This window comes from Malania oleifera, chromosome 7 (genome assembly GCF_029873635.1).
Source record: "Malania oleifera isolate guangnan ecotype guangnan chromosome 7, ASM2987363v1, whole genome shotgun sequence".
Classification (NCBI taxonomy): Eukaryota; Viridiplantae; Streptophyta; class Magnoliopsida; order Santalales; family Ximeniaceae; genus Malania; species Malania oleifera.
Window position 1 is genome coordinate 8,776,397 of NC_080423.1, and position 72,089 is coordinate 8,848,485.

A 72,089-nucleotide genomic window follows, 5' to 3' on the forward strand; every position below is an offset into this window, starting at 1 on the left:
ATAGTATCCTAGAATTTTGAAGATTTGCCCCCAATAGAATCACCATAAATAAATAACTGAATATACCATTGACATTAGAAAGTTAATAATAATCTCTTGGTAATAAACTGCATATTTTTCCACTATCTGAAGGAATTCAACCTCAAACTTTAAAACGCAGAAGATGAATAACAAAGACCCCAATTATTTTTCTTCTTCAACTAACTCAACATGTTGTGGGTTGAACCCCAAATGCAGTGGTGCAACAATTTTAGTAGCAACTTCCTCAACCACCTTTTCTCACTGATCGGCCTCTTTTTGAATGAACCCAAAAGGAAGGATTATTTTCTAATTTACACTGCTCCAACACAAAGAACGATACCCATTCAGAACCACCAAAATTTTCACATTACCCCCCACTGTTCGCCAAATCTAAACAACCAGATATGACCTCCTTCCATCCTCGAGATGACCATTTGCAAATTAAGCCACAACTATACACCTCTTCTCCAAACCCACAATCACCAACAACTTTTGCAAGAACCTTTGATATTCAATTGTAAACCCAACTTCATAGGCTTACCATTCTAATTTTCTTTTTTCCCCATTCAAATCTTTATCTCGCTAACTTTTTGTAATGAGTACTTTTCTTCAATTTTTTTCAAAGGCGAAGGCAAACATTCCTAAATCCATCTAATCACCAAATGAGGGAATCTAATTCCATTAACTACAAATTTGAGTTTTCTCCTCCAAGCAACCAAAACACCCCATCCAAACTTTTCCACTTGCAAATTAAAGGGTTCTCTTTCAATCTGACACTATTTTGTGGAAGTTTCACTTCCATACTATATATGTGTGCTCATTTATTTAAATTCTAATTTCATACATTAAATAACTTTGATTGTTTTCCAACCAAAATTTTCCTTAGCTTATCAACGTAATATACTAGATTATCTTATTAAACAGATGCAAGAACTGTAACTTCTAAATCTGAGATAACTAGTCCGACTGATCATGGGACAAGTCTTAAGACACCTTATGCATCGTAGTCTCTTTTACATGTTGATATCCCCTTGGGTGTTGCACACATTTCTATGGGCTAGTAATATGATTTCTTACTGCAAGATCTTCTCACACTCACCTAAATTAATTATTTCCATATCCTTCTATGTGTGGCCCCATTTAATTAAAGTTTATCCCATTATTGTTGCCTCGTTTTCTTTAACCAATTTTAAAAGATCCTTACTTTTTGAAATTCTAAATTCATTGGATATTTGACTCATGGACTGTAAAAATATCTGTCATTCCTCTTTTGCTCGAACAAAATCTACATTTTCTTTCGTGACATTTTTATTGTAGACTGGAATTGAATTTTGACCCTGTATTTTTCTTAGGAAGTGATCCAAAGTCCCATGGCTGACTTATGGAAATATGGAAAGATTAGATATTTTCTTTAAGCACAAGAAACACGAGAGAGGATAACATACACCAAAGAATCATAACTTTTCATAAAACCTTATGATAACCAGTATCCCCAAGAACTTCACCATTAAAGAATCCATAGGATTTCTAAGCATCTAAATCCGAAGGTAACTGGTAACCACTAACATTCTTTCAGTTGCTCTTAGATCCATGCACACGAAATCATAAGGAAACCATGGGGAACTAGGAGTACACCCTAATGTGTAAAGGTGCACACATTCCAAAAATGCACAAAATTCTATTTCATATATTCCAGTATTGTAAATGGTAGCTGTGATGACCCAAAAATATATATATATATATGATTAAAGTACAATAATAATAAAATAATAAAAATAGTCATTAAGTTAATATCAATACAGAAGTGTTTTTCTGTAGGATCCTTGATTCCATGTTTGATGCCTAAGAAAGACCTTGTCTTAGCGAGTGCTCAGAGACCATTGCGGCTCAGTCGCTCCCTGGAGGTCGGCCTGGTCAAAATGGAATTTCATAGGATAAACAGGATAGACACTATTTGTACACGTAAATAAGTATATATACATAGTGTTTTGACAGACATAATTTGTAGAAATACATAATAAGATAATAATAATATAGGTATCATATGTGGGGCCCACAAGACTATGTGGGGTCCACATGAGTCCCGGAGCCACAAGACACTGTTTATATACGTAAATGAGTACATAAAACAATGTTTTAACTGATATAATTTGAAGAAATATATGATAAAATAATAATAATATAGGTATCCTATGCGGGGCCCACAAGACTGTGTGGGGCCCACATGAGTCCCGAAGCCGTATGGAGGTTTACACGAGTCTCAAAGCTATTTAGGATGCATAAAATCGTATAAGAATTATTCGAGTTACGTAGGATCCATTCGGGTCTCGAAGTTGTGTGGGGCCCACAAGACCGTATGGGGCCCACATGAGTTTTCAAAATTCAAATTTAATTCTTGTTCAAAAATAAATAATAAAATAAATAAATACTCAAAATAGTTTAAAAGTAATAACAATGATAATAATAATGATAATAATGATTAAGAAAAATAATAAAATAATTAATTAACTAATTGATTAATTAATTAGGTAAGTGATTAATTAAAAATTTATTTAATGGGAATGGTGGCAAGCACTCCCACATGGCCTCCATCCCCATCCCATACTCAACCCATACCTTGCCCATCCCTTGCCCATTCTTTAATTTTTAAAATTTTAATTTCACCCATCTCCCCACACTTTTATAAATTCTATTTCTTCCCCAAAATTTTCCTATAAATAGGGAGCTCTCAACCTTCATTTTTCACAACAATTTTCCAAGGAAGAGAAGGATTAGTGAGTGAAAGAATTTGTGGTGGAGAGAGAATTTTTGAATAAATTCTTAATCACCCACTTTTTCCGATCTCATTTCTTAAAGATAATTATTGTGTTCGTAGCACACGGTAAAAGAAGAAGGTAAGTAAATTTTGATTATGTTAGTTTCTTTTTATTTTAAATTCATACCTGAGTTTATTTTGTACGTAAATTTTAATTATGTCAATTAGTTCCACAAAATTTTCATGAGTTTATTTTCACGCATATTTAATTATACCAGTTCTATCTTTAATATACTTGCATCTATTTTTGGGTTAAGAAATGTTCCAATCCCCTCGGGTAAATTTTCAGCATTTCTTTCTATTCAAAAATAAAATTATATATATATTTTTAACACAAAAATTATGTGGCATGAGTTTATTTCTACGTTACATTTTTTATGTAAATATGAGTAAAGATAAGATTTTCACGATATTATTTTAAATTGCATAAATGATAATAAGATGATTTTCAAACCCCTTATGGCAACGAAAGTTCAAAGTTATAGATGCTCGGTACCGCAGCTTAAAGTTTATACGGATCAGAGTGCACCCACACTGTTTACAGAGTGGTTATTTATGTTAGTGGATTTCTCCTGAGTGCACACCTGGTTTAAGTCCAAGACTTAATAAGGAAAATCTCACTTAAAGTTTACGTACGTTGATTTAGTTTGGTCGGCCAGCCAGCTAAGTCCAGTCTTCGGACCGCACAACCCAGTCATGGGGGTAAACATGACTTACGGCAAACAGGCCTAAGGGTGGTTTTTACAATATATGTTTATACATATTTAATTACGTGTACAAAGTTACTGATAATTTGAAGGAAAAGTGTAAGTTTACGTGAAAAGGATCATTTTGGTGCTTATATGACGATCTAAGGAAAACGTATAAGGAAAAGTATATGTATGTTTATCATTAAATATTTTTACAGTTTTAAAGTTAAAAGTTTAATTTAGCAGTTATAGTATATGATTTAAAAATTTACTGTTGAAATTGATGACAAAAGTTTTATGCAGAAATTGTTAAATTTATGTTTATTCTAAAAGAAATCTTGAAGTTATAGTATTCATTATTGTTTTACGAAATTCTTTAAAAACTCATTTTGGCCACACACTAATAATAATCTTATTTACTTACTGAGCGTCGTCTCATCCCAATCATATTTTATTTCAGATAACTCTGAAGGACATGTCGGGAATCAGGCTTAGCAAGCATGCGGGTGGGGATTAGAAAAATAAAGATTGATTAAAAATATTAGTATGGTTTCAGATATTTATGTTTGTGTAATTTTCCTTCTTTTGAAATAAATGATTGTAATATGGAATATTAGTGCTCTGGTTTAAATAAAAATTGAGTTTATTTGCTTCCGCTGTAAATTAGTAGTAAAAAGTTAATATCCCAGGCCCGTCGGGGTCGGGGTGTTACAGTAGCTCATTCCTTACAGTGACTATTTACACAAGAAAAAGGTCATAGTGCAGCATTTTGGGAGGAAAACGTCAATGGTTTGCCGTGATTTTTCTAGAACCGTCGACTGTTCCAGAAAAATCATAGAAAACCCTCGATGAATTTCAGCTTTTGATTGCGAGACAAAACTCCAAAATTCCAATTTACTTGTGTCGCGGCGTCCCTAGAGCGCGTGTGCTCCGAGCGGCGAAATTAAAATCATTTTAAATATTTTCATGGAAAAATCATGGAAAAGGTCGGAGTCGCCACTAACCTTTAGTGCGGTTAGAACACATGATTACTACCCCGTTAGGGGTAGAATCGGTCTACATTACCAGAGTTGGGGTCGGGAGTTCGGTTACGCGAGGGGAAGGTACGAGCACCCCCTACGCGCCCGTTCTTAAGAACGGTACCTAATTAATTTACAATTATCCCTAAGTTAATCTAATAAATCTTTACATTACTCCTTTTTATGAATTTATAAATACATAGGAAAATAAATAAATATATACATATATTCCCTCAGAGTTTAGGGTACGTGATGCCCAAAGGCTAATACCCCTTGCAATTAAATCATAGGGATTAAAAATCAAGAAAATACTTTACAAAAATAGCTCCCAGATTTATTTTCAAAATTTATAGATTTTTCATAAATAATTTAAAATATTTTCCAAAATTCTCTGGGAGATTTCAATACGTGATAATAGGATAATAAATTGACATATTAAGCTAACATATAATAAGCAATAAAATACCATACGCTATCCATATTAAGATACTAAAAATACTAGTCAAATAGTACCAAATAATAATAGTAATGTATAATGTAGAATAAAATACTAAAAATAATATAATACTGAAATATACCAATATTCTTAATATAAACGTACAACCTAAGAATACTAAATATAACAACATACTTAATATAGCAGTATACTCATATAGATCACATGACGATATAACGATATAAATACATATGTACAATAAAGGTAATAATAATTTACTCCTAATAGTGATAATGATAATATGATGTATAACATAATAGTTACCTTAATATTAACCAGCAATTAAAGATATGCACACTATACATATAGGTAAATCACTAACTAAGGAAGCAAATCAAACATAGGGTTAACAATATGGAAACCAATGAAAAGCCAAGGAAGTAATGAAATTATGGAGAAGATTTATTTCTAAGAATAACATACACCTATTCAATATGGTTACCAAAAATTAATACACAACCCTAAATATACAAATATTACATATAAAATAAGTGCAAGAATAACCAAAACCCTAAATAGTGTAAAGAAACCTAGACATGCATGAAAAAAACCTAAATAATATCTACACATGATATGATGATAATAAAAACCTTACTTTGATAATACATAATAGACACAATTTAAATTTGAATATCTAATTATAAAACAAATAATATAACAATAAGAGAAAAACCCTAAATATGAATATATTATTTACTAAATAAATATATGACCACAAGAAAAGGAAAACTTATTCAATTAACCAGAATACTACTTATTTAACGTATACACAATTCAAAATTGAAACCAAGCCCCAACAAATAAAGATGGAAACCTACAAAAATAAGAGCAACCCCATTAATATTTACAGTAATTACTACAAAAAATCTAAACAAATATTGCCGCAATAAAATGAAACCTAAAACACAATATTTAAAATTTTAACATATATGCAATAAAAGGTATAGCTGTGAATATTAACTACACACGATAGCAAATAGGATATTAATATAAACACCTATGGAGTCTTAAACCTTAAATATTAAAACAGATCAAAATAATAAAAGAAACACAAAAATATATAAGAAGACTAACAGCTGAATAAATGAATAAAAGGAAAATAAAATAACATAAAAATACGTATGCATGTGTGTGCTGTGTATGTGTGTGTGCTGTGTGGGTGTTCAGGGACTTACAGAGGAGACTTACAGTGGGAAATTGGAACAGGGAGGCGCTGCGGGAGTGGAGGGACTCACAGTGACGACGGCGACTGCTGGGTTGCCGTGCGTGGCCGGAGGCTGGCGAGACGGGCGTGCACCAGGAGGCAGCAAAAGTGCTGTGTGGGTGCTTGGGTGGTGGAGTGGCTGCTGGCCTGTTGCCGTGAGATCCTGAAGGTGGTCGAGAGTTGCAGAGGGTGATGGGGCTGCTGGTGCACGGACTGGAGGGACTCAGTTGGAGATGGAGATGACGAGTGATCGGAACTGTGGGCTGGAGCAGTTGCCGACGACGATGAGGTCCAGACGAGGTGGCCGGAGCTGTGCTTTTTGGCGGTGTGTCCGCTAGGCTGGGCTCGGTATGGTGTGGCTGGAGGGGGCTCGGATTGCTGGTGAGATGGGGATGGAGAAGAGAGGATGGAGGCTGGGAAGTTGGTGGCTCGCGAGAGAGATGAAGGAGGAAGAAGAAGCAGCGTTTTTTTTTTTTTGGCCTGCTGCGCTGCGCTCTTTGTGTTTTTTTTTTGGTTGCTGTTTTGGCCTCCTCCCTTTGGCTTGGCTATGCCCCCCTTTTATAAAAAAAAAAAATTCTGTAAACCCTAAAAAAAACTTCCTTTTTGATTTTATTTTTCTTTTTCTTTTCTTTTTTTTTGCTTTTACTATTATGGTAATAATGAAAATAGTAATAGTAATAATAATTATTATTATAATAATAATAAAATCAATAAGGTAATAATAATAATAATAATAATAAATAATTGTAGTAAAAGTAAAAATAATAAAGATACTATCAATAAAATAATAATAATAAGACTAGTAATAATAATAATACTAATAGTAATAGTAAAAATGACAATAATAAAATAATAATAATAATAATTATAGCAAAAAATAAAAATAAAAATAAAAATGAAGTAATAATAACAATGTAAATAATAATAATAATAATAATAATAATAATAATCATCATATCGGGCCTGGGTAAAAATGGGTGTCTACAACTTGTTGTATTTTACTCCACTATGCATCTTATACCCGATCATTCTTACCACACCAAGCCTACCCATTACTATCATATCCTACTTCATACATATACTCACGTAATAATCATCCCTAGAGTCTATAGAACATATTCCCTAAACTCTGATACCAAATTGTGACGACCCGAAAATTCCACTACTCTGATACCACCTATAATAATATTTTCATACAGCGAAAGACCTCAACTACAAATTACCAGAGTGCTAATTAACCCAATATAACAATATCACAATTAACACCCCTAAAATTATAAATACATCAAAAACATAATTTAATAAAGATCTATTTAAAATAAAATCTTCTATCTCACTCATGCTTCACTGCGCTACTCTGATCACTGTTATATTCCATATGACATCTGAAAAATATTGGATAATCATGGGGTGAGACACCTGTCAGTAAGAAGGAATAGATTATTATCAGTGTGTGGAAACATGAGTTCTGTGTAACATAAATATATTCTCTAAACAGCAAAATTTAACTAATAAATCTAGTAAATCTGTACTCACAACTATATATATATATGGAAAATACATACTGTATCATAATAAGTTTCTTTGAGTACGTAAATCATCTTATATACATATACATAACTGAATTTTTCCCTAAATGGACAATCATATAATATCATGTAATAACCCCACATGATCGGGTTGTACAGCCCATAGGCGGGACTTAGTAATGTTGGCCTACCACGCTAAGCCAAACATAACACGTATGCAAGTACGATTGGTCACTCCTACCCTGATCTGAACCCAGGAGGGTATCTTACTCTTCAATGGCCCAATCGACTATCCAATCACCTACACTCTATCTAAGAAGTGTGGTGGCACTGACTATATGATAACAGCAACGGTACTGTGCTCTGAACATAATTAATCCATAAGGGTTCTAATATCATATAATACAATTCATATAATATAATTGTAACATAATCTTTTTTTTTTTTTTTCATAATTCTGCATAAAACTGACATACCATATTTCTATATAAAATCATCATTCCATAACTAATCACGGCATTAAGCCGGTTAAACTGTCATAATATACTGATCACAGCATTAAGCCGGCTCAATTGTTATAATATACTGATCACGACATTAAGCCGACTGAATTATCATAATATACTGATCACGGCATTAAGCTAGTTAAACTGTCATATCGTAATTCCATAATATTTATAACATTTTCTGAAAATCACTATCATATCGTACTTGCTTTGGATAATCATAAAATAATTTGACATATATATATATATATATATATATATATATAGATACAGTAAAAATATTCATACTCATGCCACACAGTTTGAGTGATAATCTATAATATAATAACTGTTTAAGAAAAATATATTTTGCTGAGGACTAACATTAAATCATCTTCTAGGGTTTACTCAACTCAAAATGCTTAATTTCCCAAAAATATACCTATAAAAATAATTCAAAATTTCCATTTCCATTTGCCTGAATATTCAGAAAAACACATATATTATTCCTAATAATCTGATATTATCAAATCCCTACAATTTAACTTAACTCAGCATATTTTTAAAATAAAATATGAACATGAATATAATTAATTTTACATACTCAATTTAAATCAGACATATTTTAAATAACATAAATCTAATTAAATTCACGTACTCAAATTTAAACAGGAATATTTTTATTATAACCCTGACATAATCTATTCCCCTTACCTTAACTTTGGAGTGGTACCCACAACGTCCCAACGACAAATCCACTACGGTTAAAGTGTTCAGGAGCAAAGTTAGGACCCGGATATGATGTTCGTTTTTTTATTTAGTCTAAAAATAGTCAAGAAATCTTAGAGAGAGAGAGAGTGAGTGTTTGAGGAGAGAGAGAGAGAGAGAGAGAAGGCAGCACGGCTAGGGGGTCAAATTGAACTTCAATTGAAATCTCAAATTGAAATCCTGAAGCTAAGAAGCTTCAGAATACATCTTTATATATATAACATTAGATTGTTATATTATATCTTTATATTAAATAATATTATATTAATATATATACCATTATATTATATTCTATTACTTATTTAATAATTATTCTTTTTATGTTAATTAATCATCATCATCATTATTATTATTATTATTATTATTATTATTATTATTATTATTATTTATTTTTAAGGATCACTCCATCTTACTGTTTTTCTTTCCTGCAATATACTTAATGCTTCTCATTAAAGGGAATTAATTTTAAACATTGTCTAGTTAATTTTCGGCATTTACATATACTAATTATGTTTATATACATTTATATGCATATTATTTTCTGGGGTGTTATAAGAAGGCAATAAAGACCACAACTTGGGATGACTCCAGCTCAAGCAGCGCAGAAAGTGACTCGAGTGATCACGAGGTGGCAAACTTTTGACTTATGGCACTAAACGATGAGGCATGCTTTAGGTGCACCTCTTTAAAAGAAAAGTGATACTTGGATAATGGATTCTCAAGGCATATGACGGGAGACAAGTCCAAGTTCACATCCTTAATACTAAAGTAAGGTGGACATGTTACCTTTGGAGACAACACCAAAGGTAAGATTCGCGGTATCGGTAAAGTCAGTAAGGAACTTTCCTTAGTCATTGAGAATGTTTTATTCGTCGAACTTTATGACAAAGGCTTTGACATTAACTTTATTAAAGATATACACTTTCCATTTTAGCACAATATTTACTTTCCTTTTTTCCCAATTATGTATATGTACCCTCATCTCTCTCTCCTCCTTCTCCCTTGGTTCAAAACCAATTTTTTTAACCTTTCTTGCCTTGCTGCCGCCCACCGTTCTGAACGCACGCAGCACTCCGGCAGCTCTCCGTCCCAAGTTCTTCTTCTCCCTCTTAGTTCTCCAGCGTTCTCGGTTTTGATGTTCAGTCTTGTAGTCTTGCAGTCTCGATTCCGTCTTGCCGTCCCGACCTTCTAAGTCTCTCTTGTTCTGACATCGTCTCGGCTCTCTCTCTTTCTGGCGTCTCTCTGCTGCAACTCTTGCCATTCGTCTATCTGCTTCCGCCAACAGCAAATTGCAGCAACGACCATCGCCCATCCGAACTCCATTGCTAGGAGCACCAGTTTCGCTCGTAGTTTTTTTTCTTGGCTATCTCTCAGCATTCGCTTGGCTTCCCTCATAGCTTCTCAGTTTTCGGGGGAATCCCAGCTCTCAGCAGCATCCCCAGTTCGTCCGGCCATTTTTCATCTTTTCCGGCATCTTCCCCAGTCCTTCCTCTTCCTACATCCTTCCCACACTTTTCCTTCTCCACCACCCACACCTAACCCTATCCCCTCATCTCTCTATCCTTCTCCCTTGGTTCCCTCCCCGACACCCCCACCCTCACCCCCCTCCCCTCCACCACCCCCTCCACCCACCTCTTCATGGCCCAAACGAGTTGTCACACATCCCTCTCACTTAGCTGATTATATCTGTCCTACTTTACCAAAGTCTTTCACGGCTTCACAGGTTTCAAGATGTCCCTCAGGTACGATTCATTGTCTCTCCTCTTTTTTATCTTACCATCGTTTCTCCACTCCACATTTGGCTTTTCTTTCTGTTATGTCTCAACATCCCGAACCCACCTAATATTCTCAGGCTGTGCTACACTCCCATTGGCGTGATGCCATGACTTCTGAAATCCAAGCCTTAAAAACCAATAATACATGGGTTCTTCAACACCTTTTACCTGGAAAAAAACCAATTGGCTGTAAATTGGTGTTCAAAACAAAACTCTGAGCTAATGGATCCATGGAGCGACACAAAACTCGCTTGGTGGCCAAGGGCTACACTCAAGTAGAAGGTTTGAATTATCATGATACTTTTGCTCCTGTTGCTAAACTCGTTACTGTTAGGTGTGTTCTTGTTGTGGCGGCCGCTCGGAATTGGCATCTCCTTCAATTGGACGTCAACAACACTTTTCTCCATGGTGACCTCGATGAGGAGGTTTATATGATCCCCCCTCCGAGTTATTGCAAACAGGGGGAGACTCGTGTTTGTCGTCTTCAGAAATCCCTCTATGGCCTCAAGCAAGCTTCTCGCAATTGGTTCTCTAAATGATCTTATGCTTTACTTAATGCGGGTTTCACCCCGTCTCAGGTCGATCACTCTCTTTTCACCCACTCTCGGGGTCAGTCTTTTACTCTTATACTTGTTTATGTTGATGACATTCTCATGGCAGGCAATGATCTCTCCTCTATTAGCACTTTCAAAGTCATGCTCGCTCAGAAATTCAAACTCAAGGATCTTGGCAAATTGAAATATTTCCTTGGCCTCGAAGTTGCTTGCTCTCCCACTGGAATTTTTCTCAACCAACACAAATATGCACTTGACATCCTCACTGATAGCGGTCATCTGGGTGCTCGTCCTGCCCACTTTCCCGTGGAACAAAATTTGAAGCTCAATAATATTGATGGTGCTCTCCTCTCCGATCCCAGCTCGTTTTGGCGACTCGTTGGACGTTTGATCTATCTCACCATCACTCGTCCCGACCTTGTATTTCCAGTCAACATTTTCAGTCAATTTATGCACCAGCCCATACAACCGCATTATGATGCTGCTGTACATGTTCTTCGATACATTAAGCCATCTCCAAGTCAAGGCTTATTTTTTCCTGCTACCAACAATCTTCAAGTCTCAGCTTATTCTGATTCGGATTGGGCGAGTTGTCCACTCACTCGCCGCTCCACCACTGGTTTTTTCATTCAATTGGGCACTAGTCCAATTTCCTGGCGCACTAAGAAACAGCCTACCGTCTCTCGCTCCTCCGCCGAAGCTAAGTACCAGGCACTTGCTTCCACCACCTGTGAACTTACATGGTTCAAAACTCTTTTACATGATCTTGGCGTACCACATTCTCAGCCTATGCTCTTATATTGTGACAACCAAGCGGCTCTTCACATTGCCCAGAATCCTGTTTTCCACGAACGTGCCAAACATATAGAAATCGATTGTCATATTGTTCGTGAAAAGTTACGGGCTAGCCTATTCTTCACTAAGCATATTTTTACCCACAGTCAGCTTGCTGATATCTTCACCAAATCTTTGGGTCGTGAACATTTCCAAACCTTGTCACGCAAGTTGGGCATTACGGATCTCCATGCTCCAACTCGAGGGGGAGTATTAAAGATATACACTTTCCATTTTAGCACAATATTTACTGTCCTTTTTTCCCAATTCTCTTATGTATATATACCCTTGTAATTCTTGTATTAAATATAATAATCAATAGTAAAATTTTATTCTTCTCTAATTTTAACAACCTTTAAAAAGGATAAGTGTATTGTTAAGAATGTAGAAAAAAACGAAACACTGTTTATTGCAAATTGTTGTGAAAACGTGTATTGCATTAACTTTGAAAACTTTGTGTCTCAAGACGTAAAGTGTTTAACGGCCTTGAATGAATTTAGTTGATTATAGCATAAAGGACTAGGACATGCGAGCATGGATCTCCTATCTAAGTTTGTTAAGAAGGATTTAGTCAAGGGTTTACACAAAACTAAATTCATAAAAGATAAAATTCATTATGCTTGCCAACTCGGGAAGCAAGTCAAGATAAGCTTCAAAAAGAAGCAATTAATATCCACTAGTAGGCCATTGGAATTAATTCATCTAGATATATTTGGCCCCCACAAAAATACAAAGTTTAGGAGGATGAAAGTTAAGGTGTAGTCCCAAGAGGGGGGGTGAATTGGGTTATTAAATTTTCTTTTAACTTTTATTACAAATTTGCAACATTTTGTTAATTTAGTGAACACACAAGTTTGTTTTAACTTCTAATGCTTAGTTAGATTAACCACAACTTAAATATCAACACAACCCAATAATTCTCAACAATATCAATTAAACAAACATTAAACCATTCAACCACAATATCTCAATCAAGATATGATATGTAGTACTTTTACAATTTTTAGCTTTTACAAGATCTCAAAGTAGAGTTTGTTTGTAACCGTGTGTATATGAATTTGATTCAAGCCTTGTATGAATAAACTTTGTTTCCTCAATGCAAACCACAACTCAAACTTCCAATAACTTAGACTTTAAATAAACTTTTAGTTAATTTGTCTTGGGTGTTAACCAATCAATGTACTTCCTTTGAGGTTTCCGCAATTTATATTGATCAACCAACGTACTCCCTTTCAGTTTCCGCAATCCCAAAAACAAATTAAACCTTAGTTTATTTAATTTTCAATCCATGTAGTATATATGATCAAGAATTAAAATCTAACCACGCAGTTAATATAAACAAAAAATTAAATAAGAGTAGGGAAGAGAGTGATACCAAGATTTTTTTACGAGGTTCGGCTTATACCCAGCCTACGTCCTTGTCTTAGGCCAATACCACATAAGGTTTCCACTATACCACTCCTTTCCAGGCGGAGCAAACTGTTACAATCCCTCCTTCAAGGTGGAGCCCCCTCTCCAAGCGATACCCCACGTTCGGTCACTCCTTCAATAGGCTAGAGCAACGCCTCTCCAAGCAATATCCCACACTCAGTCTAACAATGATTTAAGAACCTAAACAATCTACAAAATAAGAAACAAATATTGGTGTACAAAAACACTCTCCAAAAGAGTAGATTAGTACAATTGAAATCTATATACTTCAATCAAAATCACAATATGGAAAGATGACGCTCAAGAAAATATCACCGGAGTTCTTTCTTAGTTGTAGAACTCAGTTAAAAACATAAGAACCGTGGCCTTTAAATCAGCAAAATCTTAGTAGTGAAATTTAGAAATTGATTGCACAAGAGAGCTTTAAGAGAATTGGAGATTTGAGAGCAACAAAGCTTGATTGTTGTATTTTCTTGGCGTAATTAATCCTTTGCCTTGGGAGGTTATTTATAGATGAGAAATCAAGTCTATTTCATGTTCCCCAAGTGACTTGGAGTGTTTCCCAAGTTTATAGAAAGTTTGGAACACAAGAAATACGAATTTGAATTTAAAAACTTTTAAAAAATATAGTCGTTAACAGTGTTCAGTCGACCGAGGAGTCGGGTTCAGTCTTCTGAAGTTCTTTAAAACACTGAAATTTTAACTGAAAACATGGTTAGTTGACTGAAGTGACAAGGTTCAGTCATCTGAGGCTCTACTGCCTCTTTAGGAATTCATCAGGAAATTCTTCTGTAGACTGAACTTAATCTTCAGTCGCCTGACAACTTAGATCCCCTTTCAGTATTTTGGTCATAACTTTTTCTATGCAACTCCAAATTAGACGTTCTTGGTATCAACAAAAAGTTAAGATAAAATCTCACAACTTTCATGTTGAACACTTTTTAATATAAGGAGTTTTTGATAGATAAAAATGTACATCAATGCGGATATTAGAAAATTAACAGAATTTAAAAAATCCCATTTTATTTCTTTTCATTCCAAAAATAATTTTAACCTTTTTGAAATAACTTTTGACCTTATAAAAATATTTTCCAAGTATTTTAAAAGGCTTCTAGGTCCAAGAAATTAATCTAAGAGTTTCATGCATTCATATTGAAATTGTTTAAAGTACTTACATAAAGATTTCTTAAGACTTTGGCATTCTATGCACTTAAGTCTTCACGCTTGCCTTTCTTTGGCTCCATCTTGTCTTCAAGCTTCAATATACGTTAAATTTTTAGCAAGTTCTCTTTAATATTCATGCTCTCATGATCTTCAAACTTTATTAGATCATTTTGAATCCATGTCTTAATATTCTTTAAACCTCATTTGATCATCTTTCTTTGGAATATAAGCTTTCAATGATCCTTATGAGCACTTGACGTTGTATTCACATACTTGAGTCCTGAAATATCATCACTTAACCAAATATGTTAAGTTTCTTTTATTTGTTATTATCAAAATAAGATTTTAAGTCTTGTAAGACCAATAGAGGAAAACAATACTCATTTGTCATAATAGATGACTACACCAGGTTCACCTGGGTGTTATACTTAGCCTCCAAAGTTGAAGTATGTAAAATGCTTACCAACTTGTGTAAGAAACTACAAAATAAAAGGGTTTATGGTATTTTACACATCCGAAGTGATAGAGGTGGAGAGTTTATAAATAAAGATGTTGAAAACTTTTGTGATGAAAATGGCATTTCACACAATTTTTCTGCACCTTGAACAACTCAAAAAAATGAAGCTGTTAAGAGAAAGAACAGATCTTTACAAGAAATGACTAGGACTATACTAAATGAACATAACCTACCCAAATATTTTTGGGTTGAAGCCGTAAATACTGCATGTTATGTCATGAACAAGGTTTCCATTTGGGCAAACCTGAATAAAACTCCTTATGAACTTTGGAAAGGAAAGAAACCAAACATTTTATATTTCCATGTCTTTGGTTATAAATGTTTTGTTTTGAATAACAAAGGTGACTTAGGAAAATTTGATGCGCCTTTAGAGTATACAACAAAAGAACGATGTCGATTGTGGAATCCATTTATGTAGCATTTGATGTAGCCAACCCCTTCTCTTCTAAAATCATTGTTAATGAAGATCTAGAGATAAGAAAAGGTTTAGAAGACTTAGCAGTTCATGATAAAAAAGAAGACGGTATTGAAATTAAAAGACCATCTCATGATGACTCTCAAAACCAAGTTGAAGTCACTTAACTGCCCAAAAAAAACATTGTAAAATCTGATGCGGTAAATCAAAATTTCAGAAAAAATAACAAGGAAACCACATATAATGCCCTACTAATCAAATAAGAGGACTAAAAATGTCATAATAGCCATTCCAACATCCAAACACACAAAACACTCCAATCAAGCTCATACCTTTTCAGCAACAATAACAAGAACAACGAAATCAAGCTTTAAGTCCCATTAGGTGGGGTGGGTTATATGAATCTTTTTTCGCAAATTTGTGCTATAATGGATCATTTCCTTTGACAAATTTAAGGCTATTAAATCTGTACTCACTATCTCATTTCAAGTTATTTTAGGTCTATCCCTACCCCTTCCACTGTCCCTCACAGCAACTAACTTTTTAGCAAATAATTCAAAAAGTGAAGGCAAAGATAAAACCAAAGGCCAAACTTTGCGACAAAGATGGGACAGGGGGGGAGAGGAGAAACTGCAGAGCTTTGATCGGTTTCTAGTGAAGCAAACAGGCACTATCAAGGAGGATTTGCTCTGATTTTTGCAATCTTTTTAGGCTGCAGCTGAAGAGAGGCTTTGGGGGTGAGGCAGTAGTTTTAAGATGAAGAGGGTTGTGGGAGTTAGAGCCTCATTTGGGTGGGAGACTTTAGGAGTGAGGGAGCAGTGAGGGTTTCTTATGTTTGAGCATGAATGTGGCTTTTCATTTGCCGCCTGACTCGTCCCCAATTGCATGTTTTGGTAATCTTTGACGAATTATTGTAATTATACCTCCTAGATCAACTTCTTTATAGTGTTGATTCATTTATCGTTGAGTTCAACAGGATAGGATAATTCAGAGGCTCAAAATTTATTTGGTCATTTTCAATTTAAAGAAAGGAGTTGTTTCCCACTTCTTGTTTGGATGAGCCTTCTTCGTAGAATGCTTTTCGCGAAGTAGTGAATGTTTTAGTTAAAAAGTATTTTTGGTCTTTTGACCGACTAGCCTATTCATGATTGTCCCAATCCAAACATGGAATAGGCTAATAATAATAAAGTTTTTTCCTTTTTTGATTTTTTTATAATAAAATAATAAATAATGGTACCGTGGGAACTTTTTTTCTCATTATGTTGCGTCCCAAACTCGCTGGATGGTCCAACGAGTTTTTAAAGAAAACTTGTTAAATCGTCCAATGAGTACGATGAGGCTACTGATTAACACGTGTCAAACAAATCTCGCTGAATGGTCTAACGAGATTTACATGAATTTTTCCTCTTCTCGCGGATAAAGCTCATTACCCCCACTGAAGCCCCCACTAACAGTCTCCACTTTCCATAACTTCTTTTATATATATATGTATAATTAATTAAAGAGCAAAATAAAGAAGGGGTGGGGCTGACACAAAATGAGTGGGGCTGGCAGGGGCTGTCATTTTGTCTGGTTTTAGGCTTTTAGAAATTTATTAGACGTGTCTTCCTATTAGAATTGTTAATTTTGTTGTTAATCTATCAATTAGTTTAGTTGTTAATTTGTTAGTTATTATTTCAGTTATATTTTTTATTTCATATACTAGTATAAATACCACTGTAAAGATAACTTTAATTAATGAAATAATACAATTTATTTATTTTAACATGGTATCAGAGCATTTTCCTTCCGCTCTGACACTCTCTGTCTCCCTTCCCGGTCATCTCCTAGTTTTCAAGAACTTGCAATCTTCGAGTTTTTTCCCGTTTTAACTTTTTTTAAAAAAAATATATAAAATAATACCTCATTCTGGGAAGTATTTCCCAGAATGACTCTGACGTAATCTCGCTAGTTCAAGTAGCGATTTTTAACCAAATCTCGCTACTCCAAGTAGCGAGATTTAATTGGGACAAGCAACACTCCGTCAGCCACGTTTGGACGCGTGTAACTGTCTGCGAACCAGAATTTGACGCGTGGTAAATCTCGCTACACGAACTAGCGAGATTTGGATCTGATAATTAATGCTCTGTCAACCCCTTTTGAATTACCTCCAGCCGGATTTCGACGCGTGGTAAATCTCGCTACACGAACTAGCGAGATTTGGATCTGATAATTAATGCTCTGTCAACCCCTTTTGAATTACCTCCAGCCGGATTTCGACGCGTGGCAAATCTCGCTACTTGGAGTAGCGAGATTTGCTTCGGATTAACTTGGCCAGTTCTTTCTTCCTCCTTTCATGCGCGAACAGACCGTTGCAGAGCCGAGCAGTGACCGTTGGAGGAAGAAAGCCGAGTAGGTGACCGTTGGGACTTCATCACATTACAAGTTATTTAAGGAGATGGGGTAAGTTATGTTTTTCATCTTCAGTATTTGTTTTACGTTATTTTTATTTCATCGAAAGTTTTGATAATCCGAGAGAGAATTTGTGATTTGTGTTAAAAGAATCGTGGACAAACACTGCTCTTAAGGTTTGTATTTCATTGTTTTGGTATTTAAATTTAATTTTTTGCTGATAATATTTTTTTGTTTGGGTATTTGAATTTAATTTGTTGTTGATAATATTTTATTTTTTCCATTCAAATTGTAGTTCAATATTTATATATTTATTTTGGATTGTTGTTTCATTGCAAAATGCATTATTTTTCATGCCTTAGAAATTTTTGAAGTTTCATCCACTCACAAAATTAGTTAAATTTCCTTCTACTCGTTTGAATAATTGTGCAATTATAATTAGATCATATGGTTTACTTTCAAAATGGGAAATTTTGTTATTCAATTCTTAAATTTTCTTGTACTGTTTTTAATATAATTTGGCACATGCACTAAAGTTGTGAACATAACATGTAAATTATATGATTTTAATTGATGCTTTCAATGAATGTGAGTGTACATTATAATTATAAATTGTATTGTCATATGTATAAGATCCTAAGATCTTATACCTTATTTTTCGGGTTATTAATAATTATGTTGAAAATTTTAAAAAAAAAATTCCGACTGTTATATTAATGCTGAAGAACAAAAAAAAAAAAGGTGATATTTTTATAATGTATAAAAAAAGAATCTAAAAATTGAGAATTATTTTCTAAACATTGAACACATCGTTAGGCTTTTCTCTTCCCTTTAATTTTTTTATTTTTTCCAGTTAATTTAAGGCTATTTGAAAAATTAAAATTTGACAATATGTTTGGTTAATATTTATGAAAATTAATATAACCTAAATTTTGTAATTACAAAATATTTATGTATTATTTTTAAATCAATTGATATTTTAAATATATAATTAAAAAATAAAATATTTGCGGAATATATATTAAAAATATTATAAAAAGAAAAATACAGTTTATTATAATTAGTTTAATTAATTGTTGTACTATCCAAATTTATTTGATAATAAAATCTTTTTTTTACATGACATTTGAAAAATTGTGAAAAATATTATATTATTGCTTTTATAATTTTTTAGATATATAACTTTGAATTGTATTTAAATTTTTTTCATAAATAGTTAAAAATTGAAAATTAAAAATGAAAAATGACTACATAAAGAAACATATTTATATAATATGTTTTCTTTTTCACTTTTCTAATCTTTAACTAAATAATTTATTTTAGTTCTAGATTTATGAATTAGTTCATCAAGAAACTAATAAAAAAAAATTAGGGCTAGCACAGCACAATGATGCATATATATATATATATATATATATATATATATATATATATATATATTGTTGGATGCTACGTGTTCTCAATTTGAAAAGTTAACTTATAGGATTAATCTTTCCAAATACTTAATAATTGATTTTTAGTACCTTTCACAATAATTCCAATAATCTCTCTCTCATACATGAGACTCCAATTTTAACCCATCTTGAGAAGAATGTTAAAACGTGTTTTTGACACTAGTATTTGGGGTGTGTGTGTGTAGGCTATGAAAATGAAAGAAAATTTATTACCTCTTTGTCTGCCTACTCAAGAATCCAACTATAATGTGACTTGCTGTATGGACATCAATGAGTTATCCCTCTATTAGACTCAGATGATATTGTTTTCGTATTGTTTGACAACTTCTATTTGAGTGAAGAGTTTTCTTAGTTCTCCAAGCTCATAGCCTAAATTTCTTTTGTATTTTGTTCACCAATACTCACAAGCCTACTACTTGGTTTCCAACAATCTACTCAATTCTAACTCACCCAAAATCACATACACAGAGGCAATGTTCACATAATCACAGCTCTAGCTATGAAAGGTTATCTCACTCATCCTCTGTCATTAGTCCATCCTATGTAATAGAACAATGACTTCAACCAATATATAAATAGAGGCAACTGCTACACTGCACAGAAAATGTCAAACAAGAAAGGTGCTTGAATAGCTTACCATCATTACAATCCTAAAGTAGCATAAGACAATTAGTTGGATTACCCGAGTTATTTGGTGGGTGCAGCAGTTCTAAAAAATGCGGTTCCTTAGGGATCATGACCAAAATAAAAAATTCCATGAAAAAAGCCCCATATGTATAAGATCCTAGGGTGGGGGGTGTCTGAGGAGGCCACAGTCGACAGAGCACCATTAAAGATCCAATGGTATGAGGAGGCCACGGCCTCGACTAGTCACCGTCGATGACGCTGACTGGGAACACTGTAGAGATGATAGCTAAAAGGTCACATTATTATAGGAGAGTAATGAGTTTTTTTTCCTCTGATTCGAGCGTATTTTTCACCAATATATCGATATAAATGTAGTGTTCACATTTTAAAGCACTGCAGAATACGAAGTACCAGTTTGAAAAAATTACTCTTAAGAGCACCATTTAATAGTTCTTTGGATTCTAAGTTGAATCACAAATTTTCCGAAAATCCGAAGTATATGTCATATGGGGAAAATCAAACATATTCATGTTATTTATTCATAGACATTGAATTCATCTATTTATTTTCTAGAGGGGGAAAGTTAGGTCCAAACTCTAAGTTCATTCATTCATTAGAATTTGTATACATCTATTTGGTTTATAGTTATTAGTTATTTCGTTTCATTTACACATCACTTATACATACAATTTTGTGTTGCGTAGGTTTGTTTTATTTCTCGATCGCCGATCTAAATGGCAGGAAGCTCAAGCAGTAATCCAGTGACGGTATTTTTATATATAGGGGGGAACATCATAACCGCATTAGATGGTGTTAGGTATAGTAGTCGGCCAGTTCGACTTATTCGAATTGGTCGTAGGTGTAAATTAAGTAAATTATATACGAAGATATATAAATATTTGCATATCGATCCAGATCAATATGCATTGCGGGTGACCGCAAGATACCCTGCGCGCGAGTTAAATAATACAGCGTTCTACGAGGCTGTTCCGATATCAGATGATTATGGGTTGCGTATTGTATTGGACGCACACTGTGTCGGTGAGACATATTTGACGATGCACTTGTATGTGGAGACTATTCCTCAAGTGGGTGTAATTGCAGTTGGGCAACCAGATGAGCCGGCGGAGCAATTGGGTGAAGTCGGTGAAGACACCGAACAAACACATCAGGTCGATGTTGGTGGGGAAGTTCGTGCTACGTCCACGGTCGATTTTAATGAATATCCGGGATCGTCATTCCAGCCGTCGGATTACGAAGCACCTATTCCTCACACGTTTTTGCCGGCAGGTTGCGAACACGTGCCGAGTGCGGTACCAGCATCGTTGTTTGCCATTGCGAACGACGCATTGGACAAGGGCATGAACATTACAAATGATGTTCATATTGAAGACGAACACATGCACGAGCAGGAAATGGGTGAAGGGTTAAATGATGTTCCCAATGATGTGAACTTACCTCATCATGACACGGGCGACGCAACGTTTGACGCGCAATTCATCGGCGAGCTTCCGATGTACGGTCAAATTGACCTAGGTGCTGCAGATTTAACTGCGGTCGATGAGCTTCCCATACACGTCACTCGGTGGGAAGAATCCTCTGAGTTGAGTAAGGGGATGCTCTTCGGGTCGAAGGATCAGCTGATCGTCGCAGTGCGAATATATCACGCTCGCACGCACCATGACTTCCATGTGGTGCGATCTACTCCTGAGTTGTGGGTTGCTAGGTGTAAGGACCACGCTTGCGCGTGGAGATTGCGTGCCATGTATCGGATGATACACCGTTTTTTTGAAATCACCCAATATAGTGGTCCGCATACGTGTCTGAATGAGCTTATATCGCAGGACCATAACCAAATCACGTCGGCCCTCATTGCTGGGGAGATAGTGAGTATGATCAGGGGAGATGCGTCGACGTCGATCGCTACATTGAAGGAGTTCATTGATCGTCGATTCGGGTATTCAATATCTTATAAGAAGGTTTGGTTGGGCAAACAGAAGGCAATAGCCCAAGTCTTCGGTGATTGGGATAAATCGTATGAAACGTTACCGAAGTGGATGGAAGCGATGCGCGCGTACAATCCTGGGACTACAGTCAGGTGGAGGTCAACTCCGCTTCCAGGTAGCACTAACAGCGCTACCTTCATATCTGTTTTTTGGTCATTTGCAGCATCTATTCAGGGTTTTCGTCACTGCCCTCCCGTTATATGTGTCGACGGGACACACTTGTACGGTAAGTACAAGGGCAAACTCCTTATTGCAACGTGCCCCGATGCAAATAGGCAAATATTTCCCCTTGCATTCGCTATTGTGCAAGAGGAAAGCCTCGACACATGGAATTGGTTTCTGTGTTCTTTGCGTTTGATTACCGACAGGGACGACATTTGCCTCATATCAGATCGACATCCAGGGATTATCGCTGTGGTGCAGCACAATCCTGATTGGCAACCACCACGTGCGCACCACCGATTTTGCCTTCGACATGTCGTAAGCAACTTCAATACGAAAGTGCGGAGTGTCAATATGAAGCGAATGGCTGAGCGAGCCGGAAGGGAGCATCAAGTGAGAAAATTTGACACCTGGATGGAGAGGATATTCGACGAGGGTGGAGAGCCAGCCAAGTCGTTCTTCGATCAGATCCCTCCTCATATGTGGACTCAGTGCCACGACGGTGGAAAGAGGTATGGAAACATGACGACCAACCTGGTCGAATGTTTCAACGCCGTCCTAAAAGGCGCATGTAGCCTTCCCATTACGGCTCTCGTGCAACTAACATTTTATCGGGTTGCACATTACTTTAATAGCCGACGGGAGTCTGCTCGTAATGCAATATCTGAAGGAAATTCGTTAACTCCACATATATTGCTAGCGATGGAAAGAAGGAAGTTGAAGGCGACCGGACAACGAGTCACGACGTTCAACCGATCTAGGGGTACTTTTAGCATCACGACCGCGCAGCGGGGACCCCATAAAGGAAACAATGTCCAAACTTTGAGCATCCAGAGGCGCGAATGCTCCTGCGGGAAGTGGCAATCTTTACACTATCCCTGCTCGCACCTGCTTGCAGCTTGTGCCGAGACACGACTAAATGTGAGCCAGTATGTTGACCCATATTGGAGTACTGCCGAGCACTATGCAACATATGCTGCAGAATTTTATCCAATCATGCATGAGGCATATTGGCCAACTTGCACGTTGCCAAACTTGCAGGCAAATCCTGCATACGCTAGACATAAAGGTCGGCCTAGGAGCTTACGTATACATAACGAGATGGATGCTCAGGAAGGTCGGAAACATATCACATGTAGCATATGCCGTCAAGAAGGACATAACCGCACAAGATGTCCGAGAAGGACCCAACCTGGGGATGCAGCTGGACCTTCGCACTGACCTATAACTTATAGGTCATCCGGGATTTGCGTACTCTTACTCCTCGCGTCACGACAAGTTTTCACCTGCTAATTCGTTATGAAAAGTTTGTTTCCAAATGTGAAATCCTCATACCACTTTAATTTCTCGGTGAACACGCGAACGCTCCATACTTAATTTGTCTCTGAGCAATTAAGTCACTGTGACCATAAATCGAGAATAGTGTATGTTCAGATGAAAACTTGGTCATACATTTTAATTTGTACACACATAGGATAATCGTTGCGATTTTTGTTCGTTTCCACCATACAAAGCACCGGGGACAGATACTCAATTCTTATGCTTTCTATGTTCATGCTTTCAATCTTCTGGCTTGTTTACAGGATCGATCCAGGGCCGTCCGATACTACTGTACTGTCTATGGGCGATCGGCACCGGTCCAGTCGTGCGTGGACCGATTCGCATGCTGACGTCTTATATTGCCGAGGGGGAAGTCAGAGCGTACAGGATAGGATAGGTGCAGACCCTCGCATTATTGATTGGATACGTGAGGCGGGTTTCTATGGGATATATCAGATTGGCCATATCCAGCTGGATTGGCATCTTGTGACCGCGTTGGTCGAGCGATGGAGGCCAGAGACACACACTTTCCACTTGCCGCACGGGGAGGCGACTATCACATTACAGGATGTCGCAGTGTTGTTCGGGCTACCGATTGATGGGTTGCCTGTCACTGGTCGTACAGCTGGACCAGTACAGGATGGAGGCGTCGGCCATGGGGGAGGACTTCGCCGCATGTGCGAGAGATTGTTAGGAGTGGTGCCCCCAGACAGTGAGATTGTTGGTGCCCGCATTCGCATGCGGTTTCTAGAGGGGGAGATGTTTCGCCAGCTTCCGGCTGATGCTGATGATCAGACTATAGCGTGTCACGCACGTGCCCACATGCTGCGATTGATATGTGGGACGCTGTTCTGCGACCTATCGGGGAGTTACGCACACTTGATGTTCCTACCACTGCTCGCGGAGCGAGCAGAGATACGCCATTATAGTTGGGGTGCTGCGACGTTAGCTTGGCTGTACCGGGAGATGTGCCGCGCCACTAACGTGTCGCACTCACAGATCGGAGGAGCACTCCGCTTATTGCAGGTTTGGGCGTGGGAGAGATTCACGCCGTTAGCTCCTACGCGCCGCGGTGTCCGACATCTTATTCAGAGGGATGAGGACGGACGACCGATTGACCCAGCTCCACTCGCGTGGAGGTTAGTAACTCAACTAAAAATAATTTGCTTCAGTTGTCGTACGTAGTAGTGGTTACACCTTGCTAACTTACGTTCTATTGTGTACAGGTGGAGGGATCAGTTGTTGGCGCCTAATGTTGCGCAACACACGCTGCCCTGGTATAGATTCAAGCTGGACATGCACCGGGAGCACGAGGTAGTCTCCGTTCTGTCTATTTACGGCTATTTCAACCTTTGCATATATTCCCGTCCCAGCTCTGACATTTACTATATGTCAACGCGCAGTTCGTATGGGCGCCCTACACGGATGACATTGTTGCCGACCTACCACCTGGTTATGCAGTTGGATCAGACCTCTGGGTTGCCCGAGTGCCACTCATATGTTTTCATATTGTCGAGTGGCATCTCCCAGACCGAGTGATGCGCCAGTTTGGCTTTCGACAGGGCATTCCCGGTCGCTTCTGTACCTCAGGGGTGGATGTACGTGGGGAGGACTTGCACGAGATTGATGGTCGCGGTCGGGGGAACACAGATTGGGCAGCGGAGCACGCCATGTACGTGAGTATGTGGGTACATAGGCGCGACTACATTGTCGAGGGAGTCCAGGCAGATGGCCCGATGCGTCCGGAGGATCCATATTATGCGTGGTACAGGTCGATCACACGTCGCTTCGTAGATAGGACTGCGGCGGTCTACATGAGCCTCGTACGCTTACTCAAACGTGTACCTAATTTGTTACCGTGTTGATTAGTAGTTCAATGTTTTAAACACTATTTTCGTATGATGCAGGCTGACGTATTACACCAGGTGGAGTCGCTATCATCAGACCCTGTTGTGAGCGATTTAGCGAGAGTTGGTTTGGAGATTGTCTACGAGGACGGGCGACGGATCCCTACCCCGCGCCGGACGCCGGCTCCACGAGGTGGTCGAGCAGCTCCAGTACGAGGGGGTAGAGCAGCTACCTCCAGCCGTCCATCGAGTCCGACCTTCTCACCACCCATTGTACATGAGGAGTATGTGTTTGGGCCATCCGCTGCTGATATTGCGGGACCCTCCAGTAGACCGGCCGATTATCGATCTGACTCTGCCGCGACGCCATCGATGTCGTACTTACTGGACGACCCTCTCGATGAGGAGGAGGTGGACGCACCCGGCTTGCCAGGTCGGAGTCGGCCAGAGACTACATACGACATAGCTCCTCGTCAGCTTCACCTAGAGAGGGATTCTCCAGTACGTGTGGGCGGACACGACAGACATGTAGCCGCTCGACGTGACCGGACACCAGACGCGGAGGAGCAGCCAGGTGAGGGCAGACACAGACGGCAGCCACCCCGACACCGGAGACGACCTCCATGCGGTACCGAGTAGCCGATATATGTAGTTGTGAATTAGTTCATAATTTGATTTGTACATCAGATGTATGTTTACGGCTTCATTTGTATATAACGTATTTATTCATTATTCATTTACTAATGACTTCATTTGTACAGCATCTATTTGTACATAATGTAATTGTTTGGAGTATCATTTGTACATAATGTAATTTACTTAATTCTGAATCTATAGAGCAGCAATAGGTAAAGTGAGAAGCACGTATAATTTAGTGTACTATTTTGGTATGTTTAATGTATACGAGTCTTGTGAATGTAATGTTGTGAACATACTGGTATGAACTGTATTGGAAGAATGTTATATTTGCACAGGTGCGTGGATGGATATGCTCAATTTTTAAACAGGACTCTGCCGAAATTAGTATACTATTTCGGTATGTTTAATGTGTACAAGTCTCGTGAATGTAATGTTGTGAACATACTGGTATGAACTGTATTGGAAGAATGTTATATTTGCACAGGTGCGTGGATGGATATGCTCAATTTTTAAACAGGACTCTGCCGAAATTAGTATACTATTTTGGTATGTTTAATGTGTACGAGTCTCGTGAATGTAATGTTGTGAACATACTGGTATGAACTGTATTGGAATAATGTTATATTTGCACAGGTGCGTGGATGGATATGCTCAATTTTTAAACAGGACTCTGCCGAAATTAGTATACTATTTTGGTATGTTTAATGTGTACGAGTCTCGTGAATGTAATGTTGTGAACATACTGGTATGAACTGTATTGGAATAATGTTATATTTGCACAGGTGCGTGGATGGATATGCTCAATTTTTAAACAGGAATCTGCCGAAATTAGTATACTATTTTGGTATGTTTAATGTATACGAGTCTCGTGAATGTAATGTTGTGAACATACTGGTGTGAACTGTATTGGAATAATGTTATATTTGCACAGGTGCGTGGATGGATATGCTCAATTTTTAAACAGGACTCTGCCGAAATTAGTATACTATTTTGGTATGTTTAATGTGTACGAGTCTCGTGAATGTAATGTTGTGAACATACTGGTATGAACTGTATTGGAAGAATGTTATATTTGCACAGGTGCGTGGATGGATATGCTCAATTTTTAAACAGGACTCTGCCGAAATTAGTATACTATTTTGGTATGTTTAATGTCTACGAGTCTCGTGAATGTAATGTTGTGAACATACTGGTATCAACTGTATTGGAAGAATGTTATATTTGCACAGGTGCGTGGATGGATATGCTCAATTTTTAAACAGGACTCTGCCGAAATTAGTATACTATTTTGATATGTTTAATGTATACGAGTCTCGTGAATGTAATGTTGTGAACATACTGGTATCAACTGTATTGGAAGAATGTTTTAAAAAAATTAGGCTACTTGTTGAGTGTAACCTTTAGCTACTAATCGAGCTTTGTACCTTTCAATAGTTCCAAAAGCTCATTGCCTTAATTGGAAATACCCACTTACAACCAATAGTCTATTTATGTTGAGGAAGAGTTACAAGTTCCCAAGTTTTATTTAATTCCAAGCCATTTAATTCATTTTGCATTGCAGCTTGCCATTCAGGTATTTGAGTAGCTAATTTGTACGTTTTGGGTTCTTTAGAAGCTGAAATGGGTTCTTTAGAAAAGTTTTATGAGAAGGAGATAATTGTTTTTCATAAAGATAATCAGAGATGGGATATATAATACCTTTATTAGAAAAACAATTAGCGATATAAGATGAAGAAGTTGCAAGTGAAACCTTGGAAGCTGTACCACAGTAAAAATCATGCAAATAGCTTGGTCGTCGTGTAATTCTTTAAGATTTTCTGAGTTGTGGTGAAATAATATCTGGGATGGGAACATTGTTCAAAGATGTTAGGTGATTGTTGGTTGAATGTGATGAGGATGGAGGAGTTTTATTAGAAGAATAAAAAAAATCAGATGTAGAAGCTGATGGAGGGAATAACAAAGAATGTGATTCAGGATTATGTGAAAAAACCTTCAAAAGAAAAATAGTTTCAGAAAAAACTACATTTCTTCAGATGAAAAATTTATTAGTATTAAGGTCCATTAATTTGTAACCTTTTATGTTAGAAGGATAATCCAAGAATAAACATTTGGTACATCTTTTATCAAATTTATGTCTATGGGTTGTAAGTGTTGATGCAAAACAAAGGCAACCAAATACGATTTATGTCTATGGGTTGTAAGTGTTGATCAAATTCGAGTTCGAATTCTGTTTATAATGTGAGCTGCAGTTAAGACACAGTCACTCGAGAAAGGTAAAGGCAGATTTGCTTGAAACAATAAGGCCCTGACAGTGTTGAACAAATGTTGGTGTTATCTTTTCACGACACCATTTTGTTGTGGAGTTTGTACACAACATCTTTGATGTATAATGCCATGGTCATTGGTCGAATTGAGTTAAAAGAAATTCAGGATCATTATCTGATCTCACTATTTTAACAGGAACATTGAATTGGGTTACTACCATTGTGCAAAAATTTTTAACGATAGAAGAAAGTTTAGATTTCATCTTGAGCATGTATACCCAAGTACAACGAGTATGATCATCAACTATAGTAAGAAAACACTTGAAACCAGAATAGGAAACAACATTGAATGGTCCCCATATATCACAATGGATCAAATCAAATCTGTTCTTTGAACTAGACTAAGATACAGGAAATGAGAGTTTTATTTGTTTTGCTAAATGACATACATCACAAACATGTGTGGTATTAAAAGATATAGATGACTCCAGCTGTTTAAGATAAGGTAACCTTGAGTTGGAAACATGACCAAGTCTGTAGTGTCAGGTATCTAATTGATTTTGGGTAATGGTTGAAGCCAAAGATGAAGAATGAAACTTCGCTTGATTGTGAGTAGCAGCCTTTGAAGGAACTTGAGACAAATGGTACAGTCCATGTTTCTCAATATGAGTTATAGAAGGCAATATAAGTTAATTGGTCCCAATCATCTTCTTTCTTAATTGGTACTGTAGAAGGCAATATGAGTTAAAGAAAGAAACACAAATGTTAGATTGTTTTGTTAGTTTAGAAACAGACAACAGATTGAATGAAAAACTGGGAACACACAACACATTATGTGAAGACAGTATATTTGAAATGCAAATACTGCCAATGTGAAGCTGGAAAAGAGTTTCCATTTGGCAAATTTATGGAAGTGTTGATTGGTGTAGGTGGAGAAGAATATAATGAAGGTGAACATATCATGTGATCTGTTGCACCTGTATCTAGAATCCATGAATGTACATTCTGCAGAGATGAAGAAACTAAATAACAAAAATTTGAACGGTTACAAGAAAATTGAGAAGTAACAATGTTAACAGCCGGAGAAGATGTTTGATGAGATATTGGAGATGAAGTAGAATTTGCAAGTGCTAGAAATTTATTGAATTCCTCATAAGTAAAAGAAACTTTGGATCCTCATTACTCTGTTGAAGAGAAAGCTCAGGAGTTGTCATGGCAGCATGTGCAGTAGGTGGCTTCCTTTTTCCTTTTGGTCCAGTCTAATTAGGAGGAAAACCATGAAGATGAAAACATTTTTCTATTGTATGCCCATTGTATCAACAAATGTGTACAGTATAGAGAAAATCTCTTCTATTTATCCTTTGAGAAGTTCAAAAAACCAGATGGATGAATCTTTTGTTTGGCAATCAAAGCATGAGTTTCACTGCTGACAACATTATTTAGTTGTTTTTGACTTTCCTCTTGAAGTAGTAAAGAAAATACTTTCGCCATACTTGGTAATGGCGAAATCATAAGCAATTTACTTCGAATTGGAGCATAGAATTCATTTAGACCAATCAAAAATTTCAACACATAATCAGATTGCTGTCTAACAAAAAAAAAATCAAACAGGTTGCAGGTACAAGTTGCCATTTTACCACAGCTACATGTAGGGAATGGTCGGTAGTTAATATATTCATCCCATAATGATTTGAATGAATTAAAATATTCAGTAATTGATAAACAACCCCGAGTAATACAACTAAGAGATTTTTCAAGATAAAAAACTCTGCGACCATCACTTCGTAAGTATCTTGTTTTCAGCTCATTCCAAATATCAACAGCAGATGTAACATAGAGAAGACTATTTCTTATTTTCTTGGAAATGGAAAACATATTCATGAAAGAACTAGATTGTTTGCACTCAGCCATGTAGTATGGTGAGAACACTGATTTATAGAAGGAGCAAGAATCGAGCCATCAATGAATGCTACCTTATTTTTAACTGTTAGAGCAATGGTGATTGACCGACTCCATGCAATGTAATTATCACCACTAAAAATTTGAGAAACCAGTAATGCACCAGGATTATCACTTGGATGTAAGTAATATGGACTGGATGAATCATCAGAAAGATTGATCATACGATGACAATTTTGAGAACTGGTAGAATTATCAGCAGAAGTCATATATGGAATTTATCGAAGAAATATAAAAAATTTGCAGATCAACGAATTTTTCTTTGTAAAGACCAAAGATAAAAGCAATTCACTTGAAGCTTTGCAATTTGATACTAGAATAATGCCGATACAGAATACTAATCTATCAGCTTCGCTTGATCAGCGTCCGAATTTTTCTGAATATTCGTACTGCTCAGAATTTTGAGGCGCAGTCTGGCTAAAAACAGAGCTTTCGTGGTTTCTTGAAAATTAAAAAAAATTGCGGAAGGGAAGCAAGTGCTCTGATACGATGTGAAGTTTTTACATAAGTTGAAAAATTTTTCTTTATAATCTGCTTCAAATACAGAGTATATGTTTGTATTTATATAATATAAGAATCAAGAATAAAGAAAACTAACTAATTAGCTAATCTTCTCTTCTTCTAATTTAACTTGCGTAGCTTTGGATTTCAGTTCCAACTGTTCAATTCTTGAAGTAATATTCCAACACTTATTTATCTTATTATTGATCTTATCATGAATGATTGAATCATTATATTCAATATAGTATGCACGGGCCAATCTGCATATTTTTTTTGTTTTACGTCTCGTAACTCTTCCTCAGCCAGGCTTGGGCTGAATAGCAGAGCAAGTACAAGTATTAGTATAAAAAATGCGTCATTTGTCATCAATATTTACTCACGGCCTCTCGGGAGAATCGATGACTGCATCTTTATTTATCATTTTTGGGGCTGTCCACCTGAGACAATCCATTCAACGAGTCAAAAACACTACAGTACAAGGAAGCCAGTTTTTTTTTTTTTTTCATTTTTTAAAATATATATATTAAATAATATTTTTTTACAACATATAATTAGATTTGTCTTTTACAAATAATATTCTGCACTGACACGTGGTAATCTCGCTACTTGGAGTAGCGATTTTTAACCAAATCTCGCTACTCCAAGTAGCGAGATTTGTTCTGCACGAAAAATAAAACCCAGTGACACGTGTAAATCTCGCTACTTGGAGTAGCGAGATTTGGTTAAAAATCGCTACTCCAAATAGCGAGATTTGTTCTGCACGAAAAATAAACCCCAGTGACACGTGTAAATCTCGCTACTTGGAGTAGCGAGATTTGGTTAAAAATCGCTACTTGGACTAGCGAGATTACGTCAGAGTCATTCTGGGAAATACTTCCCAGAATGAGGTATTATTTTATATATTTTTTTAAAAAAAAGTTAAAACGGGAAAAAACTCTGCAATCTTCATCTCCGCAAAGTTTTTCTTCGATCTTTGTGTCATCTTAGCTCATTTTCTTCAGAAGGCTCCGTCATCGTGATCGCGGTCGAACTCTTCTGCAGATCCAGAAAGTTGCTCATTCTTGCAATTTTTCATCCTCCCATGACACTTGCCAGTGATTTCGCCGTATTTCGTGCTCTCTTTCAGACTCTCTCTCGCATTGTCTACGGTTGTTGCATTTTGAGGAAGGCCAAGCACGTCATTGAGGGCTTCTTGTCTGAACTCCAGCGAATTTTATCCAACTCAGAAAGAACACACGGTCGCGCGCTTCGTTACAAGACATCTCAATTTTTCAGTATTCTGGAGTTTGGATCTGAAGGCGAGGGCCATGGGGCCATTGCCGGTGAACAGATTGGTGAATCCGTCCATGGAGACTCACAGCGATCTCCCCCGACTTCATTCCTCACCAAAACTTATCAACTTGTTGATGATCCTTCCTTCGAACGATCGTTCTTTGTAGATCTATTTTTTGCTTCTTATTTTTATGTTTTTTTTTTTTTTTAATCTCTGAGTCTTGCTTGATCGCTGAATCTTGGAGTGCAACTCGCTTCTCTCCGAAGCTGTCTCAGATCATCGCGATTCATATGTGCAAGTCGATGTTCGCCTCTCAGAGCACTACTCACCGGGCTCCATTGATTGTTCCGATTGTTGTTTCGGAGTTCATTCCCTGCGAACTCTTCAACTCTTTCTAGTTTGAAGTTCAGAACCACCTGTTTTTTGCCTCCTGAAAGATCCTCTCACGAGCATTTTCCGCTCTCTCTCAATTTCAAGAAGTGCTGCTCTCTTTAACTTGTTGAGGAAGGCAACTCGCAGAGCCTTCAAGTATCTTCGCCTTCACCACTCATCTTGGGTCCTCTCGTGACCTTGGGTTTTCCAGCCACTTCTCCGGTGTCCTTGTTTTGGCACCCGCATTAGAATGCGGCTCGGTATATCTGTTTTCTTTGATTTTTTTTTTAATTGCAGTGATTGTCGGTCAAGAGCTTCGCACCTTATAGTGACTTCGCAGCTCTCTCCGCTCTCATTTCTGGCTTGATCTACTAGTCCGTGTCGTTGTCTCCATCTCATCTCCAGCTCACTTGTATTGAGTCTGATCTGCTGGTCAGCCATTCCCGGCTATGTCGTGTTTCGTCACTCCTTCACAAAGACAATTGATCTCTTGGAGTTTCTTGATTTTGAAGGAAATTTTTACTGACTTTTCCTTCGTTTTGGGCCATATTTTTGGTCTTTCGCAGCAATTTTCGTCGCCGGCACATCTTGCCTGCTTTATGCATCGGCATCTACTCCTACGAATCAGCTCGGTCACCGTTGCCTTCTTTGGTACTGTCATGCTTCACATTAATGCTGTCATGCCTCTGGGAAAAAAATTGCGCCTTTTACGCCGCGTACGCCTTTTGGGAGCACCTGAATTAAAAAAAAAAAGTTACTAGCCTGGTAGGGCTTTGACGAGCGTCAAAGCCCCCCTCTATCTACGAAGCTTCTTTCTTCCAAGCTTCGTATCTCTCTGACGACGACTCCACCTTCTTGGCTCTCTCCGACGAGTCGTCGACTGCTTCCGAGGGATCGTCTCTCTCCGACGACCCCTTTAGAGCTCTTGTCTCTTTCCAAGCTAGGGTCTGGCTTCGAAGACTCCTCCAGCTTCTTGTCTCTCTCTGACGAGTCGACGATCCCTTCCAATCTCTGATATGCCTCCGACGGCCCCTTCTAGCGTCTCATCTCTCTCCGGCGATCCATTCGAACCTCTCATATCTCTCCAGCGATCCTTTACAGCCTCTCGTCTCTCTCCGTGACCCCATACGACCTCTTTGATTCGAGTATTCAACTCTCGCTCTCTCTAGTGTTTTTCGTAGCAGACTCCCACGAGACTCTTTGCCAGTGTCTCTAAAACTCAATTTAGCTGCAGCTGATTTTGATTTGTTCAGTTTTCCCTTTTCAGGTTCTCCATGCAACCCCATATTTTTTGTCTACACTTCGCAGCAATTTTCGTCACCGGCACGTCTTGCCTGCTTTATGCATCGGCATCTTCTCCTACGGATTATCTCGATCACCGTTGCCTTCTTTGCTGCTATCATGCTTCACATTAATGGAGTTTTTTTTTTTTTTTTTATCAGTTTTTTTACGGCAAGATGGGATGTGAAATCTTTATTCACCGTCTCCATCTTGAGGAGGCATATTAAAATTGTTAATTTTGTTGTTAATCTGTCAATTAGTTTAGTTGGTAATTTGTTAGTTATTATTTTAATTATATTTTTCATTTCATATATTAATATAAATACTAATATAAATACCACTGTAAAGATAACTTTAATCAATGGAATAATATAATTTACTTTTTTTTAACACTTCCTCTATTTTTTTCCTCTACGTGTGTGTGTGTGTGTGAAAACTGGAGCTGTACATGGTGATTGTTGTGTGCACAAGTAACATAAAAATAGTAAAAAAAAATTTCTCCCCCTTTTTTGATGGTTAATGGTTGTGCAAGTATTGTAGAACAGGAGTTATTTTGAAGGTTGAATATTTCAGGTAGAGAATCTTCCGTTTTTATCAGGCTCTGGCATGTGTGCAGGTACTCCGGCACAAGATGAAACCTTATCTAAATATAGCAATTGAGTAAAATAATTATAATAAATTATATTTTTATTATAATATTTTTAATTTGCATTATTTTGAACTTTTGTTAGTTTAATTATATTTTTATAACATTATTTAACTTAAATATAAAAATAAATAATTTTTAATTAAATTTAAATTTATTTTAATTTACAAATATTAATCACACAAGTAATTAGTTTTTATTTATAATTTAATTTTAAATTTTAAATTTTACAATTCTTTATAATAATACTAAATAATCCTTAAACATGCATCTGACTAATGAAGAAACTTTTTAAAAAAATTAAAAAATAACATTCATATATTCTCATGTTACAAAATGTTGTTATGTAAATATTGTTAATTAAAAATTTGTGCACACAGCAACCTCCATGCACTGCTCCAGTTTTCACACACACATGCAGAGGAAAAAATAGAAGAAGACACATCCAATAAATTTCTGAAAGCTCTCCCCTGCCAGCCCCAAATCATTTCATATCAGCCCCCACCCTTCTTTATTTTGCTCTTTAATTAATTAATTAATTAATTTTATATATATATATATATATGAACTGATGGAAAGTGGAGACAGTTATCAATGAGGGCTTCAGTGGGGGTGATGAGCTTCAGCTGCGGCTCGCTGGATGATCTATCAAGTTTTGCTTAAAACTTGCTCAATCATTCAGTGAGATTTGCCCACGTCAATCAACGGCCACCTCATTGTTTAAAACTCGCTAGATGGTCTAACGAGTCTTAGGACACATCAAAGTGAAAAAAATAAAAAGAGTTCCAACTGAGCCATTATTCCTTAAAAAAATCAATAAAGGAAAACACTCAATAATAGTAGCCAGTCCAGTACAATTCAATCTAGTCCACTGTAATCCTTAGCCACCGAACCAAAATTCTAAACTCAAAACAAAACAAAACCCAAACAAAATGCACAGATCAAATATCAAAAAAGAATATGTCTATTGACCCAATCAAGAAGCTTGTACTTGCAAAAATCAAGAACCTGCTCTTCCAAAAATGTCCAAACGGTGCATTTATATTTGGGCCTTCAAATTCAAATACAAGGAGCTGAAATTCACATTACCATATAAGCCGATCATTGCACCATGTTTTGTTGTTAATATCTCAGGAATACCTAGCAACCTAGCATCATCTTGCCAGAATACATGCAGCAAGGAGGAGGCACCAAATGTAAATTTAGTAAATAAATCAACAAATATAATACATCACATAGTTTGAGACAGAAGATCAACCAACAATCTGAACAACCTTATGCTTATAGCCAAAAAAGTTCAAATTTTCCATTGTCTAGAGATTAGATTGGTTCATGTTGACTTCTCAGCTTCGGCAGCTGCCTCTTCCTCTTGAAGCTTTTTCAAAGATGGAGGTGGTCTAACAACAATGCTCTTCTTCCATTGTCTATCAAGCTTTCTTGACAGCCTCTTGTTGATTCCCTCCTCCATCTCTCTTTCCCGTTTAACAGTAAGTATGCGAGCAACCTGTTATTGGATAAAAGCTTCATGTTAACAAGGATAACAAAACCAAATGTCCCTAACCCTAATAAGTACAAAAAATAGCAAAAATACAAGGAAAACACTAGTTTTTACTGGAAAGTGAGTTCACCACAACTTCAGAAAATATAGTGAATTCCATTATGACTTAATTTAACATGTGTGATAGAATTGTTGCCACAAGGGGATGGGACTGGGGATTGTGAAATGCATATTTCATGACTGACAAATATATGTACCTCAGCCGCATGGCTAACACATCCCTCATTGGAGGGCAGGACAGGGCCTGAAGTTCAAGGGAAGCTCATTTCCATGTGGATCAGTGATCTATTCCATGGGGAGAGAGTGAGCTACCATCTTCCTTAAAAGATCCATACATCCTGACCTCCAATATGCCCACATTAAACAATAAATTACTTTAAAAGAGAAAAACAAAAAAAACAAAAAACACAATAACAATAACAACAACAAACAAAACTTTGGAGCTAATTACTTGAAACACATACAACTTGTGCATCAATCCATTAGTCATGTACTTGACTTTGCTGTCTTGCAATATCATAGAGGCATACACATTTTTTACTTTTCTATGTCAGAATTTAGTTTAATGAACCAACACGCAATTTTGTATTTGTTAAATGATTTCAATTCAACCTAATACCATAACATTGTTTCATGATTGACACCACAAAAGGAACTTCATTAAGTTGCACGATCCTATGTGTGTGTGCACATGCATATAGAGTGAGCAACAAGTCACCAAATTAACCAAAAGCAACAAAACATTGTCATTACTATTTTGTTGTCAACCATCTCCTGTTTCACAATTTCATGCTCTATTTAGGAATAGGCTAAGTAGATTCAAGCATCTCCTCATAAAACATCCGTTATGAGCAGAAAATACTTTTTTATAAGAATCCTTAGATTCAGTTGATTATAACATACAATACATTCACAACTAGAAGCATCACACTTCACTTGCCCTGTCAATGCTCAAGTTGACCAACCAGCCCTCTCAAAACAGACAGGCACACATGCATACATAGAATCCATTTCTGACACGTCGTCTCTGCGCAAAATTAAATGAATGCGTTCATTCAACAAATTTAAAATTCCAGTGCACCATCCTCTGCATAAAACCAGACCTAGTTTTGCTCCCACATTTCTAATTCATCAAATGTTTGATTATTCATGATACAGATCCTCCAAAATGCACTAAACATCTGAAAATTGAACCAAGAACCTCCTTTGGTCTGAAGACAGCCATAAGAACGACATTAAACCAGAAAAGGCCCCCTTGACTCTACAGTATTCGTCCCCTACTGAAAAGATTTTCGTGGAATAAAGTAAGCTATGCTCATTCCAAATTCATATCTAAATCCATGCTTTTTACTACAACATAAAATAATCAAACATGCTAATAAGCTAAAATGAACATTAGCATGCTTTGGTAATCGACTCACCAAATACTAATAAGCTAAAATGAACATTAGCAGGTATCAGTAATCAACTCAAGCATATTTCGGTAACCCAAAATGGCATCATTTCTATATATCTACCCAGTTCTTGACAAATTACAGAACACGCCCTTTGTCTTCATTTGGTGAAGCTTGAAGTAACAGGTTTTTTTTTAAAAAAAAAAATTACTCGGCGAAATTAAAATTGCTAATTTCTCTAAGAACCACATAGAAAACATCAACAATGATGAAGAAACAGTACCCTTTTCCGCATGCGACGAAACTCGCTGGATTTGAACTCGTTTCGCACCGACTTCTGAAGGCGAAGCATGAAGAGCTCGCCCTTGAGGTCAATGACTTCTTCGTTGAGTTCCACGGTAGTTTTGGCTCTGATCTCCTTCATTTCTTCTTCTCTCTTCGCCATCATCACAACGGAAGCTCGAGGGTTTCGGAGCGAAGACGAGGAGGGGGGTGAGCGAATGTGGAATACGGGTTGAATTCGCATGCCATGGAAGGAAGATCCGGGAATTGACAAAAGGGTCTTGGGAGGGAAGAGAAAGTTCGAAGGCGAAGCGCCGACGAGGCTCAACATTCTTGCGTTCGCCTATCTGCGTGCCTCCCGTAAAGGAAGTGCTGTTTTGGAAGAAAGAGGATAAGCCTCCTTGGCCTCCTAAAGCGTTTGGACTTTGGTATGGTAATTGAGACGATCACCATTTCTTTTATACATTTTTTTTTTTTTTCGGATAAAGTTACAATTTCAGCCACCAACGAGCCCCTCTGACCCCTGGTGCAGCACCAACCCCCGAAGTGACACCCCCCCTAATGGACGCCCCTCAGATTAAGCTGGATGCGATTTACAACTTCTTCGCCTTTGAGCTGACCATACATTTGATTCTTCAACTCAAGACATGTGTCGAATCGATTTAAACCCAAGTCATGCCCAGTCGAGACCGAGTGCATCTATCAAGAATCAAACCTGCATTCTACCGCTTACCACTACTCCATGCCCCTGGGGCTTCTTTTATACATTTTGGTGAATAATTAAGTGAACCTCTCTTCAATTTAGAGTTTAGACAATACACCTCAAAAAAATATTCGTAGATGTTAATATAGATTTTAAACTTTACCAAATATTTAATTTTTGACATATTTATATTATTTTTTGAGTGAGAGATATTTGATAAAATCAAGTGTTAAGTGCTCCACATTGATTCAAATATAATTTTGTAAATCAATTATGAATTGAGTTTGAACCAAACAATAAATCTAAAATTTGAATTATTTTAATAAATATATGTTATTTTTTTCAATTTTAATCTTCTCAATACTTAACAGTATAAATGTTTGATAAAATTAATGAGCAACTATATAAGTTGATGTTTTTAATTTAACATAAATAATATTTTCTTGTCATCTATTTAATTGATAATTATAAATAAAAAATAATATAAGTTATTATTGAACAAAAATAAAATTTGTGATTTTAATTTTAATAATTGGGTATTGAGCTTTTTGTGATTTTCATTTTTTATAAAGGGATACGATTGAAAAATAAACCTTTGAATTTGAATCAGACATGTTTCTATGTTTGTACCTATCAAAAGAATTTTAAGAAAATTCAGAGTTGCTACCAAATACTCTTGTGTCAATCAAATCAAACAAACACCCCCTCAATTTTTTTGTCAAATTAAGAGAATGCATGCATCCTTTTGACAAAACTAAAAAACAAAATAAAAATTGTGAAATTTAAAAAAAATATTAAAAAAAATCAATGTCGCTCTCTCAAATTTCAGAGGTTGTTAAGTTTTAAAAACTTCAGGAATGTTACTATCTTTTTATCAAACTTAAGAGAATGTTAGGACTTGATTAGTTGTGGAAAATAATTTTCATTTCTTATTTTATTTTTTTAGAAAATTAAAAAAAAAACTTATTTTTTTCATTTTTACATTTATCGCGACGTCTCAAAAGCGAGGGTAACCCATGGAGGCGAAATTTTAAAAAATGATTTAATATTTTCGAAAAAATTGGATGATGGAGTCGTCACTAACCTTTTGGAGTATTGTTAGAACACGTGATTACCATTCAATTAAGGGTAAATTCGGTATGCTACGTATACCAAAGTAGGGATCGAGAGTTTGGTTATGTGAGGGGAAGGTACTAGCAACCCCTATATACCCATTCTACAAACGATACCTAATTAATTAAAAATTATCTCAAATTAAATTTAATAGTCTCTTATTTTACTCCCTTTGAACAATTACAAAACACCAATAAATCACATAAGTATTCACATTTTTTTTTTTTACATAGTATACTTATAATAATAGATCCCTTAGAACTAGGGCACGTGAAGCTTAAAAAGCCGATGCCCCCTTTTGAAATCATAGGGACAAAAATCAAGAAAATATTTTACGAAAATAGCTCCAAGATTTATTTCAAAAAGATTATAGAATTTTTTTAAAATATTAAGCAATATTTTAAAAAAAAATTAGGAGGTTTTGGGAACCATTTTCTTTCTTTTTTTTTTTGGATGAAAAAGTGTGCAAAAACAATTTTCTGACCTTTAAAATATTTTTCAAAAATTTTCTCTAATTTTCTGATTTTTTTTATTTTTCTATATTTTTCTTGAGTTTTTAAATAAATAAAATAATAGGGAAATAAATAAGGAAAATAATAAGAACCGGTTTGGAGGGAACCGGTCTGGGTCAAAGGCTAGGTCACGTGCCATCTTCTGGTGAAGCCACGTAGCGCACACAAAACATATATATTCAATTGTTCAAAACTCGTAGGCCCTGACGTCACAGTGACATCATTTGGCCACGTGTTGGCCACTGGGTGGGACGGTCAAAAAATGACATAGATCATTGACCTGGCACGATCCTACTGGTCAAGTAAAAGCACAGATCGGACGGTTGTGCAAGAGCCACACAACGTTCATCAAGTGTGGAGGAGAGGAAGCCACGTGTCGCACGCCGGTGGTTTCAAAGCCAAACATATAAAAGGTGAAATTTTGGGTTTTCGGCCATTTTTTGATTGCTCTCTCTCTCTCTCTCTCTCTCTCTCTCTCTCTCTCTCTCCTCTTTTGAAGAAGCTCTCTCAATCTCTCTTATCTTTTCTCTCTCGCCGAAGCTCTCTTCTCTCTCGCAGAAGCTCTCTTTTCTCTCGCTGAAACTGTAACGACCTGCTAAATTAACTAAGTTTTTTCCCCCTCTTTATAATAACAATAATTATTGTGAAATTCCATTTCTATGATACCTTTCTATATAAAATTAGTCATCCACCTACGCAGCAAGAAGCTAAAATCACACTACCACTACCTTATATAAATATGTACAATACCAGAGAGCTACAATGTTCCCAAACTATACATAAATGACTGTTTCCCAAAATACCCTCAACTAGGCTAGGGCTATATAGAAATACTCCCAAAAATACTTACTTTACTGACACGGCGGTACTGAAACCCCACTACCTGCGAGCCTGATCTACTCGCCTGGCAGGATCACCTGAAAAATATTAATTTAATGGGATGAGACGACTCTCAGTAAGATGAAATATGTTATTACTAGTGTGTGGCAAATGAGTACAATACTATGAAAATTTATTTCTATGTAAACATGTATAACTGAATATGTAAATACAGTACAAGTAATATAACCCACCACCTTTTATCATGTTGCTTAACATATCTGTATTTTAGGTTTCTATACATAATACTTTTAGTATATATAAATATATTCCTTGTTTCTGTGAAATTGTACATACATAATAATAACTGAAAATTTCTCTGGATGTATAAATGTATGTCATGATTTAACCCCTCATGACAGGGTTGTGCGGCCAGTAGGCGGGATCTATCATTGGCTGGCCTATCAGGATAAACCACTATACTCCGTCAATCTGATTGACCCTCCTCAACCCATATCTAATGGGGAGTCTGTCCACACGTGGGCACGATCGACTTATCTACCACGTATTATCTAAATAGGTGGTTGCACTTTATTCTATATATAGCAACGGTATCGTGCTCTGTAAACTGTATCTGTAATGGTCCATCAGGGTCTAATACTATATAATACATCTCTATATACAACTATCTGTTTTACCATGATTCTGTAATAACTGTATTAACCATGACGCTGTAGTAAACTATATCTATATCAACTATGTTTCTAAGATTAACTGTAAATCTGTGTGTCATGATACTATAAAACTATATAATCATGGTATTCTGAAAATGTTGTAAAACATATTCATTGTCCGTATATTTTGTATAACATAACTCTGAAAAATACTGTAAAACATGTTTTTGTACTATATCTATATTTTCAAGCCACACAGTAATTTAAAACATATTAAACATACTTGATAAACTGCATAAATTTCTGTTGTGAATAATAATCTGGTAAAAACGTATAATTTATACTAAAAACATACTAGAATTGCCTAACATAATATATTTCCCTTACTTGATTCCTATTAAAAACCCCTCACTGTGACAGGTCCTACACCCGCAAGGTTCTCCACTCAATACCCTAAAAACCATATATCTCAAAACAAAATATCATTATTTCTATGTCTACTGCATTTCCTACAACTTCTAGAAAGCCAAATTTCAATAAAAAGGTCTTACCCTGAATATGGGATGAAATCCAACTTTGTCCCACTGATGATCCGCTCCGGCAGACTTGGAGAGAACTTTGCCAGGAGCATCGTGGTGGCCTCAGATCGTCGATCCGGAGAATGACAGGGCCGAAATCAAAGAGAGAAGAGGGAGAGACCGTAGAGGAGAGAGAGAGGGCTTTTCTGCTGAAAATATCTACGTAAAATCCGAGTTTAACACTATTTATACTATGGAATTCATCGACGAGCCACGTTATCTCGTTGACGAGGCCAAGAAGAAGTTTCATCGGCAAACATCATCTCCTCATCAACGAAATTCAGAACTTAAAATGACCTCTTGGTATCTTCTCGTCGACAAAACTTGTCTTCGTCAACGAGACCCTCTTGTACCCTCGTCGACAAATCCCCTATGTTCGTCGACGAGAACCTGATAAATTTTCTTGGGTGTCGACTGCCTCCTTCTGTTACTATTTCCATTTCCTTTCCTCTTTATTATTTAAATACCATTATTCTTCGGGTCGTTACAGAAACTCTCTTTCCCTTCTCTAAAACTCTTTCTTTTTTATTTAATTTGAAAACCCTAGCTTAGATCTCAATGTCCTATAACTCCCTCTTCCCTCTTTTGTTTTTGAACGTTTTAAAACTCTAATTCAGGTTTTCGAACACTTGAGACTCTCTCTTCTCGCAAAAACACTCTCCTCTCTCTCTTAAACTCTCTTTTCTCTCTCTCATAAGCTCCCTCCTCTCTCTGAAACTCTCTTTCCTCTCTCTAAAACTCTATTTCCTCTCTCTGAAACTCTTTTTTTTTCTTCGATCTGAAACTTTGGATGATTTAGAACTCTACTTTCCATATTTCAGTTCTCCCCCCCCCCCCCCTTTTATTTGTTCAAGAAATCAGGAAACCTAACTCATGTTCTAACATTCCTATCTTAAACTGAAATGTTAGTCTTGTTCACTTTTACAATGGTGAACGGTTGAATGTTCGAAGGTGTTCTGAAGTGATGAAGCTCGATGCAAGGCCTAGGAGAGGGTTTGAAGATTTCAAAGCTAAGTATCCTTTTCCTCTTTTTATTTGTTGCTTTTTCTGAAGTCTGATGTGCGAATGTATGTGTGTTTGTTTTCCTTGTTGCGTGTGAGTTGAATGCTGGTTGTGCTTGGGTGATGTAGAAACCGCAATTTTAACCAAGCCGCCCCAAGAAGGCCTGGCATAATAAAAATTGCCCTTAAGTCCCAAATAAAGCCCTTTTTCAAAATTAAGCCCCTTGAGTCCTAAGTTATTAAAGTTGAGTGCTAATACGGTTATCTTAGTAGGGTCCTTTAATTTCAAATGTGATTTTCTTTATAGTAAGTCCAAGAATAAGTCCTATTTTCAAAGATTTTAATTTTAATTTTGAAAACCAAATTTTTAGTTAATCTCCTTAATTTAGTCCTTTAATTATGTTCAGTTAAAAATTGAGTGTTTCAGTAGCTGGAATCAGTGAATTTTTAAATTAAGTCTTTAAAATGTTTTGAACTAAGTTTTAGATCTTAAATTGAGCCCTTCAAATTTTGATTTAAGTCTTTCAAGTTTAAGGTTAGGTTTCTTAATTTTAAATCAGGTATTTGGTCGTGTTTTAAGGTTATGTTTTATTTACCAGTTGCTTTTTAGGGAGAGTTGGTCAACTGTGACATTTGTTTCTGGGTCATATTGCAAACATACGTCACATTTTATTGAAAAATGGAGGGGCACGTGTGCACACGTAAAGTACAAATACACAAGAAACATTATAGGAAAAATAAAATGCAAAAGCACACTTAAAACAAAATACAGGGAAAAGTACAAGGAAATAAAAGAAATATTACAAATAGTACAAACACATATTGCAGGGGAATGAACTCGGGGGTACATCCAATACAACAAACACATCAACCAAGAAAAAATACAAAAATTAATAAAAATACAAAAGCCTTCTAGTCCTTGTCTGCTAGCTGGATGTATCTTCCATTTCACTTGCGCACAAAGAAGAAATAATACATCAATTTGTTATCAAAAACGAATGCAAAATGGGAATTCACATGTGCAGGGAATCAAAATAGTTAAGAAAATATTCCCTGCTAGCATAAAGAATAAAAAGTGGAATTCTGTTGGTGAAGAATAAGTTTTGGTGCCAAATCAAGCCTCAAGACGCACTGTAGCAAAGGGAGGACAAAGCATTAGAAAAAACCCTATGGAAATTGAGAGGGAAAAAAGTTGAGCAATACTATGCAGAAATTGGGAGAGGACAAAATTAGAGTTAGAGAGACTCTGCAGGAATTAAGAGAGACTCTGTCGAATTAAAGAACCTCATAGAGAAATAGAAGTAGAGAAGTAGAAGCAGAGAAGCAGAAGCAGAAGCAGAGAACCTGAAGTAGAGGTTCGGAACCTCTCATTCAGAGCCAAGGAAGTAGGGTAGAGGAGCTGATTCAGAATCTCAAATACCAGATAGATACCGAGAGAAAGGAGGGAAGACAAAAGGAGAGAAGAAAGGGAGGTAACATCTAAATCTATCTTGCTTATCCTGTTCAAACCATATTGTGACTGTGTGACTGCAGGTGTTAACCCCCCAAGCCTCAGGTTCAAATTTGAATCTGAGCTTACCCTGAATTGAATTGGGGTTCGGATCCTCTGATCCAAACCTAGACCCAAACACCCTAACCCACACCGATGGTTTGAACCAAATCCAACTCCCATCTACCCAAACCCGAATCTAAGTCCTGGTTCTCACCCTCTTAAACCCTCAGGCCCGTTTTGTTTTAAAAGTTTAACTAAGCCAAACCCATTTGAAAACTCACCCCCTGGAGCCCACTTACATTTTTTTAAAGCCCTAAGCCCAATTTTAAATACCCCAAGCCCGATTTGTTTTAAAAACAAACCCTGAGCCCATTTCAAAACTTGATCCCCCTGAAGCCCATCTCTAACTTTCAAAACCCTGAGCCCATTGTTAAACTTGACCCCCCCCCCCCCTGAGGCCCATCTTTAAGTTTTTAAACTCACCCGAACCTATTTTAAAAACTAACCGAACCCAATTTAAAAATAACTCAGAAGCCCATCCGTTTTTTTAAAATACCCTAGGCCCATTTACTTTTTTTAAAAAACTAAACTAGCTTATTTGTTTTTAAAACCAACCCAACCCAATTCCATTTTAAACAAGCCCCTGGCCCATTTTAAATTTCAAACCAGCCATTTAAAAAAAAAAAAAACTTTAACCCAAGGCCAATTTTAAATCAATCGGCCCTCACTTGTTGTCAAAATTAAACCAACCCACTTTTAAATCAAACTGAGGCCCAAGTTAAAAAAAAAACTAGCTCGGCCCACCAGATCTTAAAACACACTTGAGGTCCAACTTGAAGCTAACCCAAAGCCCCCAAGCCCATACTAAACCAAGCCCACCAAGATCAACACATGTCTCAACCAACTTGGGCTTACCCGAGTTCACAACCCACCAGGTTGACTCGTGCGAATCAACCTGGGTGTGACCCACCGAGTTGAAGACGAGTTAACTCGTCTTCACCCCCAACCTTGCAACAAAAACCCAAACCCTTCTAACCAAAAACCCTAGAAACCAGAACACCATCACATTCAGACCACATACACATTCAGATGCTCAAATCCAAAACTTTACAATAGCAAAAACAGACAAAATTTATATACTTATCTTTTAGGAGGGGGTTTCGCATTGAGCAGATCTCAAGTTCAAAACTCTTGTTTGGTGGTTTGCAATCCGCCTTGTGTGTTTGAACTGCATCCAAGCCACGAACTTAAGCCTCAAGGAGAGATCTGCGTAGAACCTTCGGGCTCTTTTCCATAGTAAACAAAGAGGGTTGAGGATCTGAGTTCTTCTCAAAGAGTGCGTACACAGAGAGCAAGATATGACAGGCTAGGGTTTTGGGAAGCTTGGGGTTTTTTATCCCAAAGAGAGAACTCGAAGGACCTCAAGATTCCAGAAAGTTGAGAATCCTTAGGAGAGAACAAAAGCTAAGAGAAAATAGGGTCAAGGCTTTTTGGTTTAGGGTTTCGCAAGGAGAGAAGTAGAGAAGGGGATTGAAAGAAAGAGTAGGGCAAGTAACAGAAACCTTAGGGTTTCTGAGTGGGTTCGCAGAGGAGAAAGATGAGAGAGAGAAAGGGGAGAGACAGGAGAGATCAAGTGAGAGCTTCGAGTGAGGAGAGTTGCAAAAAGGAATATCTCAAAAACCCTAGGGTTTCTGAGTCTGGTTCGTGAAGAAGAATAGAGGAGGAAAAAGAAGAGAAGAGGGAGAGAGGATTGCTGTGAGAGTGGGAAAGTGAAAAATGAGAGAAGAGAAAAAAATTTAGTTTTTATAAGTTTTGCTTAGAGACCGCAGGATTCTAACACGTAGCCTGTCATCGCCCGTTAGATCAAAAGACCATGTGGTCTCCTAGGAATCATTAGACGTGTGTTTTCTCTCATCGCACCAGATAAGGCCATGTCATAGATTCGGGTGTGCCTCATTTTCTGCCACAAGATCAAGGGTCCTCCACACGGTCACGATTCATCCACATCAGCGATCCGTGTTCACCTCACCATCCACCGTTGGATCACCGCTCCTCATCAACAGCCAAGATTGCCTCGGGTTAGTCAACTCCTTGAGCACCACTCCACCATCTGATCAACGACACATGGCAAGCTTGTCCCCCATGTGCCTTGCCCCACGCGGCTCCCTGCAGGCCGTTGGATCCCAATGTTCAATGGACACTCAGGATCACACCACTACGCTGATCCTCACCTGCACGTGTCCCCTCATTTACCAAACACCACATGGCCCTGACCAGGCCTTAAACCGATTTCCCCCAAACCGGTCAATGTTTGACCAATTCGTTCTCCTGAACCTGTTTTCACCGGTTTTCTCTATTTTATTTAATTACTACTATTTAAATGCTTCAATAATTCATGAAAAATTCAAAAAAAATCATATAAAAATACAGACAAATACAGAAAAATCCACAAAAATATATATTTTTTGTTTTGCACTTGAAAAATCTCAGAAAAAATACCATAAAAATTCATAAAATTTACAAAGAATTCTCAAAAATAATTTTGAAATTAAAAATTTGTTTTTGCACTTGAAAACATTTTAAAAAATTCAAAAATATTTTGAAGTAAAAATTTTGTTTTGCACTTTAGGAACTTTAGAAAAAGTACACAAAAATTCTAGGAAAATATTTTTAACTTTCACTATTTTCTTTAATTATCTTTGTGCTATTTAAAATTCAGGAAAAATAGGAGGAAATCACCAAAAATCCAGAAAAATATTTTTGAGGTCTCGAAAATTGTTTTCATCCCGAATGAGTCCAAAAAACTCCCAAGGTTACAAAAAATATATTTTTCCTTAGAAAAATCCTACAAATTCTAAAAACCTGGGAGCATATTTTTGTAACCTACTTTCAAGATTTTCATATCCCAATGATTTCAAAAGGAGGCATGAGCTCTTCGAAGTACGGTATGTCCCGGTTCTGAGGCAATACTTATATAGTATTTACTTTGTGTTTTTCTTCATAACTTTTGAAAGAGAGTAATTTCAAAGGCTTATTAAATTTAATTTGTGGGATAATTTTCAATTAATTAGGTACCGTTCGTAAAACGTACGTGTAGGGGGTCCTAATACCTTCCCCTCGCGTAACTGAACTCCCGAACCCGAATCTGGTAATGCACACTGATTCTACCCTTAATTTGGTAGTAATCAAGTGTTCTAACCACACTAAAAGGTTGGTGCCGACTCCATCACACCTTTATTTTCCAAGAAAATATTTTCAAAACCACCTTATCCCAGTTTGCGTTGGGAACGTCGCGACAGGTGATTTAGGATTTCATGTTTGGAAGTTTAGGGTTCAAGGATGAGTTGACTCGTATGAACCCTAACCCAGTGAGTTGAGACTGGGTTGACTCACACGAGTCAACCAGAAGGCTTGTGTGGACTCGGCTAGGCCTCGAGTAGGCTTGGTGGGCTTTGACACGTGTTGGGCTCAGTTAAGAATTTGCAGCCTTGGGTTTTAAAATGGATATGGGCTAGAGTTTGAAAATGTTTGGGCTTTGTGTTTAAAAATGTTTTGTTAGCCTTGGGTTTGTTAAAAATGGGCTTCAGATATTTTAAAAAAATAGGTGGGCTTGGGTTCCTTTTAAGTAGGCCTTGGGTGTTTTAAAAAAACTGGATGGGCTTGGTTTTCTTAAAAAAAAAAAAAAAAGGCTTGGTTGTTTTTTTTTTTTTTTTTTTTCTAAAAAAAATTGGCCTGTTTGGTTTTTAAACGGTTGGGCTTGAGTTAAGAAAAATGGGCTTGGTTTTTCAAAGCAAGTTGGGCCTTATTTTAAAGCATGTTTGGCCTAGGATTTTAATAAAAATGGGCCTGAGTTTTAAAATAAATAGGCCCGGGAGTTTTTTAAAAAAGGGGTTCTTGGGCCTCAAGCTTTGGTTTAAAAAGAACAGGCTTGGGTTAAAAAGGATTGTTGGGCTTTTGGATTTGAATACGGATACGGTCCTAGGTTTAAAAATGTTTGGGCTTAGGGGAGGTTTAAAATAGGTTGGGCCTGGGGTTTTAAAAAACACGGTTTGGCCCTCGTATTTGGTTCGAAGGAGTCTGGTCTAGGGCTTAGTTCAGCTTTAGTGCTGGGGTTGGTTCGGGTATGGGTTAGAGTCTGGTTTAATGTTTGGTTTGGTGCTTAGTTCAAAGGAACTTGGTTGGGATTCGGTCGTTCCTCGGTTCAGTAGGAGTTGGATGAGTTTAGTTTGGGGTTCAGCTCAGAGGAGTTTGAGTTCCTGCACTCAGAGTCTCACATACATTTCAACATGTAGGTTAAAAACAAGAAGGAATAGCATGTAGTTTACCTTCAATCTTCCACTCCTCCGGTCTTTTTTTCTTGCCTTTGAATATGTCTGTATCTATCTAGAGGTCCTTCTGGGGACCTCTGAGTTGGCTTTTGGATTCTGAATGGGAGAGCACTACGAAGTGCTTTCTTGAGGGATTGGCTCCAACTTGTGAGAGCTTTGCGAGGTTGTTGCAATTTGAACACTTCAGGAACTCCTTTCTGCCTCTGTCTGCACTTCTTACTGTCAGTCTGTGTCTTTTCTCTCAATCTCTCAGTTGTGTCTCTCAATTGCTCGATTGCGTGTTAATTGCACAATCCTCTTCCTTCTATTCTCGCCTCCCAATGTCTGTGCGAGACTCCCTGGTTATAGGGTTGGTTTAGTTTCCTTCTTTCCTTCCCAGCAAAGAACGATTGCTGGCTTTCCCTCTAATAGAAATTCGTTCCAACAGAAATTTGTTCCCCTATTCCCGCGATTCGGTTAATTCTCCAATTAATGGAGATTTGGGTGCACATGTTTATTTTGCATTTTCATTTAACATCACTAATTTTTCTTTTTGATTTGGCGAACAGGACCTCGAGATGCTTTGGAATATGCCTGCGAACTCAACTGAATATTTTTATTTCCCTGTAGTTCCTTTTCCAGTATTGTACTGTATTTCTATGTAACTCCCTTTATTGTGTTGTATTTCCCGAATTTCCTTGTACTTCATGATTTGGGCACGTGCCCACTAAATGAAATTTTTGATCATGCATACTCGAGACTTATTCACACAAAAAAACAAATAGGAGTTAAAATTGAGAGTTCACTTCAAACAATTTTCAATTAACCCATAATTTTGACAAGGCGAAATGATTTTACAAAAGAAATCCCTAACACCAATCATGATGTGGTCTTGAAATCAATGGTTAAGGATATGATTTGGTGGGTAGTCAACTTAGGATTCCTACTACTCATGCATGAATATGAATTAAAAATTCAAGGACCTTCAGTTAATCAACCAGTTTTGCCAAGGCAATGATTTTAAAATTTCCTAACCTCACTTAAATTTCCATGACAGGATTTTGAAAGAACTGATTAGGAACACTTACGATCATGGCTAAGTAAATCAATTGCAGTCCTATTGAACAGTTAATCAACGATGCCCAACCCCAACCTTCAAAATCTGAACTAATTTGAATTGGAATTCTTGTTTCATAACTGAAATGACCTTGTAAAAATTAGGGTGCCTACAACATTCATTTGTATGAAATAAATGAACTATTATAAACAATTTTCCCCCTATTTGCTTGTAAAAACAATTTATTTTTCATTTATAATTTTTCGAATAGTTATAAAAATGCCACCTTATTTATAATTTTTCAAATTTATATAGAAAAATTAGAAAATATTTTTTTTCATAATTTTTCTAGGTTTTTAACTCACTATTTGCATATTGGAACATGGAATCCCGATCTTACACTTTAATTTGTGTGGATTATGCATAGATTTTTTTTTTTCTAAATAAACACAAGTTCCAAATTCAAATACTAAAACTCATGATTACAAATATTACCTTATATAAATTTTAAAAAATTGGAAAACTAGTTGTCTTTCTTGTGATTATTTTGAAATCTAAAAATAAAAAAAATTATTTAGCACATTTAAATAAGTTATTTATTTTCTACCTTTTAATATAAATCTTGAAATTTAAAAAATCAATCAATTTTTTGTATAATTTTTTGGAAAATTAAAAATTAAAAATATTCTCGACAAAAAAAATGAGCCATTAATGTCTTTTATCCATTTTTTTTTTATGTCTAATCCTTTTTTGGCGCATTTAATGCCTATATTGACTTTCAGGTCACACGACATAAGGTAGTCAAATTTATCATCCTTTAATATTTTACGTTCATTTAAAGTTTCTATTTTCAAATCTTTTAAGTTGAATGTGTCAAGTTTTAACCATTAAAATGTATTATGATAAACCAAAATAATTCAATGTGAGTACAATTTATATCCATTCAGCCTTTTAATATAGAATGGTATACCGATCCAAAATTTTGCAATTTCCATAGTGTATATGTGGGGAAAAAAAAACTACTTGTGAACTAGAAACACAAATAAAAGTATTAATTAAAACACATCAAAGAGAAATACTTAAAAATAGTAAAATCAACTCACAAAAAAATGGCACTTGTATTCTACTTGCAATGGAGTTCTTATTGGTTAAATGGTACCTAATGTGTGATATATATTATTCTACCAATCAACTCCTCTTATGAAATATTAAGCATCTTCTAAAATTGAACATTTGCTTTGAACCTCTACCTTATTTCATAAAATTCATTCTTTATTTGCATAAATACTATGAAATGACTGGTTTATTTGTTGATGGCTCTCACTAACAATCGTAAACGCTACTAACTTACATGTAATTTGTTACATTTTGGACTAATGTGGTTAGCCAAAAGCTTTCGGCCTATCAAATGTGTCATGAAACATAATGGTAGCAGATTAGTCATTGCAATTGCAATTGTTGGAAATACTAAGCTAACTAAAGGCACAAAAGTAGAGGGTAAGTTTACTATTGAGCTTGTTTGACAACTTAAATTCTTTTAGTTGGTAAACTCAACAAGAAGCACTCCATGTTAGGGATCTAAGAACAATAATCACATACACAAGCAAAACAATTATACAAAATAAGAACACCAGGATTTACATGGTTGGTCTAATCTGACCTACGTCACAGAGCACATCGAATTAACTATAATCTAGGAGAAAAATTAAAGGAGGAGACACACACTCAACTTAAATCTTCTCACACTTTTCTCTCTCTCACCTTCAGCATTCTCACACTCCTCGCTCACTCTCTTGCACAATTCACACAACACAAATGCTCTCATTTATAGATACATAGGATAGATAAAGAAGGAAATAAGTTATTGCATTTTAATGGGATAAATGAGCGCAAGGACATTATCATTCTAGCGCATGAAAGTTGGCTCCTCCATGACTCTCATTCTCATTTGCAGCTCATCATCATCAAGACCATTACAACTCATATTTATTTCTCTGTTTCCATATTTACTTAATAATCTCCCACTTGGAGACGGAGACACCATCTCAACTAGTAAATAGATAAATGATGTGCTCAAATATGTTTTCAAATATGAAGACCAACTGAAGTTGAGCACAACTTTAGCTTCTCTATAGTCACTTGCTACCTTGGATTTTTTTTCAGTGTCAACATTTCATCCTCTAATAAAGATCTAATGAAATGATAACGTAATCCAATGTGTTTGGTTTTGGAATGAACTACAGAGTTCTTTGCTAGATGTATCGCACTCTGACTATCACTATGCAAAACATTTCTCTCCTACTTTATTCCGAACTCTGTCAACAAACCTTGAAATCAAATAATCTATTTACTGGCTCCTATTACTGCTACGTATTCAACTTCTATAGTGGATAAGACATTAATCTTTTGTATCTGTGACATCCAACTAACAGTTGTTATACTAAAAGTGAACACATATACAGTGGTACTTCTGTGATAATCAATTTCACCAGCAACATCGGCATCAACATATCCTTGAATTTTCAAGTCTCCTTTGCCGAAACATAGGCACTTATCAATAGTGCCACGTAGATATCTCAAGATCCACTTCACTACTTCCCAATGAGTCTTCCCTAGATTTGACATAAACTTGCTGACAACTCCCACTGCTTGACTAATGTCTAGTCTGGTACCAACCATGACGTACATGAGACTTCCAGTAGCTAAGGCGTAAGGTACCTTAGTTATGAAGTCCTTCTCTTCATATGTCTGGGGAGCCTGATCCTTGGAGAGACGGAAGTGATCGGCCAATGGTGTATTTATTGCTTTGGCACTGCTCATATTGAATCTCTATAAAACACAGCTAATATACTCCGATTGAAATAACCGCAACGTTCCCTGTTGCTTATCTCTAGAGATTTGCATCCCAAGTATCTGCTTGGCTAAACTCAAGTCCTTCATGTTAAACTCCTCTGATATTTGCCGCTTCAATTTCCTGATCTCTTCTATATCTGGTCCTGCAACTAACATGTCATTGACATATAGCAATAGTATGATATAGTTAGACTGATACCTCTTGAAGTAGCAACAGTGGTCGACATTACAATTCTGAAAATCTTTCCTGCGCATAAAGTTATCAATTTTTTTGTACCATTTCCTAGGAGCTTGTTTGAGACCGTACAAGCTCTTCTCCAATCTGCACACAATATCCTTTTTACTTTTTACTGAGAAACCTTCTGACTGTTGCATGTAAATCTCCTCATCAAGATCATCGTGAAGAAATGCAGTCTTCACATCCAACTGCTCGAGATGCGGGCCCTCTGAGGCAACAATGAGTAAGACTGATCTGATGGCTGTTAACTTCACAACTGGTGCAAAGATGTCAGTGTAGTCAATTCCTTCCTTTTACTCGAAGCCTTTGACTACCAATTGGGCTTGTACCTCTCGGATCCGTCATGCTCCTCATTGATCCTATACACCCACTTGTTGTGAAAAAGCCTTCTTACATTTGGGTAACTAAGCTAGTTCCCACATTTTATTGGAGTTGAGGGACTTTATCTCATCCTTCATTGCAAGCTCTCACTTGCTTGAATCTCCCGTTTGATATGCTTCATCATAGCATCCGGGTTCTCCTCCATCTGTAAGAAGTAAATAATTCATATACCTTTTATTTGGTACATGTAGTCGAGAAGATCTCCTAAGCTCCGGAGCTGGAGTAGGAGGCGGTGGTGTGACAATCTGCTCCACAGGTTCCTTCGCCTAAGGAATCTCGATGTTTTGCTATTGTGTCTCCTCTGCCTAAGGATTCTCGGTGTGTTGTTTCCTGACATCATCCAACTCTACATAGGTTGTTTCATTCTGAACTAGTTTTGTGAGTTTTGTTGGTTCTGTTGTGTATTTGTCTTTGTACATCACCTTTTCATTAAAGATCACATCTTTGCTTCTTATCACCTTCTTGTTTTCATTGTCCCAAATGCGATACTCATACTCATCTTCACCGTAACCAACAAAGGTGCATTTCTGGGACTTTGAATGAAACTTGTTTCTGACATGATCATTAAAATGCACATATGCTACACAACCAAAAAATTTCAAATGTGAAAGTTTTACCTCTTTTTCACTTCATACCTCTTTTGGTAGACTATAGTCCAACGGTACTAATGGACTCCTGTTAATCAAGTATGCTATTGTGTTGATTGCTTCTACCCAGAACGATGATTACGCGTCAAAACTGCGTAATTGGGCGTTTAACCCGGGCTTTACGGTTTATATTTTTAATTAAATGTCCAAAATTGTCCAATATTTTAATAAAGTGCCAAAATCATCATTCTTGAACTTTATTGCACAATTTATGAAGTTTTGGTAATTTTTTGTCGCAAGCAAATTAACGGGAACCAAAACCGACACCTGTTCGTATTTCATGCATAACTTTTCCGTCCAAGCTCCGATCGAGACGATTCAAATTTTTGGAGAAAGAGGAAAGGATCATCTAAGACTTTCATGTTTTGAGTTTTGTGAGATACGAGCTCCAGAAGAGCAAAATTTGCAATGAACAGAGAATAAATAAAATGAAAAAAATTAAAAAATATATACTTGAATGGATATTTGATGTGACCCGGCCATGCATGGCCGGGTCGGGTTGGCTAATCTGGGTAGGGTTTCTTCTTTTTTCTCTTTTTAAACCCCTCCTCCAGCACAGCCCTCTTCCTTCTCGGCTCTTCTTCTTGTTGTTCTTCTTCTTCTTCTTTGGTTTGGTATTTTTTTTTTCTGAATTGCTGTTTTTCTCCTTCTCGTTCTCTCTTATCCTTCCTTCTTTCTTCCTCTGTTCTTTTCTCTTTACTTCTTCCTCTTCCCCTGTATCCCTCTGTTCCTTCTCTCGGCCAGCCAGCAACACAGCACAGGCCGAGCCCCTCTGCTGCAACCCGTGACACACCACCAGCAGGCCATCTCAGCTACCAGCAGCAATAGCTTCCTCGGCCTCCCAGCTAAACCAGCACCTCTTGGCCAGCCTTCTAGCCGTGGCAGCCCTTGTTCCACCAGCTTCTCCACGGCCAACTCCAGCCTTCATCACAGGCCGAGCCCCTCTGCCGCAACCCGTGAACAACACCAACACCAGCACATGCTCTGTTTTACTCTCCCTCTCTCATCTCCTTCTTCTTCTTGTTTTTATTTATTTATTTATTTCATATTAATTGTTATTTTGTTTTTTTTACTCATTGGATTTTATTAAAGACTTGTTTTTTATTCTTTTTTTCCTTTATCATTTATTTAGATGCACTTTCAATTATAGTTCTTTTAGTATTAAAGTTTATTGATTTTATGTGTTTAATTAATGAAGTCTAAGATAAAAATAAATAAAAAAATATAGAAAACTAAAATAAAATACAAAGTTCGTGTTTTTATTTCTTGTGTCACGTTATTGTTTAGGTTGATTGATAGTCTAATTTTAATTCGAGTTCTGTGTTCATGTTAAAGGTCCAATTTTTATTGCGCGTGTGTGCATATTTGATTGAGTTTCCATTGCATACTCTATTTCCTTGTTTGAAGTTGCCATTTTTAATTAATGCATGTTTTAGTGCTTCCTTAAGTAGGTTAGGGTTTCCATTCTTACTTTTTAATTTAGTGAATGTTAGTTTTAGGGTTTAAATTGCGTGTTATTTAATTTGTCAAAAGTGAAATTGAACAATTTTGAGATCCCGAATCTGAACTGAGTTCAGTGCATTTTTAATTTCGATTGGAAAGACGTAAAATCTGAGATTAAAACGTATTCCCTGAGGAGACGATCTAGCCCTTGGGCTTAATATTACACGACAGAACTCCTATACTTGGGATAGCTTCCGAGCTGCTCATTTTTCGAGTGAGTCAAACGACTTTGGTAAGCCTAACTGCATATGCATGCTTCTGACTCTTTCAGTCAATGATTGGTTCATCCACTCAGCTATGTCGTTGTGTTGAGGCATACGTGACACAGTTCTTTCCATCCTGATACCATGCTTATAGTAGAATTTCTTGAACCTGGTGTCTTTATACTCACCATCGTTATCGGTTCTCAGTTTCTTGATTTTCAAATCAGTTTCATTTTCAACCATTGCTTTCCAGATCTTGAAAGCATTAAAGACATCAGACTTGTATTTCAGAAAGTAAACCCATACCTTTCGAGAATGATCGTCAATAAATGTCACGAAGTAATTCTTTCCACCTATGGATGAGACGATCATCGGTCCCCACACATTTGAGTGGACTTGTTCAAGTCTCTCCTTCTTTGGGGTACTAGTCTATGTCTGGAAACTGACCCTCTTCTATTTCCCAAGTATGCAATCCTGGCATATATCAATCTCTACTGACCATAGATCACTTACCCTTCCCTTTGAGTGCATCACCCTGAGTCCCTTCTCACTCATGCGATGAGTCATTGATGCTAAATGTTGCTATCGTCATTTCATGTCGTAAATGAAATAGACATATATGTAATAGAAGTCACATAAAGCGTTTCACTTTTCTTACCTTGTGCAATCAACAATGCGCCCTTTGAAATCTTCCATTCATCACCAATTAATGTTGTGGTGTATCCCTCATCTGCCAATTGTCCAACTAAGATCAAGTTCTTTCTCAGGTCTCGAATATACCTGACATCCTTCAGCGTCCATACTAACCCGTTCATCTTGATCTTCACAATTCGAATGTGTGTCTTACCGAAGTCACCTAGTGTATACTCCTCTAAGCAATATTTACTGCAAATGGCATGAAATGAGGCTCCATAGTCTAAAACCCAAGACTCCTTCTTGCTCTCTAAAGAGCATATAAATATATCACCTTCTTCTGAAGCAACATTTGCTTCTGTCTTAGTCTCATATTCTTTTCTTAGAACTTTGCACTACTTTCTGAAATGATTGAACTTTCCACAGTTCTAACACTCAATGTTCTTTGTGCCCTCGGAACCTCAGGGATTTCTAGATTTGGACTGCTTGGTCCTAAATTTTTTGCGATTGTTTGATCGTCCATGTTCGCTTCCTTTCCATGAATCTCTTCTTCGGCTTTCCATGTTCAAGGCTGAACTTGAAGTGGAAGCACTGTTTGACTACATCCTGATCTCTTTCATCAAAATCACGCTGACGACTTCATCAAAATTTAGTTTTGATTTTCCTGCAGAACTACTGATCATAGTAACAATACCTTTCCAACTCTGAGGCAACTGACTAGAATCAGTAAGGCACGGATCTCAATGTCAAACTTGATTTCAACTGAGGCGAGTTAATCTGACAGCTCGTTGAAATTATTCAGATGTCTACTAAAACTTTCACCTGCGGACATATTTATGGTAAATAACTTCTTCATTAAGTGTACCTTATTGGCGACTGATGACTGCTCGTACATATTGGAGAGTGCATCCATAAGAGACTTAGTGGTTGTCATCTACTTGATATTGAAGGCAACAGACTTTGCCAACACCATCCTGATAGCTCTGAGAGCTTTTCGATCAAGCAACTCCCACTTGTCTTCCGTCATTGAATCTTGCTTTCCTTTTAATGGTAAGTGCAACTCCTTACCAAACAAGTAGTTCTCAATTTGCATCTTCCAGAAACCGAAGTTGGTGCTGTTAAACATCTCAATCTTTGAGTTCTTTTCATTTGACATCTTATGTAACGACCCAAAAAATAATGGTATTTAAATAATAAAGAGAGATGGAAATGAAAACAGCATCAGAAGGAGGCAGCCGACTTCGTCAACGACATCACATTTTGGATGGAATAACCCAAAAGATTTTCCACAAGGCCTCGTCAACGAACACATAGAGTTCGTCAACGAGTGCATAACAGGGCCTTGTTGACGAACACAAGGAGTTCGTCGACGAGTGCATAAGGGACCTCGTTGATGAAGCTACGACTTGTCGACGAGAAGGTACCGAGAGTAGAATTTGGGCTACTCTGAGATGAAGAGCAAGGTTCGTCGATGATATTACTTAAGGACTTGTCGACGAGATGACGTGGCTCGTCCATAAATCCCACAGTATAAATAGTGAAAACTCGGATTTTTATCCTAATTCAGTGCAAATTACCCTCTCTCTCTCTCTCTCTCTCTCCTCTCCTATGGCCTCTCCCTTTTCTCTCTTCGATTTTGACCCCGTCAGTAGCCGGATCAACGATTTGAGGCCACAATGATGTTCCTGGCGGAGTTCTCTTCAAGTCTGTCAGAACGGATTGTTGGTGAAACGAAGTTGGAATTCATCCCAAATCTAGGGTAAGGTCTTTTATTCAGTTTTTGGCCTTCTGGCAGTTGTAGGAAATGATGTAGGCTAAGAAATATTGATGTTTTGTTGTAGGATATATGATTTTCGGGGTGTTGAGTGGAGAACCCTACGGATGTAGGACCTATCTCAATAGAGGGATTTTAACAGAAATCAGGTATGGGAAATATGCTATGCTAGATAATTTTACTAAGTTCAGTATAAATTATACGTTTTTTTATCAGATGATTATTCACATTAGAAATTTATACAGTTTATCATTTATGTATAATATGTTTAAAATTTTTATGTGGCTTAAGGATATGGGTATAGTAAAGAAACAGGTTTTACAGTATTTTCAGAATATGATTTACAGAATATACAGCCAATGGTTATGTTTTATAGTAATTACAAAATACCATGATTATACAGTTTTCAGTACCATGATTATACAGTTTATAGTACCATGATTATACAGTTTTCAGTACCATGACTAACAAATTACAGTTCAGTTCATAGATACAGATGATACAGTTACAGTTTATTTCATTGTCATGGTTTATACAGTTATTACAAAATCATGGTAAAACAACTAGTTATATATAGAAATATATTATATAGTATCAGACCCTGTTGGACCACACAGTTACAGAGCACGATATCGTAGCTACATACAGTTTACAGAGTGCAACCACCTATTTAGATAATACGTGGTAGTAGGTCGATCGTATAGTGCCCTGACGTGGACAGGCTCTCCATCAGATATGGGTTGAGGAGGGCAGATCAGACCGAGGGAGTAGATAGAGAGGCCTCAGTATTGCCCTGAAGGTAGTGTGAGTATTTTTGTATAGCCCCAGCCAGTTGAGGGTATTCTGGGAAAACAGACATATGTATATTTTGAGAAACACTTTAACACTCTAGTATATATATAACTACGTATGGTTATGTTTATTTGATTTCTGCTTCTTGCTGCTTAGGTTGATGATTGGGTTTAATCCAGTATGGTATCAGAGTAATTTAAATGTTATAGTATAAAATAAAATAAAAACCTATTTAATAGCAGGTCGTTACATCTCAATTCGTTAATCTAGAGATAAAATTAGCTCAAGCAGATAGCACGGTTAATTTCAGAATGGCAAAAAACCTTAGAAATGACTTAATTCGTTCAAAAAACGAACCTGAAATGACTCCGAAAACTTGGTCAAACCTTCTGGTCAAAATCGATCAACTTTCCGTTGAACTTAACAAAATATTCCTAACACTGTTACTGACGCTGTTACTTGGCTGCTGACGTGGCAAGTGGGGGTTCATGGATGACGTGAATGTTGACGTGGCAAGTGGGCCTATAGATGACGTGGCAGTTGACACATGTCTGCTGACGTGGCTTTGACACAACGCTGATAAGGATGCTGACTTAGCTCTACTGACACGGCACGACAACATCACGTTGAAGTGGGTTGACTGATGATATGGCAGTGGAGCCTAGTGATGATTGTGCTAAATTACACCAGGTAAATTTTTAGGGAAGTGGGGGGTCACAATGGACCGCCTAAGTCCCACTTTCCTAGACATAATTTTCTTTAGACACGTAATTACCACAATATAGCTCTTGGGACCTCCGATCTGGCAACTTTGCTCCGATATGACAATTTTGCTCTGATTTGGTGACTTTTCTTCTGATCTGACTTTGATACCAATTGTTAGGGATTTAGGAGCAATAATCACACACAAAAGCAAAACAAATACACAAAATAAGAACACCAGAATTTATGTGGTTCGGACTAATCTGACCTACGTCCACGGAGCACATCGAATTTACTATAACCTGGGAGAAAAATAGAAAGAGACACACACTCAACTAAACTCTTCTCACACTTTTCTCTCTCTCACCTTCAGCACTCTCACACTCCTTGCTCACTCACTTGCTTGCACAATTCACACAATACAAATGCTTTCATTTATAGATATGAAAGTTGGCTCCTCCGCAACTCTTATTCTCATCCGCATCTCATCATCATCAAGACCATTAAGACTCATATTTATTTCTCCGTTTCCATATTTGCTTAACATTCCATTATGTTTGTATGACTTTTACTCTTGAGATTTTGGATTAGATGTGTATCTGACATGGATTAAACTTGAACAAAGTCTAAGCTATTGAATAAAGTATCATTAAATTAGAATTGTGAGTTGTGATTTTTTTGTGGGAGGGAGGGTGTTCTTTATCATTTGGGAGACATCTTTATCACTTGCCACTGATATGCCCATAATAATCTAGCTAATGAAGGCAGGTCAACACCAATCTCGCACTTTGTCCGGGTTTGACATTCTGACGAGTGATTAGCTCCGACCCAATAAAGAGGAAGAGAGATCCACGCCCACGCCCTTAATAACCGAGTAATAAGTGCACACACTTATTGCTAGAGAGCAATTCACGCCTCCGTGCAATAAATCCGAGCCAACCGACGGTCAACTCGAGCCCCTATAAGAAGGGATTTGGAGAAAAGGTAAAGGGAAGTCATTCAACACAATTATACTATTGTATTCAGCCTCTCTAAAAGTATTTCTCTTACTTAGGCATCAGAGTGATCCCCCGGAGTACACTTCGGGTCCTTCAAGCCTTTCTTTTTTTCCTCTTTCAGGTCAACGGGAGTCGAAGGAGCATCTCTACTATTTTTACCCCGCAACAGCCACAAACCCAAAACTAGACCAAAAGATAATTGGTTTATTCTTATTTTATTTATTTTTTATAATTAAAAAAAATAAACAAAGTATAACAATGATATTGGATAGGTCAAGGTAGTTGTAGATAATAAGAGATTCCTCATTTACCATATGATCACATACAACATTAATGGATTTTTACTTGTGAGACATGAAGGAGGAGCCCATTTTGCCTCTCTAATTAATTGCAAGTTTAATAGATTGTAGAATTGAAATACAAACATATATGTTGTTTCGTTATATTTCCTAATATGCTAAATCAACTAGATTTTATTTTTTAAAAGATTGTTCATGGATTTTCATACCAATGTTTTAATGAAATTTATTTTTATTTGACAAAATATTATTTATCAAGATTATTTTGTCCCACGCAATTTTCCTTAAGTCGTGTTGTAAAGACCCGGAAATTTAAAAGGATTAAAATAATTTGAAAAAAAATAATAAATAAAATAACAGATCAATAAATAAAAGGAATGACGTAGGAAAAAAAATTAAATTAAAAATTAAAGAAATTAAATTAAATTAAGATAAATTAAATAATTAAATAATTAGTTATTAAATTAAATATTTTTACATTGAATTAAAAAAAAAAACTAATTGAAATAAGAGAAATATATATATGGTTAATATAATATATATATATATATATATATATATATATATATATATATATATAAAGTACTGACGAAGATAAGAAGAGAAGAAGAAAGAAGAAGGACAGAAGCTGGAGCTACACGCCCCCCCGTGAAAAAAATATTTTCTTGCGCCGCTTCTCTCCTTCTCTCAATTACTCGGCAAGTTTGCGATGAATCGGGAAACGGAAGGTGTCGTTGGAATCCTGGTTCCGCTGCCGACATTTCTACTGGAGCAGATTTTTCATGGGAAAGGTTTAGGCACTGCTCCTGGGGAAAGGTAATTTTTTCCCATTTTCTCAATTTTGCCGTTAATATGTGGTTAAATCGACGAACAAACACCAACACGGGGTCCTAGTCGTCGTTATCGTCATTTTGACGTATGTAATTTTCCAATTGGGATTTTCTAGGCTCTACTCCAAAGCGAGAGTGGGATTTGGGAAATTTGGCAATTTGGCTAAATTTAAGGGTATTATTATTTATTTAGGAATTATGACCCTAGGAAATATTTAAATAATATTTTATTCAAGAATAATTTATTAGAATTAGGAATTTAATTTCAGGGTCCGGATGAGCACCGCAGGTATTTTTCGGAGTCCCTATTGGCGTAATTCAAGAAACCAGGTAAGGGGAAAAATATATTTTAAATTAGATTTTTATGAATTTAATGGAAAAATAAATTGTGTTATATGTACGTGTATATGTTTCAGTATGGGTAAAATGCCAACTGTTTAAATTATATATTTTTTATGTTTAGGGATATTTATTAGATATGTATATATGAAAATGAACTGATGAAAGTGAGAAATATTTTCAGGATAATTAAGTAAGAAAGGAAAGGTATTTTTAATATATAAACATTAAATATTGGTTGGCTTATTTTACAAGCAGTGTATGAATTTTATTGTTAAATTGTGTGGCATGAGAATTTGTGCAAATATATGTTAAATGTATGAGATGCAAGTTAAGTAAGTAAAACCATGAAAATAAAATATGATATGGACAATGTTGCATGTGTGTGTTAATGCAATCATGTAAACAGCTGAAAGATGCTGGATAAACAGCTGAAATATGCTGGGTAAAACAGCTAAAAGTGGCTGGGTAAATGTGTTACAGCTAAAAGTGGTTGGGTAAATGTGTCGCAGCTAAAAATGGCTAGGTAAATGTGTCGCAGCTGAAAGTGACTGGGTAAATGTGTCGCAACTGAAAGTGGCTGGGTAAATGTGAAACAGCTGAAAGTGACTGGGTAAATGTATAACAGCTGAAAGATGCTGGGTATGAAATGAAATGAAATGAAAAGGGAAATGAATGAAATAGAAATGAAATGTGAAATGTGAACAATGTAAAATGAGAAAGAGTCACTTAAAGTGAAATGAAATGTAATGTTAAGCCATGAATATGAACAAATGTGTATGATTGAATAATGATAGAAATAAAGATGTATTATGATATTAGAAGTATGTATGTACATAGAACATGTTACGATTGGGCAAGACGTACCTTTCTCCTGAGGGCTTGCTGAGTAAGGCGAGTGCACTAGTAGCTACAGATGTGGCAGTAGCCACATAACGTACTAGGGTAGAGGGAACCTACTTGTATGGGCGAGTAGAATTCCCTATCCTTAGGGCCTTTGCGGATAAACTATTGTTGAATGCGTGAGTACGAGATTAATTTATCACTTGAGGGCTTACTGAGTAAGGTGAGTGCCCTGGTATGCTTAAATTGTGACCTTCGGGTTGCCAAATGTATCAAAGCAGAGGGGTGCTACTTGTATGGGCGGGTAATCACCCTTATCCTCGGGAAATCTCGTGGGTTAAACATTCACATGTGTTTGATTAGGATCAGGGAATGATTCGGAAAATTATGTTAAGGATTTTCAAATATTAAATATTATGTTATGTATAAACTCATGTTGGCCACACACTGCTTTAATATATGGTTTCTTCCCTTACTGAGATGTGTCTCACCCGAATATGAATTCATTTTTTTTTCAGGATTTCTCAGGATCGAGCTTTGAGAGCTTGAGATTTTATAACATTTTTGGAAGATATAAGAAAAAGGGTATATTTTTATGTTAATTCTGATATATATATATTTTATGTTTTATATCTTTATGTTTTAACTCAGTTATGAAAGGATAGTTGTTAAACATACTGGTATTAGTGGATAATGTTTTGGAGACATGTATATAATTGAATACTGGTGGATGATTAATTTATTATAGTTGGTAGTTAGAATTAGTAAACTCTAGTATTATGTTATATGAAGATTATGATCATGTTTTTCCGTTGCGTATGTTTGGAATATGATTATGAGGATATGATCAGGTATAACGCACCGGACCCAGGTTTAAGCGTTCGGGGCTTTTCATCACGTGTTTACATTACTTAATTTAAAAAACATCCAATTGGTATATATGTCATTTGGAGACCTAGAAAATAATAATAAGGGGAATCTGATTTGGTACAGGACCAAATCGTCGACGGTTTGGTGGAACTCAGGAAAACCATTGACGGTTTCGTATTACCGAGGGCTGGAAAATGTAAAACGGTAAAAATAGATTTGGTTAAAATTCAAACCATCGACGGTTTTCATCGGTTTCATCTGGGCTAGCAGCCTATAAATAGATAGAAGCTCCTTTTTTTTTAGAACTCTCTCTCTCTCTCTCTCTCTCTCTCTCTCTCTCTCTCTCTCTCTATCTTCAATTTCTCTCTAAACCTCGGCCAAATTGATAAATAAACACCATTTCAGGTCCTAACTTCGATCCTCAGCATTTTAACCGAAGTGGTTTCGTTGTTTGGGCATTGTAAGTACTATTCCAGGAATAAGGTAAGGGAAATAAATTATGTCAACTTATTTTTGAAATTTAACCAATTAAAATTGAGATTATGAGTACAAAAATGTTGTATAAGACTTTTTGAATGATTTAGGCATATGTAAATTGATTATTATATATTTATTTGGGGAAAAACCAAGTGAGTAGGGTAATCATCTCATTTTTCATGAAAAATATATATTATGGTTTAAAGTAAAATTGTGGAGATGATCATACCCTTATTTTCAGCAAAATATATTTTTCCCAAACAGTTTATCAAATTATGATTTAAGCATTTAAATTGTGTAGCATGAGAATAAATGGTTATAATTGCATAAATAAATTGGTTGGAATCCTTTGTGATATTATACAGAGAAATTGTGATTTTATGCATAAATGTGATTTTATACTGAGTTATGATTATATGCAAAGTTGAGATTTTATACTAAGTTGTAATTACACACAGAAATGTGAATTTATATTGAGTTATGAAAATGACGGTTTAACACCAAGTTATGAATATGATGTTTTGATACCGAGTTGCGAATTTGATAGTTTGATACGATCTCGTGAATGATAGGAAATTGTGGACAAACTGATGTTTGTTAAAGTAATTGCGGAGAAAGGCAAAGGAGGACGGCGATACAAAATGCCTTGATTCTCGAGATTTTAGCCTGAGGGCTTGTTAAGTTGGGGGATGGTGATACGAAAAGCCTCAATCTTAGCGAGTGCTTGATAAGAATTGCTGAATTGGGGGACGGCGGTACAATATGTCTCAATCTCAACGAGTGCTTGATATGAATTGTTGAATCAGGGGACAGCGATACCAAACGCCTCAATCTCAATCTCAACGAGTGCTTGATATGAATTGCTGAATTAGGGAACGACGATACGAAATGTCTCAATCTTAGCAAGTGTTTGATAAGAATTTCTAAATTGGGGGACGACGATACAAAACGCCTCAATCTCAGTGAGTGCTTGATATGTATGGATCATGTAATTTGTAGATTTCTTTTATGAATGGGGCTTTTGAGCCAAATTATGAACTGAAAAGAAATATGTGTTATGCAATTATATAGGTTTGAGTACAAATTATAAATGCTATTTCATTTAAAAGTTAATTCGTGGATGTATTATGCTTATATTAAAATTCTTTTGCCAGACACTGATAATAATTTATTCCGTCTTACTAAAATATATCTCACCCTAATAAATAATTCAACATTTAGGATCGCCATGAAAGCAAGCCTAGGAGATCAGGGTTGGGGTGTAAATATCATAGATATAAGTGCTGATATGAATTGGTGTATATAAATGTTTTGGTAATTTTTGAGTTATAGTCCTGTCTTGGGAAATGGTATATTAATGGTTGGGAAGTAGTACTCTGTTGGAATTGGTGTGATCCCAAGAGGGAGGATGAATTGGGATTTAAAATTATTTCGGCTAATTTAAACAATTCGCCAATTCACCATAAATCATATCTCATTCAATGTACATGCGTGTATGTAAAATAATTAAATTATGAGTTCAGACATACACGTGTGCAGTAAATCTCATTTAATTAAAATGTGTGCATGCAAATAATTGTAATCGTGAATAAACAAACATACACATATAGAAATTTAAGGGTGGAAATGTAAATGAGATAGAGAGAGAGAGAGAGAGAGAGAGAGAGAGAGAGAGAGAGAGAGAGAGAGTGAGTGAGTGAGACACAAATTTGTTATCGAGGTTCGGCCAAACTAGCCTGCATGCCCGCCTTGAGCATACTCCCCAATGATTCCACTAACCCTACTCACTTACGGGTGGAGCAGAAATCATTTACAAAGTCCTTTTGGGGTGGACATTCCCCAGCTCACTTTTCGGGTGGAGCCAACACCTTGCACACTTTCCCATGAGGGTGCATCTCCTAGTTCTCATAATCGGGTCTTAACTAATCAAGTGCTCTCTTAACCGGGTTTGAACAAATGCAGGACTATTCATAGGGCTAGTCTCCCTCCTCCGACCACACATCAAGAATACAACAAATATATAATAAAATTTGTGTACAAAGACAATGCTTTTATACTAAGCAGATGATGTACAATAGTATAACTCAATACATGCACTCTAATATGATATGAGTTATGCTCAGTAGAGAAGGGTGTTTCTCAAAACAAATATTCCAATATTTGAAGAATGATATATATAATAAAATGTTTCAAAGATTTGAACCCTTAATAAAATATTCTCCTAAAAATATTTTTCAAATACGAGCCGGAGAACCTAGAGTTTTTGGTCTTAATGATATTTTTGCAAAAACTAAAATGTGTGATCTTTGATGTTGAGGGAAATATGCAATACATGCTTCAAAGATCAAAATAAAATAAATATTTCTCCAACAAAGATTAGCAATCAAAAGTATTTGGAGAAATTATGATTTATGTTCAAAAGTTGTTTTTGCAATAAACGTAATCAAAATGAATACCCAAACAAAATACTCTCTTAAAAATGTTTCAAGGAAATAATCAAAGAGAGTTTGGAGAGTGTAAACATTTACCCCAAAAATGATTTTGCAATAAAAATATAAGTGGGGGAACTTTGATTAAAAAAATAATTTTAAGAGAAAAATTGGTTAATCTAAGTTGCTAATTAAACAAATGAAAGGGATATTTATAGTTTTTCTCAAAAATACGATCGTTGGGACACGTTGGGTACTATTAGATTTGTTTAATTAAATTTTAACTCCAGTTATAGCAGTTAATTATTTACAACCCGAGAGTTTCGATCACCTAGTCCTTAGGGTCGATCGCTCGAATAGACATAAAGGGAAAAGTGAATTTTTCTAGTTCGGTTGACCGTGGGAAATGATCGGTCGGCTAAGCGAGGTGATTTTCCAAACTTTTGTGGTTTCGGTTGCCTGGTGAATGGTTCGGTCTGCCGAGCCTCACAATTCGGTCACCTGGGGTAATTTTGAACTAAAAGTTCAGGCCGAGAACAGTGAAAAAGTCAATGACTAGGGTTCGGTCAACCGTGGGAGATAAGTTCATTTTTGTTTGGTCGCCCGAGGCTTAGTCAATATTTTGACTTTTTCGCCAACAAAGTGTTCGGTCGACCGAGGTGTTTATAATTGAAATGAGTCAGTTGACCAGGGCTATTAAAGTACCCCAAAAATCCAACATCAGTCGACTAAAGGTCGACCGAAGTCTTCCCTAAGGTCTGTTTATGGTCTATCTGAGCATTAAGTCATATCATAGAGGGTGTATGCGATTATTACAGACCAAAATATAAAAACCTAAATGCAATTTACAACTGAAATGAACAAATGTCTTCTTTCTTCTTTGCCCTTTAGCACGGAATTCCCCTGAAATGCATAATCTTTAAGTCCATTAGGCTTCCATTTTCTCGTATCTTATATCCATGCTGAAAATGTAAGTTTGTTGACACACTAAGTGCACACATAAGATACAAATGTTTTGTCAGCATCAAAACATGGATCGGACTCAAAATGCCAACATATTTTGGTATGCATAGTTTTGGAAAGGTCTATTTTTGCTTAATTATGAATATATTTTTTATGATTATCATGAAAAAAAAAAAATGGACGTGATAGTATGGTATCAAAGATGTCATGTGATGACGTTATTACTATGATTATTGTTGGCCTAATAAGGCTTACAATTCTTATTTTGATGATAACAAATCAAATGATATATTTAATATGTTTCAAGTAAAAGTGTTCAGGAAAATAACAGAGCTCAAGTGTATAAGAAAGTTCATGGATTACAAAGAGCATGAAGAATGAAGTCATATTGTGAAAAGTTCAAAGGAAATAATGCAACTACAAAGATGGTGGAAGAACAAGTTTTGAAGACTAGATTATACTTTTAAGGATATTCTCAAATGTAAGTACTTCAAAGTAAATCTTAAGTATAAAGAAATTTGAAGCTCATAAAAATTCAAAAATATGTTTTTATATATATACTCTAAAGAATATTTCTTAAATCCATAAAAAGAAAGGGTTTAAGAAAAGAAAATTTTTTTGAAATGATGAAGTTTTTAAACATTTTATTTCAAAATATTTGGAAAATCAAAAATATATTTTTAAACATATATACTCTAAAAATTTTTTTTTTTTTTTAATGAATAAAAAGGGCTTAAAAAGAGAAGATTTTTTAAACCATGTTTTTAAACATATTTATTTCAAAATATTTGGAAATGAATTTTAGGAATCCTTGGGAGTAATGGATGATTTCAAAAAAACTCTATAAATAGTTCTAATCTCAAACATTTTAAATTAGAGAAAAGAAAGTACAAAGAAAGAGAGAAAGAACTTTGCTGAAATAATCAAAAGAATTTTGAAATTGAGAAATCTTCTAAAGTTTCTAGATCAAGTACTTTTCAACAACTTTTCTAATCCAGAGATATTCAAAGGCTTTTAGATCAAAGTAAGTTTTTTTTAAAAGGTTTTAGATCAACTAATCTTCAAGTATTCAAAATTTTGTTTTCAAAGGATCTGAAATTCTTTTAAGATAAACTCTTTGATCTGAAATCAATTTATATTCTGAAATTAAGTTTTCCAACGATCAAAATTTTTATCTTCTTTGGAAAATTATTTGATAATCCATACCAAGTAATTGAGCTTGAAATTTCTTATATTTAAATTACTTTGAGGTATAAAGTGAGCTGATTGGTGTATTAATTCACACTACTGTGAGAGTTCTCTTTTGTTCACATATTCCTTCATTATCTTTCTTAAACGATTCTGAGTTGTTGAATTGTTGAACCAAATAAGGGGTTGTTATTTGGAGAGGCGGGCTCTAGCCTAATTGAAGGAGTACATTGTAAGTTGGTATTGTTCCACCAGGTAAAGGAACTGAGATAGTGAAATCCTTTGGTGTTTTTGCCAAAGGCGAGGACGTAGGCTGTGTTGAAGTCGAACCTCGTAAAAACTCTTGTCTCCTTCTCTTTACTTTAATTTACATACTTTATTCGCTTTTATGAGTGCAGGTTGCATGATTTAAATTAAGTTCTTGATCAATAGAAAGTACGTTTTAATTAATCTTTTGCGGAAACCCAAAAGGGGAGTACGTTGATTAATTTGTAGAAATTTTAATCAAGTAAAGTGAATAATAAAAGGTTACAGGGAAAGCAACGGAAGCCTAAATGTTATTGATTGATTGATTACATTGATTGAATTATTATTTTAAATTCTAGTTTTCTTAAGTGTTGTTATATATTGTATTTTGTTGGGTTATTAAAACTAGAAAACTTAAAAATCAAATAAAATTAAAAGATTTCTAATTCATCCCCCCTCTTGGGAAGCTATTCTTCATTTCATTTATGATTATTATTATATCAGAGCATATTTTGAGGATGTTACATGTCACTTGCGAAAGCTCTTATAGTAATTTTTCTTAATTATATTCAAACAATATTGATGTTTAATAGTAATTTAACACATGAAGACAAACATATCAAGTTTTATCGATACCAAGTTGACTAAAAATAATATCACACAATTCCCTCACTTATTCCCAATTAAAATATTGAATGCTGACCATCGGCTAAAACACCTTCTGCTCATTAATAGCGAAAACTTATATAATTTTGTTGCTTATTTTTCACTTCTTTTGACTAATATGAGCCCCCATTCGCCTCTATCTATACTAGCTATGGGCACGCACTTTGTGCCTGTTCCACATCTCTCTATTTTATTTTTTAAAATATAAAAATAATAATAATAAATTAAATAGTATAAGAGCATTTTGGGATAATTGTAGATAATTATAGAGATATTTAGGGATAATTTTAAGTAGTTGTAGGGATAAATTTGACATAATTATAAGAATATTTTGGAATAATTGTGAGTAGTTAAATGAGAAGTTTGGAATAATTATTGGTAGTTATATAGATAAATTTGACATCTTTAAAAAATGACGCCAAAAGGAAAATCTTCTTTATAGTAGTTATGGGAATATATTTGATATTTTTAAAGATGACGCTAAAGAAAGAATTACCTTTATAATATTAGAGATTATAACCCTAAATAATTTATTTAATATGCCCTGTCTAAATTTCCAATTTCATAAACTTTAAATAACAAAGCACCCAAATAAATTAAAAAAATAATTATTTATATTAAATTAACTCAAATTAAATTCACAATATATATTCATTTCTTCAACCCAAAAAATATCAACAATAGTTTCATGAGTTTTTTTCCCGTTTTATTATTAATTTAAAATAAAATATTAAATAATACTCTGTTTGGAAGAAATTTTCCCAGTTTAATGCTTACATAATCTCACAGCTTGGTGCTGCGAGATTTAACAAGCGTTACAAACGTAGAAGCCTTGGACAAGCAAATCTCGCAGTTTCGTCCTACGAGATTTAAACACACACTAGAAACTGGGTAGTCCTGTCAATTAAATCTCGTAGGTTGGTTGTGTGAGATTTAAACACGCGTTAGAAACTAGGCAACCCTGTCAATTAAATCTCGCAGGACCAACCTGTGAGATTTACTAGGTATATATTTTAAATTAAAAATGCATTACACCCAATTAAAAAAAATAAAGTATTCTAATTCAAAGTTAATAACTAAAAATGTGTTTTAATTTATAATTTTAAAAAAATTATTAAATATTTTCCATATAATTGAATGAATGAATTGTTAATCTAGTTTAATGTCCAAACATATAGAACTAAGCGAAAATCATATGCATGAAAATTTTTAGTTTCTATAGAACTAAGCGAAAATCATATGCATGAAAATTTTTAGTTTCTTCTTCTTTAACAATTATCATGCTTTAGGTTTTTTTTTCTTTACTTATAATGCTTCTTAAAACAATATGAACGGATTAAATGTTATTTACTGCAATAGTCAAATTTAAAAATTTTATTTTTTATGAGAATGCACATATATATTGTAGACACCAAATTTTATTCGGAGATCTATGGTCGTGGGTTAGCATGTTCTCTCCCTCACTTTTTGTGTATGTTGATTTAGGTGTAATCCCAAGAGGGGGGTGAATTGGGTACTTTAAAAATTCTTCAAAACTTATTTACCAATTAATCCCTATGTCTAAAATTTAACCAATTACTTATTAAGTTCGTGTGAAATCATTCAACAAACAAACATGCAAGCTGAATATTGAACCGCAATGTGGAAAATAAAGAGATAAGGGAAGAGAGAATGCAAACGCAGTTTTTACGAGGTTCAGCCAACCCGGCATACGTCCTCGCCTTGAGCAACCCACTCAAGGATTCCACTATAATCCCTGCTCCTTAAATTGGGACGGAACTTTCCTTACAATCTGCGATTTACAAGAGGTACAACTTCCTTTACTCCGCTGCTTACAAGAGATACAGTTCTCTCCTCAAACTCGGTTCACAACCCGAACCATGAATACAATGAAATCTGTAGAACACTCAAAGTTGCTTCCAACAAAAGCTAATGAGTACAATTCAAATTCCTAATACATAATCATATGATGAAACTTGAAGTTCATAATGTATGAAATGATACAATCGTTAATGAATGAATATGTTTCAACACACAAATCCCTTTTTATCAAATCTTCCAAAATATTTGTATGAGTAATAGCCTCAAAGACAAGATGTACAAATATCAAATATGATCTTGTTAATAATTTTTTCTTAAATATTGTAAAGATCTAAATCAAAAAACTTTCTTTCAACTATTCAATTATAGCACGATCTTTGTAATATGTGTATATATATATATATACGATATATATTCCAAAGATCAAAAACCCAATGTAATATCTT

The 72,089-nt window shown here is 36.0% G+C and overlaps 1 protein-coding gene and 1 long non-coding RNA gene across 2 annotated transcripts; both read right to left on the reverse strand.

Annotated features, from left to right (window-relative positions):
* Positions 1 to 35,472: 35,472 nt before the first annotated feature.
* LOC131159612 (large ribosomal subunit protein uL29c) lies at positions 35,473 to 38,130 on the reverse strand. Its single transcript, XM_058114648.1, has 2 exons — positions 37,694 to 38,130; positions 35,473 to 35,962 (listed from the first exon to the last, which is right to left on the reverse strand). The coding sequence occupies exons 1-2, from the start codon at positions 38,021 to 38,023 to the stop codon at positions 35,789 to 35,791; spliced, it is 504 nt and encodes a 167-aa protein (XP_057970631.1). The 5' UTR covers positions 38,024 to 38,130; the 3' UTR covers positions 35,473 to 35,788.
* A 2,597-nt stretch (positions 38,131 to 40,727) lies between these two features.
* Positions 40,728 to 49,632, reverse strand: LOC131159976 (uncharacterized). The gene is made up of 2 exons (XR_009137901.1): positions 48,910 to 49,632; positions 40,728 to 40,937 (listed from the first exon to the last, which is right to left on the reverse strand). It is a non-coding gene; the product is annotated as an uncharacterized LOC131159976 (long non-coding RNA).
* Positions 49,633 to 72,089: the final 22,457 nt, after the last annotated feature.

Bases quoted from the DNA above. Each gene is read 5' to 3' on its own strand.
- LOC131159612 (XM_058114648.1), bottom strand. From the start codon at position 38,023: ATGTTGAGCCTCGTCGGCGCTTCGCCTTCGAACTTTCTCTTCCCTCCC. The intron at 35,963-37,693 runs GTACTGTTTCTT...ATCCAATAACAG, and splicing joins TTCGTCGCATGCGGAAAAGG to GTTGCTCGCATACTTACTGT.